Source organism: Mytilus trossulus, chromosome 1 (genome assembly GCF_036588685.1).
Source record: "Mytilus trossulus isolate FHL-02 chromosome 1, PNRI_Mtr1.1.1.hap1, whole genome shotgun sequence".
Lineage (NCBI taxonomy): Eukaryota > Metazoa > Mollusca > Bivalvia > Mytilida > Mytilidae > Mytilus > Mytilus trossulus.
The window spans coordinates 81,869,198-81,941,286 of record NC_086373.1 but is presented as its reverse complement, the minus strand read 5'-3'; the positions used below and the strand labels follow the sequence as shown (position 1 = coordinate 81,941,286).

Here is a 72,089-nt window from a genome sequence, read left to right as displayed (position 1 = left end):
GAAGAGATTAGAAAGAAAAATACTTGACTGATTTCGCTCCTACCATACAGTTTAGTACGACGCCACAAAAAAACACAGCCAAATGAACAGCCAACCGTTCGAGTCCAATTGGCTATACTGTGCAGAAACTTGAATTCAATAAGCCCATAAAGAGATATCTGACTCATTTTTAAATTAATTTCATGTCGATTTTTTAAAGGTGGAGTAGTGTTTACCCTTTCCGGAGCATTTGAGATCATGAGATCACCCCAATTTTTGTAGGATTCGTGTTGCTTAGTCTTTAGTTTTCTATATTGTGGCTTATGTACTATTTTTTGTCTGTTTGTCTTTTTCTTTTTAGCCATGTCATTGTCAGTTCATTTTCGATCTATCAGCTTGACTGTCCCTCTGGTGTCTTTCACACCTCTTTCACTCGCTTGATGTATGAAATATAAGAGCCTTGAAAATATTAAGGATTTAAGAATAATTTGTGTGTGAAAGAATGTAGAGGTCTTTTCGTACAATTTAAAATTTCCTCGACCAAGGTAATTCGAACTTTTATTGTATATAATTACACAATAGATAGTTACATATTTCACTGAATCAAATTTTCTATACGATTCAGACTACATGTACTTATATTCTTGTTATCATTTAATAACTAATTTCCAAAGGTGGTACTCAATAGTTTTAAATACTAGTACACAAAATATTTCTATTCTATATAAACTCATCATAGATACCAGAATTACAATTTTATGTTTAAGCCAGACGCGCGTTTCGTCTACAAGAGACTTATCAGTGATGCTCGAATCCAAATAAGTTAAGAAGGCCAATAAAGTACGAAGTTGACAAATTCTTAAATTTTGCCAAATACAGCTAAGGTAATCTATTCCTGAGGTAGAAAATCCTAAGTATTTCATGTAAAAAATGTTTAAAATGCAAAATAAACTTTAACACTCCACCCAAGAGGGAAAATACGAATCTGTAATAACACTTGGACTATTTATTGATGATAGAAAATTGTGTATTCTTTAATTTGTACATATACATTTTGCCTTTAAAAAGAAAAATTGATAAAACTAAGAGTTATTGAAATATTGATTCTAATTGCAAGTTTTTCTTTACGAACTTGAAATATTATACAAACTGTTCAGATTGCAACACCGGTGTTATTCTTTGGCTTATATGAATCATGGAGTACAAAGACGTGATATCATTACTGCTGCATATGTAAGATAATAAAAAATGTCACATCTTAAAACTATTTCGCTAGTTTATCCCTTAATGTATACAAAGCCATTCAATAATATATAGGAATGTAAAAGGTTTTTTTTTCTCATTCAAAATGCCTTTACATTGTATCTCACATATTTGTGAACTTTCTATTCATTCACAACGTCAATTTAGAAATCTTTATATTTGTTACATCAGATGTTTGTTCATCACAGTTTGTTGCTATTCACTAAATTTGTCCTTATTTGCTGTGACTTAGAACAGATTTAACCGAGCGTGTAAAACGAGAGATGTGTAAATCATGATAATCAGACGGCACTATACTGCGTTATGTCAGAGTATTGATTTAGAAGCCAAGTCCTTTGTTTGATTCTTGTTATATTAACAATTTTTCAAGTGACCTGAAAGAAAAATATGAAAATAAAATCTGGGGTTAAGCAATGCAGCTTTTGTCATTGCTGATAACAACCCACTAGGTTTGAAATCGAGTGGAAAATAACTTAAACATAAAAAGAAAGTGATCTATTTGGGTTTTATAACTTTTTACAATATCCTGCTGTCTGCGTCCGATATCAGTGGTGTCATAAATTACTTGGCTAATTTAAATGGAATGGTGTAATAATAATGCATTAACAGCATAAATTGTACCCGCATCAATAAAATATCTAAACTACAGACACTTCAATGCTTAAAACGCTAGCTTTGATGAAGAAAAATTAAAGAAAAAAGTTGGAGATCGAAGCTTACTAATGAATATTTTAAAGGAAAACAGTTCCATTTGCGTGTGGCTTTGAGCCAATTGATGTTATTTTCAACTCTTATGCTCTCAGAAGTTTCATATATATTGTATATAAAAACTATATATGTACTTTTTATGTCCTTTTAAAGATAAGAAATGTGGTGTGATTGCCAATGAGAATCGCACTATAAGATACCAAATGACACAAAAATAAACTATATGTCATTGTACGGCCTTCGAACAAACCCATACCGTATACTCAGCTATAAAATACAAATGTAAAACAATTCAAACTAGAAAACTAACGGCCATATTAATTAACAAAATAATGAACGATCACCAAATATGAGATACAGCAACGTTACTACATTACTCTGTTTACTAACAGAAATGATAAATGTGAGTTGTCCTCATAGGAGAAACTGTTAATGTAATTTATCCAGTGTAGGTTAGTAATAAACTACATCAATTGCAGTTTTTAGAAGAAATCTTTACCTGGACGGTTTTCTTTTGATTAAAAGAGGGTAAAATCAGCAAAATCGCAAGAAATTGCTGAGTTAAGAAACATTTAAGTATATCGAATACTCTGCCTTTGCTTCATAATAACTAATGTTTGAGATTCAAAAAGATATCTAGCTAACGTAAAATCAGTGAAAATGTATAGGCAATGTTGAACGTGAATTTAGAAATATTCTGGAAGACTACGTTTATAGGCGTTGCTACATTTTTACTCAGGACTTTAAGGACGCATTTCAAGATTTCCATTATCATCCATAAATAACAGACATTTTCAAGCCTATGATAAAACATACGAATAACATAGATAAATTGTTATCGATATAATTTGTCATAAATGTATCAGCTATCAGATATTATGAATTTCACTGACAATTTGCAATATTGCTTCATTTCTAAATGTAATCGTAGAAACTGTAAAAACCCATGGCATAATTGTTACTGATACATGATTTTAAAGTAACTTGACATGACTAAATATTAGATGACACGTTGTCATGATGGTCTTAATTGTACTGCTTCTTATAGTGTGTTTGGGTTTTAAATGTACTCTTTATTGACCTGTCTATATCGATGAAACGCTGCAAAGACTAAACGAAAGAATGAATAATCACCAGTATAATGCTTATGATCCTGATACCAATAAATTTCTCTATAAACACTTTAAGCAGTCTGACTATTTCATTATTTCTATTAAAGTCAGGATTATAGAGAAAATATATCATTCAAATTGATGGTGTATATGTACTCCATCTAGTCCCAGTTGTAGTGATATCAAGATATTTGAATTATTTAACACCTCTATTATACGCATTAGGAGTCACAGTCAACGAAAACAAAAACAATTGTAGATACCAAATCCTTGTCATGAAAAATTCTTCTTTGTGAAGAAACATATTGATTTCAAAGACAACTACACTGAAAATTATGTCATCAAAATGCTGGACTTTTTGATAGACAACATATTATTTGATATTCAATAGAAAGTTAGCATTCCTATGGGTACTTATTGTTCAACTCTATTGGCCGATTTGTTTTATACTCATATCTAGCGGACTTTAAACAGATATTTCTTAAAGACCAGAACAAAATAGTCAGCTTTTTTTTAATTTCAGATATATTTATGATGTCCTGTCAGTTAATTACCCACTTTTCAGCGAGTGCTTGTATCGAAAATATTTCAGTAAACTTGAGATTAATGATAATGTAGAGAAACTGTCTTTTATATCTAGATATTTTCCTCACTATTGACACAGATAGAAGAATTCAAACTAGAATATTGAATTTCAAATGTGTCAATATCAACTTTCCAAATGTCAACGTCCAAGTTGTCAGCAATAGGATAACATCTCTCCCCATGGCACGACGTTAACATATCTAAAAGAGGGGCGAAAGAAACCAGGGCCCGGTTGTTCAAAAGGCTGGGTAAAGTTATCCACAGTATAAAGTCTGTATCCACTGGATAACTTTTGTCCACTGGACAAATCCGGTTGTTCAAAAATTGTCCAGTGGATTAAATAGCTTAACCACAGACAAAATTTGTCCAGTGTCTGGGGGTTCGGATAAGTTCTTATCCAGAGGCTAAATATGGCTGCCCATGTGTTGTATGATGTGTAGTAGACATATGAACCACGCATAAATAGGGAATTTCACGGTAAACCATATTATAGAATTTCAGGCTAGGTAAAAAAAATCTGAAGCTAGCTGGAGTAGGTCCGGTAAGGGCCGGTTTTGGCCTCTAATTTCAAGTTCATCTGACGAAAGATTTTGGACACTTTTTAAACACTTAAATGTGTCTATTTCAATTGATTCAATTATTTTTTGTGAAAGATTTTAAGTGATTCAATCATTTAAAACGCTCCGATTCAAGCGTAAATATGAAAAATCTATCAAATATGTCAAAAACTGTCACTTTTCATATGGTTTTTGTCAAAACTGAAAGTGGACGCATCCGTGTTCATCCTCGACCTTTTTATATGTTATGTATTATCATTAAACACAACTTACATTTCAATATGTACACGAATGCGGCTTCTTTCATTTGAGACGGAAACCGTCTAAAATTTAACTAAAATGCTGAAATTGTGAAGATTTAAGTAATTAAGAATGACTTTATGATGCAAGTACCTGATATATGTGCACTGAAATGCCAAAATAAGCCCATATTTATGTAGCAGAGGCATTATATCTTCCAAAAAATAACTGAAAGTTTACATTTGAACAATTTTGTAAAACTGCTATATTTTGGGGCCAAAAAGGAGTCTTACTGAACCTACTCCTTTGCTTTATGATGATTTGAAGACTTCCCCAGAGAAATTATGCCGTTCCAGTTGCCACACAGATAAAAATTATTCTTAGATGTTTTTTACAGTTGCATTGCTTGTTATTGTGTAATATTGAAGTGAAAACAAAAATAGTTCGGACAAACTTTAAGAACGCCTTCGACTTTTAAATTAAATTATTACATGACGTCACAAAAGTTCTGACGTAAAAGATGCTCGGCCAACGCACCTGTTGATGAACAATACGATACAAGTTGTTTTTCCTATCGCATAAATCTTCCAACTGCGATTTGGAAAGCACAATAAAATATTAGTAATCAGAAATACTGTTCAGTTCTCATAAATTAAAGGACAAGGTACGATAAGCATCAGAGAATTACCCCCTTATTTCGTTCTCATTAAAAGTGACTTGCCATTAATTATAATACTATTATATTTTTTTTATATCAAGATAAGATACCTGTATCTACGTTGACCATTCTTTTTAATGAAGCAAAGCAATACCAACTCTTTCAATTTGTCTTTTAGGTTGGAATGGATAATAATTGTGTAAAGTGTAGAAAATGCAAATGTTTTAATACTACTGTGGATTAATTTATTTTCGTGGGTATCAAATTTCGTGAATTGCCGAAAAATGTTTTTTCGTGGATATTTGATTTTGTGGTTTTGCCAATCTCTGTATAAAAAGTCTATTGAAAATATTTCATTCGTTGAACATTTGAATTCGTGCTTCATCTGTACACACGAAACCAACGAACATTGGTATCCGAAGAATAATAGTGAATCCACATTATTGCAAGAGTCTTAGATTGTATATACTCTAAAAGATCTTTATGTTTTTAGTATCCACTTCTGATTCACGCCAACTCTAAATTATACAGTTTCCCAATAACTGTGAAGCACTACTTTGATTGTTAATAAAATAGATGTTAATAATTTGAAAAAAGATACGTGGAGCACTTGGAAGACCCAACAATATACCGTTGTTTGTAAGGACACGTATGAAGTGTAGTTATCCATTACTGTGATTTAAGGTCCAGTTCTTTATTTTTGGTAAACTTTCCGAAGAACATAAAACAGACCTGTGATTATCCAGGATTTCCTCTTTTGGTAAGTGTCGTGAGGGTATATGTTAAGTGAATACCTATTTTTCATTTATCAAGCAGTTTATGTAATGAGATTTACTTTCAAGAACGATGTTTTTGGCGCTTTATCTGCGGGGACAGCGACATGTTTGTCATGGAATTAGGGCACTTGTTATCAAATGTACCAGGATTATAATTAAGTACACCAGACGCGCGTTTTGTCTACATAAGACTCACCAGTGACGCTCATATCAAAATATTTATAAAGCCAAATAGTATCAAGTTAAAGAGTATTGAGGACCCAATATTCTAAATCGTTGTGCCAAATACGGCTAAGGTAATCTATGCCTGGGAAAGAACATCCTAAGTTTTACGAAAAGCTCAAAGTTGTGTTAGCAGGAAATGTATAAAAAAATACCTCATTATTGATATTCATGTCAACACCGAGGTGTTGACTACTGGGCTGGTGATACCTTCGGATACGAAACGTCCACCAGCAGTGGCATCGACCCAGTGGTGTAAATAGTTAATTTAGTACCCCAAACGCGCGTTTCGTCTATATAGAGATTTCCAATAAAATGACTTTACTCGACATAACCGATCTAACTCAACGTATTTCGTCCTACTGCATTGAAGCATGACGGAGGGGAGCATAAACTGCATGCATGTTTTGCTCTTTGAACACGCATTGTTGCTGGAATAAAAATCAACCACAACTATTTTTTTTACTCTTTAAATATTTTGGCATTACACTTTGAATAATTTTATTAACATAAATACTATAATGGAACAAGTACATTACCAACTTGTAATCAAACACACCCATCATTTCTTGTCATTTCACTTGACCCATATCTTAGTTCTTCTCACATTATGAATTTTAAAAACTACCAAGACGACATTTAGCATACAAATATTAAAATAACAAATTCCGAAGCGAGAAGGTTGCCTTTTTGTTGTTTTAAAAAGATTTAACGTTTAAAGTAAATTCCAACACACCCGAATGTAAAAGGTGTACTAGACTTGTAAAACAAAATAATATTTTTCTATAATTTAATTGAAGATAATTTGATGTGGGCAGAAATTCATATCAATGATATAATTTTCAATAGTACTTTTTCGTCTTTAACTATACCAAATTATGGGGCGAGGTTTTTGTTTAAGTATACTTTAACTTGCATCCGAGGATACAGGGGTAGAGGGCGTACTCCCCCTTTTCGATCGATAAATAAGAAATTAAATATCATGAAACATTAAAAATCGAAAAAAAGAATCTATCTGATAACGACACACAAAATCAATACCAATATCAAATAATAAGTTCATTAAATTTTGCAATTATATCTGAAAATCAAAGTCATTGTCAAAACCATGAAAGACAACTCAAATGAATCGTATGATAGGTAAAGATACGTATATATACGTGGTCTTATGACAGTGAAGTTTGGGCGGGAATCTCAAGAATCACGTGATATATATAAATCGTGATTTCTTTCGTTTTTCATCATCTTAGAAAAAATTGATATTGATTAAATTTATTATGAATGGGATTCCTAGTTTATGAATACTTAGTTAAAACTTGAGTAACGCATTTTACAAAATTAATTAGTTAGCAATAACCGGTCCCGTTACGTGCGTACGTCGAGTTAGGTACGTATGTCATTTTATTGGAAATCTCTTATAAGACTCATCAGTGACGCTCATACCAAAATATTTATAAATCCAAACAAGTACAAAATTGAAGATCATTGAAGACCAAAAAATTCCAAAATATTGTGCCAAATACGGCTCAAATAATCTATGCATGGGATAAGAAAATCCTTAGTGTTTTACAACATTTGAGTCTTCAAAGTTGACGTAGCATGGGGATAGACCTATTCAGTTACTTAATTCAGATATGTATCAACAACCTTGCAGCCTTAAAGTTAAATATACTGGTAATTTAATATGCTTGTGCTCGTTCTTGATATGCGATTTTTTTTTAAAACACAAAAAAACTGCATGAAAGAGTGACGAAAGATACCAAAGGGACAGTCAAACTCATAAATCAAAAACAAACTGACAACGCCATGGCTAAAAATGAAAAAGACAAACAGAAAAACAATAGTTCACATACACAACATAAGGAACTAAAGAATAAACAACAGGAACCCCACCAAACACTAGGGGTGATCTCAGGTGCTACGGAAGGGTAAGCAGATCCTGCTCCACATGTAGCACCCTTCGTGTTGATTATGTGATTACAAATCCGGTAAATAGTCTAATTCGGTAGGTCACATTCATGAAAGGGAAGGGGATTGTAGTTACGACGTAAGGAACATATCCGATATCATTTGTGATTTACACTATACATAAATTTTACGGCCACCATCATGAATTGGTTGACTGATACGTTCTGTAAATATTCACTCACTTGTGACAGCTGTTCGCGGTCTTATATCTTCAAATAGCAGATCGATCTGTCTATTGTTATCGATTGTGACGTTTTGATTGTGTGTGGATTTATATGGCGGGTATAAAGCATGTATAGGTAGGATCATATTCAAAACAGTGTGGTTGTGGCCATTGATTGACGACCAAAATTAACCCATTGACTGGGACAGATTAGGTGAACGTTTGTCGGTAACGACCACTGCTCACTATGTACTTATTAAAGACACTGAAACTGTGGGGTCACCAAAGGTTCTCAACATCTAAATAAAGCAATTCGAAAAAACGAATTCGGAATAATACGATGTTTATAATATAAATCAAAACATAAAGGTTATTCCTGAATAATTTTTCGAATTATTTATTATTAAAGGCGTTAAGAACCTTTGGTGACCCCACAGTTTAAATTCTATAATAAGTAAGTAGTGAGCAGTGGTCGTTACAGACAAACGTTCATCAAATCTGTCCCAGTCAATGGGATAATTTAGATCGTCAATCAATGGTCACGACCACACTGTTTTGAATATGATTCTATTTATTAACTAGTCCAAAATTGGTACAACTTTCGGATTGTTTGGATATTAATATTCTTCAACGTAACTGATTTGGCTTTTCAACTATTTTTATTCTAATGCCACCGATGAGTGTTATGTACACGAAACGCACCAATTTTCGCGAGTAGACAAATAACGCGAAAATTAATCGTTTCGAATGCGTATAACTTGGATTCTCCTTATTAAACTACATCAAGTAAATTAAAAAGTCGCGAAATTGAATAGCCGTAAAGAAAGGGAGAATCGCCTTTTCAAAATCATTGGATTCCCTTAGTTTGTGTTTTTACCTTGTATTTTACCGAATTGAAAAGATCGGAAAACTACTGTTGCCTAAATGTGCTCCTTTCGACCTTAGAACATGTATATTTGAACATCAAAGAATGGTATAGAAAACATAATAAACGTATTTAACGTTTCGTTCAACGGTCAATATTTACCGTTTATCAAAAAGATTTTAAAAAGTCTTCATAGTGTGTCGAGCAGCTGATATGATATTTAACACTATCAATTTGACGTGCTTGTTTTTTTAATAATATGTATTTGTTTCAAGACTGAATTAACATGATAAATTCAGTTCTTCTTTGTATAGGAGTCCAGAAATTCTCGTTGGTTTTGTAGGTATTTTATCTTGTCTAAGTTTTTTTGTCATTTGTTATTTTGTTACACTTGAGGAGTCGGGAATCTTTTCGTTTTGTTTCTAAGCTTTCTGTCCATCCTAGTTCGCTTATCTAGTTCGTGTTGCTTGGTCAGTCTTATGTTTTCTATGTTGTTTTCCTCGTGTGTTTTTTTTCACGGAATTGTCAGTTTTTTGTCTACTTATGTGTTTGGTTATCCCTTGTGTATCTTTTGCCTACTTTTGTTGAAATTTGATCTAATTTTATGTCTGTTGTTTATATATATTGCATCTCACTTTTATATCGTTCGCCTCATTTTTGTGTCTGTTCGGTAAATATCGTGCATCTCGTACTTTTTCGAATTTAGTCATGTGGTTTTGTTGGTATGGGTCCAATACTGTCGTGGAGTATTCATTTTGTGGCCTTACTTATTTTTTAAAAGCATGCTCTTTGGTGGATTTTGAGCTAATATGAAAGTTTCGATGTAAGAAAGCCAACGCTTCATGTGGCTTTACCGATGGTGTCTTTAATGTGTTATCCCCAATTTCGATCATTTGCAATAGTGCAGTTCATGAATTAAGTCGATTTTTGGTCATCCAGAGAAGAACCGTGAAGCATGTAGTCCCACTTGGTTAGACTTTTCTGTTCTTGTGACTGCTATCGTTATGCATGTTCCATGGTGGAACTCCATTGGCCAGGGTATTTCTCATTGTCACACGTTGGGTCAAACATCATGAGGTATTTGGTAGGTTCTGATCAAACTAATCAATGCTACAAACGTATATTTGACACCACCAAGTCAAGATATGAAATGTATTAAGAGCTTAAGGGAGGGATTTGTAGGCACGGGAAGACCTATAATCGAAGTTGCCTGATTGATTGTTTGAATATGGGTAAGTGACGTTTTTGTATTTCTTTTACACATTGGAGATGGTTCGTTGGTTTTACGTAGCCATAAGTATTCTCAGAATAATGGTATAAAACAATAAAACAGATATCTTACCAACGCGGATGTAGTAACAACTGACTGTTAAACATATCAGAAGGGACAATTGTAATTACAACTGATTCCTGAACATTAGGAAGTACACCACTAATTCATGGTCCCATTGCTTTCTATGTTAAATTCCTCCGTTTCAAGCAGGCACACCTCTTTTATTTTAAGTTCAAATAAAGTGGCAATCATTGCATTTCAAAGCAACACTTTATGGTGTCTTGTACTGAAAAAATCAACATACCTTGCATGGCATATAAGAAAGAACTGGTTCCTGGAACTTCAGATGTACCAAAACAGGTACTTCAGATCTGACAAACAGACAAAATGTACCCTCTTTTTAAAATTTGGTGCAGTTTTTTTAATATTCAAAACTAAAAGTCCAAAAGTGTTCTACAATGATCACCAGTCCTTCAGCTTTCATTTGATACCAAAAATACCTAAATATTCTACATATTTTGAAAGTTACACTCATGCGTAGGAACTATTTTGTGTTAAATATGAACTACTTTCTGGTATGTGCTTTCTGGCCGGGCCTGAATTAGTGGTGTTACACCTATAACAGAACCAAACTTGCTATATTGACTTGAGCATTACTTTTTTTCATTCTATGATCTATTTCAAGCAATAAAAAACATATAAAGCTTTAGTCCAAAGACTATTTTATTACTTCAACGCTCAAATTGGACTGGTAGTAACATATGGGTTATTCAAAGAAAACTCCATATGTATATTACCAGTGACCAATATACTTTTTTTATTCTCAATATCATTATTTTATTTATTAATTTCTATGAGGAAAGCTATGCGCTTACTAATAGTCATATTTTTATCAGAGGTTCTTCATTAAATAAAAATATATTAGTCCAAGCTTAAGACATAGATGAGAAATTATCCCCCCTTTTTTCTTAAAATTCAAAAAAAGCTTTTTTTTTGTATGAACCATTAATTCTGTGGTAAAACATATATAAAGAAGAGCAATTTATATATCCCTCAGCTATATAACTTGCTAAACTGGTTCAAAATTGCATGCACAGTGAGATTTTAGAATTCTTATATGAGTTATATACCATTTGCCTACATTGTAAAAGGCTACCATAAGAAAAACAAAAAATCTTGAAAAATCAGAAAAATATTTTGACCAAGAGCTATTCTGTTCCATATACAAGTCATAAAATACATGTTTTATGGATTTCAATCAGAACAAATGCAAAAATAATAACTTGGAGTCAAGTCCTAACTGCATGCATGTTGTATGACCTTAAAAGGCTAACATACTTGAGTATGCCAATTTAAGAGCTTAAATTTCCCATAAGCAGGTTGGTTGACAAAAAAAGATGATGAAACATGATTATTAACATCATATTTGACTTATTTTCATTGGAATAGGTACAACTTCTAAAAATTGGATTTCTGGTGATTCTCTGTAATAGGAAGTACACCACTAATTCATGGTCCCATTGCTTTCTATGTTAAATTCCTCCGTTTCAAGCAGGCACACCTCTTTTATTTTAAGTTCAAATAAAGTGGCAATCATTGCATTTCAAAGCAACACTTTATGGTGTCTTGTACTGAAAAAATCAACATACCTTGCATGGCATATAAGAAAGAACTGGTTCCTGGAACTTCAGATGTACCAAAACAGGTACTTCAGATCTGACAAACAGACAAAATGTACCCTCTTTTTAAAATTTGGTGCAGTTTTTTTAATATTCAAAACTAAAAGTCCAAAAGTGTTCTACAATGATCACCAGTCCTTCAGCTTTCATTTGATACCAAAAATACCTAAATATTCTACATATTTTGAAAGTTACACTCATGCGTAGGAACTATTTTGTGTTAAATATGAACTACTTTCTGGTATGTGCTTTCTGGCCGGGCCTGAATTAGTGGTGTTACACCTATAACAGAACCAAACTTGCTATATTGACTTGAGCATTACTTTTTTTCATTCTATGATCTATTTCAAGCAATAAAAAACATATAAAGCTTTAGTCCAAAGACTATTTTATTACTTCAACGCTCAAATTGGACTGGTAGTAACATATGGGTTATTCAAAGAAAACTCCATATGTATATTACCAGTGACCAATATACTTTTTTTATTCTCAATATCATTATTTTATTTATTAATTTCTATGAGGAAAGCTATGCGCTTACTAATAGTCATATTTTTATCAGAGGTTCTTCATTAAATAAAAATATATTAGTCCAAGCTTAAGACATAGATGAGAAATTATCCCCCCTTTTTTCTTAAAATTCAAAAAAAGCTTTTTTTTTGTATGAACCATTAATTCTGTGGTAAAACATATATAAAGAAGAGCAATTTATATATCCCTCAGCTATATAACTTGCTAAACTGGTTCAAAATTGCATGCACAGTGAGATTTTAGAATTCTTATATGAGTTATATACCATTTGCCTACATTGTAAAAGGCTACCATAAGAAAAACAAAAAATCTTGAAAAATCAGAAAAATATTTTGACCAAGAGCTATTCTGTTCCATATACAAGTCATAAAATACATGTTTTATGGATTTCAATCAGAACAAATGCAAAAATAATAACTTGGAGTCAAGTCCTAACTGCATGCATGTTGTATGACCTTAAAAGGCTAACATACTTGAGTATGCCAATTTAAGAGCTTAAATTTCCCATAAGCAGGTTGGTTGACAAAAAAAGATGATGAAACATGATTATTAACATCATATTTGACTTATTTTCATTGGAATAGGTACAACTTCTAAAAATTGGATTTCTGGTGATTCTCTGTAATAGGAAGTACACCACTAATTCATGGTCCCATTGCTTTCTATGTTAAATTCCTCCGTTTCAAGCAGGCACACCTCTTTTATTTTAAGTTCAAATAAAGTGGCAATCATTGCATTTCAAAGCAACACTTTATGGTGTCTTGTACTGAAAAAATCAACATACCTTGCATGGCATATAAGAAAGAACTGGTTCCTGGAACTTCAGATGTACCAAAACAGGTACTTCAGATCTGACAAACAGACAAAATGTACCCTCTTTTTAAAATTTGGTGCAGTTTTTTTAATATTCAAAACTAAAAGTCCAAAAGTGTTCTACAATGATCACCAGTCCTTCAGCTTTCATTTGATACCAAAAATACCTAAATATTCTACATATTTTGAAAGTTACACTCATGCGTAGGAACTATTTTGTGTTAAATATGAACTACTTTCTGGTATGTGCTTTCTGGCCGGGCCTGAATTAGTGGTGTTACACCATTACAGTCAATCGATATATCTACAATAAGATATAATTATGATGAAAATGAACACTTCTGTGAGATATAATATTAAATCATGTTGATGACACATTGTCCATATATAGATTCATTAAGAAATGAGGCAAGAATTATTGACATGATCAATCCTAATATTGTATAACGTTTTATTTGTTTGTCCGTTATTACAAGAGAATTACCACTCGTTTGATGGTGGGGATACCAGCAACTTTATTAATTGTATACATAAAACATAATATGATTATATGTTACGTTGCGTTAGAACAACATCTTTTGGTCTCTTTCAAACAAAAATAATGTCTAAAACATATGTTTTTCATATTCTAACATCATACTGTTGATGTCTGCCAGCAAAGTGATCTTGGAATTTAACAAAGGCAATTAAGGACTAGTATTAAATCACATACAATTTTGTTATAATTAGTGTCAGTCATATATTGTTTGACAAAAGTACTTCCTAAGTACTTAATATATTATGAAAGTGTCTGTATTTCTTTTTCTACATTATGACGTCCATTAGGTTAAAAAGGACAATCATAAAAAAAAACACATTCCGTATATTCACAAAACATAATGATTTGTTTCGGTTATTTATAAGAACAAAAATTTAACTACACCATTACATTGAAAACCCATAAAAATAGGTCCGCATTTAAATTACATGTCTGTTGATGTCATCAACCATGATTGTGAAAGGTCAGATTATACATGATAGAAGCTGTTAATTTTCTCCTTGATAATATTTACGTACGTTTCGGCATCACAGTTTATCGACAGGTTGTAGGTATCCCCATGGGCACTAATTGTGCCCCTCTAATAGCAGACTTGTTTTTGTACTGTTACGAATCACAGTTTATGACTAAACTCAGTAAAGAACCGTCGAAATTGCATTTAATTGATAAATTCAACAACACTTATCGTTATCGTGATGATATTTTTTCGTTAATAATCAAGAATTTTCTCAATATACTGCTGAAATTTACCCAAAGGAACTTACTTTAAATAAATCAAATGTATTCGGTAATAACTTTCCGGGATTTATATATTTCGGTTTTAAACGGGAAACTACACACTAAAATTTACGACTGTTGTTAATTTTCCATGTTTAGATGGTGATGTTCCTTTATCACCATCTTACGGTGTTTATATTTCATAACTTGTTCGCTATGCCCGAGTCTGTTGTGACGTTTTTGATTTTAACGAAAGCAACCAATGTATTACTGGCAAATTATTAAATCAGGGATATCGTTACCATAAATTACTTAAAACTTTTACTAAGTTTTTCCATAGATATAAAGATTTGGTTTTGAAGTTTGGTTGTACCTGCAGAAAAACTTATTTCAAACGGGATAGCATGTCCTCATTTTTACGGAAATGTTGTTAACCGTGTCCGGAAATTTAGAAATGATCCACGTAAACTTGTTGCTCCTTTAAATAAACTTATTCTAAAAGGTTACCTATTCAACACTGTAATAAGATCATTAAATATTGTTTTTATTGGTATAAATATTGATTTTGTTATCAGTAGATTAAAAGCTAACTAAATATTACTAGTATGTTATATACGTATACATTTTCATGGGTCTACAATCTGTCGATACCTGTAACTTGGCATTGCACAAGGTCCTGTTTTTCTCTGGCTGTTTATTACGTCTTTACTCTAAATCCATTGTATGTTGGATGTGTACGGATTGATTGTTTAGTCATAGAGGCATGATTTTTTTATAAGTTGTTATTGGCTTTGAACTATCTGTCAGATAACGGCGAGTACTCTCAGATCTGTTCTTTGTATCTTTTTGTGTCGGGATGTATAAGTACCCGGCCACGTCCACTTGTATTTTTTGTCTATCTGACTAGTTAAGTCTTTTTCAACTGATTTTTATAGTTCGTGTTTATGTTGTACTGTTATAGCACTGTCCCAGGTTAGGGGAAAGGTTGGGGTCCCGCTAACATGTTTAACCCCGACACATTATTTATGTATGTGCCTGTCCCAAGTCAGGAGCCTGTAGTTCAGTGGTTGTCGTTTGTTTATGTGTTACATACATTTTTTATTTGTTTTTCGTTCATTTTTACATAAATAAGGCAGTTAGTTTTCTCGTTTGAATTGTTTTACAATTGTCTTATCGGGGCCTTTCATATCTGACTATGCAGTATGGACTTTGCTCATTGTTGAAGGCCGTGCAGTGACCTATAGTTGTTAATGTTTGTGTCATTTAAGTCTTTTGTGGATAGTTGTCTCATTGGCAATCATACCACATCGTCTTTTTCATATTTGTACACAAATGATTATGAGTTACAGAAACTGGCCATTAAAATATAAAATCGTAAAGTCGTTTTAAATGTCACTTATGGTTTCGATAGTCCGCTAAGCAACACACAGAAACAAAACAATATGTACCATGTACCTCACTTAATAAAGGTGAGAACTCAGAGGTTCCTGAAAAGTAGAACCTTCGAAGATGAGGGACCTGTGAATACGACAAGTGTCAAATATCCGTGCAGATATTAAAAAACAGGCAAAAATTCATGATCGCGTCCGAAAATAGACACCGAAAAAATGACTTTAACTTTATTATTTGCGAACATTTCATTGACTAGCTTCCTTGTAAGCACTAACTTTTGATAAAGGCAAATCGCGCGACAATTATAGAATAGTATATGAAATGGAACATATACTTTTATATGAAAAGGGAGATATTCTTGTATACTTAAGCGCTTGAACATTGCTATATACAAAGAGAGGTACAGTTTACAATTGGAAAATTGAAATCGTCTCATTTGCTGTAAACTTAAGCTTTAAACCGACCTCGATTGTCATTTTTTTTTTAAATGAAAGTCTTGGAATGAAGCAGATCTAAATGTTTCTGTTATAAATTTTATTCAAAGTCCAAAGCATTTCATAGATGCGATCAACGTATATACATGTAAAGTCGTACCAACGTGAAACTGCCAGCTTTTTTTCATTTTTCTTAAAAAGACCCTGTGTGGAGTCTGATTGTAATGACAAAGAAACAAGTAGGCATTAAGTGGAGCACGATTGAACCAGTATAAGAGGAATGTCGATTTGCTCTTTGAAATAAGTAGGTAAAAAAGTCATATGTTTAATAATGTTGCACGATGAAAGGGTACTCAGATCTCTGGAATTTTTAGTATCTTTATAGAAGTGATGCACCTCTGTGGAAAAGTTAGTCTTACAGTAACTTTGAATTCCGATTTTCATTGTTGAAATAGATCTCGTTGTAAATAATTTGACAAGACAGTCCGTTAAGCAGCTATATAAAGTTTAACTATTATAGAAAGACAGAAAGTGTAAATATCAAAATTATCATCAATAGTCTGTTGCAAAGAGGTAAATTTATATGGTGGTTCAAAAAACCCTCTCGCATAGAATGATTGCAGCCTTTTTTACTCATTTTCTTTTGGTATGATGATTTTGAAGTGATGAAATTAGTAACAAAATGTGTTGTTTTCTTTGCGGCAGAGGATTGTATCACTTAAAGAAATCACTAAAACGAAAAGACGAATAAGTTATTGGTTATCTTTCGCTTTTAGTTTTACTTTGGCGATTTTGATTTGTCACAATAAGAAATTGACACACTGAGAAGTTCCCTTATCTGAGAGAATTTGTTGAGAAGAAAGTACTCATTTATACTAGAACTTCAAGAACATTCTTGCTTGGTGATCATAATTCTACAGTTAAGTGGTCTATCAACAACTGCTATATTGTATCAAAAGATAGAGAAGAGACATTTTATTCATATGTCATCATGAATGTATCAAATGCACAAAAAACTTAAAAGACTTGTTAAAGTCTGTTTTTGACTGTTAGTATTTACAAGCTAGTGGATTTTACATCTTTTTATACATGTTTAAAATACTTCGAATTACAACAACATCAAAAATATATTTTCACTTTTTTTGTTTGTTTTTACGCAGTTGTAAAAAAAAATGTCTGTGAAAATAAGAAGCCATGAGGTATTTGGAAATGTTATCTTGATCTGTAATACCAATTGATCAATTCAGGAGCTGTTTTCTTAATTGATTTAAATTCTCAGATGTCGTATGTAAATTGTGCAGAACTATCTGAGCTTCGTCCATAAATAAAACAGCCAATGGAAGCTTTATCTCAAATGTTTCATTTATATAACAAAACGTAAATGTCATGTTATTTAAAGTTAAGAATTATTTGAAATATGTGTACTTTTACGAGTTTCTTCTTTTCTTTTAAGTGGATATTGCACTTAAAGAAATATCAAGCTTTTCTTAGTTGTTATTCTTTTCATATAGTTTCCTATTTCATAATAGTTACCTTCACATTGAATATTGTTTGTATCTAATTGCGACTCACACGATTGACAATTGATTTGAACTACCAAGTGACGTCCCTCACTGAATACACGTTATGAAACACTATGAGGATTAATTTCGTTTTATTGCTGTAGTAGATTATTGTCGAGGTACGCCGCTCGTAAAATCAAATATGTAATAGGAAAACTTTCAGGCTTAGAAAAACTTGAACAGCTTGACAAAATATTTATCAAAACTGGATAGCGGCAAGGACTAAAAATTCATGTCTTCTTCTAAATAGAAAAAGTTGACCCCTTTGGGTGGTGTCATCGTGTAAAATGAAAAGATAGCAATCTTTCTTATTATATTATTACAGAGGGATGATCACTTCGATCTTTTTATCGCCCTATAACGAGGGTCTATGTTTATGACAACAGATGAAATTGATACCTTTGACATAATCAATTTGAATTGAACTATCAATGGACCATGTAATTGGTATCATTTGTACCTGTACTTACTAACAGGTAACACTAGACAGTATAGTTGGGTTTTGTTGTTAAATTGACGAGATAATCAGTCCTACTCAGTTCATAGTACTGTATAGTACTTAAAATAGAAAGAAATGTATGACTATTTGTACTTTTTAGTGTGTAGGTTGGTTTTGATTTTAAATTGACGATACAATCAGCCTATTAGTTTATAGTACTTAGTACTTATGAATAGAAAAAAAAGTATAACCATTTGTACTTTTCAGTTTAGGTTGGTTTTGTTTTTAAATTGATGATATAGTCAGTCCTGTACTGAGTTCATAGTCCTGTATAGTATTTATGGAGACAAATGTATGACCGTTTGTACTTTTTAACACGCAATGTTACACTTATGTATCCGGGATTTTGGTTTATAGTTTGTCACTTGTACCGGTGTTTATATGTCATACTGACAAAGCAAATTAGCGCTGTCATTAATATTATGAAAACTGACATTTAATTTATTTTAAAATGTTTCAAATATTCGTCATCATACATAATTCATCATGTGAATTTCTGACCGGAAATTTGGTCAATTTAATCATACAATGTAAAACTTCGTTTATTTTGTTTCAAATGAGGATAGTACTGCATGAATATATTACATGTGTGATGCACGGTTGCATGTTTTAATACTAATTTGAGACGGGTACAAGATTATTTTTACAACTAATTATTTCGTATTGACGGCAAATGAAACAAACATTTTCTATTGTGACATAATCCGGAATAATTTATTTCTAGCTTGTATATTCAGTTACACGGGTACTCTCTTATTGAAATGCAAATTAAAGTAATGAGTTGGAAGGATGCAAAGAACTAACATTAATTAATTCCTTTATATCTGCAATGTACATGGCATTATCACGAGATAATGCTATTGCAAATATGCATTTTATACCGAGGTTTCTTAGGGCACATAATACCTAAACAACAAAAACTTCCTTTTGATACAAAATATGCTTTTAGTAATCCAATTAAAAGAAATATAATTGAAAATCAGGAAACAAAACCTATTCTCTGTATTGAATTTGATATGAAATGAAATGAGAATTATTTGAAAAGATTTTTTTTCAATGTAAGATTACACCGGGTATCTTATTTCTTAGGAAATATTAGATTTATAAATTCAATATAATCTGGATATAACTTGTGTCTGTCAGTGTTTAGACGAATAGTACTCAATTAAAAATTTATCATTTATTGTTCGATTAATTATTTTTTTTATAACATGATATTTATTTTGTTTAAATGTATACATACATATACATTTTCATAAACTCGCGAAATTAAAAGAAAAATCAATGTTACGGGATTTCATAAAAAATGACAAGTTATGTTCATGTATGTTTTCAACCGTGCATTACTGACCCTCTAAACTGAATGTTCAGTCTAATGGCAAAAGAAAATGGAAAAACACACCCATATATATTGAATATTTTAAAGGTGAAATAATATATGGTTGGTCATGTATTACGGCCTTGTTAGTCGTACCTGTACTTGTCTTGTCCCACCCACATTTCTCACTTAATGATCTAAGACCGTATTAATGAACAACCACCAGCAGGGACCGTATTGTGACTTTTGATATAGAGGATTAGATCATGTTGTGCTGAAACGCTTCATTATACAATTTCACATGTAATACACATAAGACCATTTTAATGAAGATTAAATATGTTATTACACAGATTTTGGTTTGAAAATATTTGCGGTTCGTAATTGGGAAGGAATTCGTATTGATTGAATCCAATATGCATGCGTTCAAATTATAGAACCCTTGTTTAGCAACTCTTTGGGGTCTCTATATATAGGAAAGGCAACAACCAACTCATACACTCACTTCCCATTTTCCCATAGGAAGTCCAACCTTTCCTGCCTTCCATCCCACTGTTGTAGCTCCTACTTTTAATTATTGATAATTTTATTTCGTTCTGAATAAGGATATTTATTATTTTAATCAAATGCCCTTGATGACATGTACACATAAAGCATTGTGATTTGTAAAAGGAAAACATTTTTTTTTACATTTGAATGCGATATAAAAAGTTCAGACAGAATATGAATAAAATATTTGCTACTGAATTTTAAGCAAGAAACAACTTCATCCGAATCAATCCCTCGATCAATCAAAGGGTAAAAGCAGAAAATACAGCTATGTTATAGGCGGTCAGAGGCTACATGGGTTTCGGTCATAAATGTCATAATACAAGTTTTCAAAGTGTGAAAATGCATAGTGACAACAAGACAAAAATCCGTCATCCCGTATCGTGCTGAGAGCCTATGAATAATGACCGTTCCGTCCAGGCTCCCAGAGAATTATTTCACCATGTCAATTTAGTAAATGTCAGGTTGCATAGCTATGTGTTTAATAACATATCCATCATACTTTGGAATGGATAACAACAATGACTGTATACATCTCTATCAACAGGTCGCATGCATTTTGTTGATATCTAAAATTAAAATTAATATCGTCTGAGAACCGAGACTCGCCGTATCAACGCCTCATCTTGGTTTCATTAGTATCACTCTGCAAATATGAATTGCATAATTCACAACTTCTTGGCTATAACTTTAGACAAATATGCTGGAATGTCAGAAATCATGCAAATGTTGTGCTAGTGTATAATTGTTATATGACAAATCGCAGTATCTCAGATTTATGTTCATTTTTTTCTATGGTTTCCAATATTTATTGTTCTAATTTTCTTTACTAGGGAACTAAACTTAATCTGTATAATTCTGGCCAGACTACTTCATTGTTTGATGTGCCTGACATTTTTGTATAATATTCATAACCAAAATGGTTAAGAATGTATATATATAATTGTTAACTTTATATTTTTTTCCCGAAAAAAAGGGATATACAGTAGTTTGCATGGAATAAATAGCAAGCATACGTCTATATATGTGTTTATACGTTACAAAAATGATTATCGACAACTATTTACTATATAATATATCAAGGATTTGTATAGTTAGATCTAACTATACAAGTCCTTGAATATATGAACTCAATCTCGTTTCCCTCCTCATCAGTGAGTCTGCCTTTGGAACAATTTAAAACCCCTTCCTCCTGCAACAACCCGACAATTATAATAGATTTGAAAAAAGGCCAATATATTTTTATGAATCATAATATTGCAATCCCCTTTTCATTATTCTGTTTGTTGTAGATTCTAGAATATTCTTCAAACTAAACTCTTGTATAGACGTATAGTTCATTTAACGCCGATCAATACCGTGTTAATTTCGTGAACGATCTAGGTTGTCTGTAGATGGGTAATTGAAGATTCAATACATTATTTGCTTGAATGCTTTATATATACATTGACACGCGAACAGCTGGAAATAACTTTAAACTTTCTGAGTGATTAAACTATCGAAACCCTTACTTTGACGATGAGGCTTTGCCTGGAATTTTATCACTACTTTTTTTGGTACGCAACTCGTTCGTCCCACGTGCATTTTGTTTGGCATACATGTATAAGTTATAAGTTATTCGTAAAATGTACCCTAATATAAAAAAGAAGATGTGGTATGATTGCCAATGAGACAACTATCCACAAAAGACCAAAATGATACAAACATAAACAATTATAGGTCACCGTACGGCCTTCAACAATGAGCAAAGCCCATACCGCATATAGTCAGCTATAAGGGGCCCCGATAAGACAATGTAAAACAATTCAAACGAGAAAACCAACGGCCTTATTTATGTAAAAAAATGAACGAAAAACAAATGTGTAACACATAAACAAACGACAACCACTGAATTACAGGCTCCTGACTTGGGACGGTTAGATATCAACTTCTTGCATATATACAAGGTTAACTGGCAAAAATATATTCAGTTAATATGCATGTATCCATGTAGGTAGTTGATGTTCCCCTTTGTCTAATTTTAATCATTAATGTTGGGTTTATTTTTTAATAAAGACACCGAAAATGTGCTAATAGAAAACGTGCTAGGGTTTCCTCATGTCTTCCCAAATGAGTTAGATATTCGGAACTAAAATGTTCTATACAGACATCTTATGAGTAGGTTGATTTGTATGTATAGAGTTATAATATAATCTTTGGTGTCCGATTTTTTTTTACTTTGTTTTTTGCAATAGTAAGAAAAATTTCATGATAGTTTGGTACATATGTTCACCTTTTTTTGAATATCATAAAAGCAAATAATCTGGGAGAGAACATTTCATGTCATCTGAAAGATGTTTAATAAATAATGTCACAGTGCCTCAGAATTTAAGAAATCTTCAGAAACTGTATTCTGCATTTTTTTGTATTAAATTATTCGTCCAACTTCCAGCAATAAGTTTCAGGGATATTATAATCGTAATTATCTTCATAGCCGTTTATGAAATTTTCAGGTTAAGTTAAAGTTGTAATATCGGTTACGTTCTAGATTCGTAAGAGTTCCCAACTTACTTATTTTTAAATCATGTCCCCCTGCTTTAAAGTCATCGATTTGTTTTAAAAAATAAGCCTGATTTGTTTGTTTTTTTTACTAATTCTCGTGTGTTTGAGAACTTTCATAACAAGTTTGACTTTTAACCATCTCCTTAACTTTTGATGCAAGTGTGTCCCACTTTAGCACTTAGAGAAATATGTAATAATGAGTGTAATCTTGAAAAAAACTGTTGCAGTAAGTTGATATATACCTTACGCTTGTTTTAACCGTGTTCATTTACATGGAAATGAATTACATAACAATAATGCATATGTATTCGACAAGACTTTAACGTGTGAAATTTCATGCGAATTATCAAGTTTAAAGATAAACATTTATAAAAAAATAATACATTGTTATTGATTTAAGAAGTTTTATTTATTTTACATGCAGACCATATTTCTTTTTATTCATTACAGTGTCGAGTCACATATTTATCTTCAAAATCTATATTTGAAGTCTTATCAAACATGACCTTCGCCATGAATGAGAACAATTACATGCATTGTCATTACAATTGCAGGTTTTTTTAACTTCTTAGTTATAAAAATATGAAAGCTTCTTCACTATAACAGCATGACAGTTGCTTTGAAATAACAAAAAAAAAGTAAACAGCATTATCGAAATTTAACTGTTCAAATTGATTTCACTTGTCAAAAAAGATATCTTAAAATCAATTTTCTGTGTCAGCATGTTTCTGTGTATTTTGAAAGTCTTAAGCCGGATGTCAGACATATTTCATTTCACTTATATTAGTAAATTATTAGAATTTATTTCTATCCCAGCAGCTGTCATCCGCTTTGACCGGTGACTAAAGGTTGCTGATAAAATACAGTCCCTTTTGAGTCTATAGAATATTATAATCAAAACCCATATCCACATGACTGCAAATACACAAATAATTAATTTCCTTTTAGAGATGTTAAATAAGTTCTATAATATAAATCACGGTTGTATAAATGTTGTCGGGCTTGTCAACGGCAATACAATTCCCTTCAAAAGACACATCGATGTATTAACGAATTCGATGATTTCTTTAAGTTATGAAGTAAAATCAATCCCACATAATATAAACTTCATATCTAATAAAGAGGGAAAATATCAGACGCTGATTAGATTTATTTGCCTTTTTTGTGTTTGTTGTAATATGAATATTTATTTCATATTTGAAATATTAACTATGACGTTATTTTAATTACAGATTTTATCAAAAGTGTATTTTAGTATATACAATTACTGTATCCTTTACTCATGGTTTTAAATATCAAACTTTTGTATTCCCTTTACTAAATCGTGTACATATAGGATCAACTTGACAGACGTTTCCTTGTTGTTATCTAACAAAATATGGATAGCATTTCAGACGAAGAAAAATATGGATTTCGATGGACGCCACTTTGAATTTTCCGTCTTCCAAGGGAAATATTAATACTATTATGTTATCATAAATGATCTTCCTCCAACTTTCTACCTCGATTAAAACAATGTAAATGTTTGAAAAGTTGCTACTAAAGTTACATATCCTCACAAAAAAACACCTTTGTCTTGCATTAGTTATAACACGTTGTCTATCATTGTGTTCTTAGACCTTTAGTTTAATAGCCCCTATTGAATGTTCTCCTTTTTTCAAAAAAAAATATAAGAAAAAAAAATATTTAAAAAAAAATGCTAATTAAAAGGTTATGGTTAAAACATCCTTCTTTATATTTCTTTTTATGAAGTGGTCCAAATTGCTAGATAAAAAAATGAAATTCAAATTACCATACTTGTGTTATTATTGTCCCCACCCTACATCAATATATGACATGCAATAATGGTAATATTTCTATTGAGGCATATTATTTGTTTGTTCTGGTGCTGACCAAATCCTAGCTCTCCATATTAGATATGACACTCGTTACGCTCTTCATTAGAGATGATGTCAAATTCCATTAGAATTCGGCGAAAACAGACGACTTCGCGTAGTAATCAAATTTGTCACAAATTGAAATTTCCCCCATTGTCAGCTGCTAAAACTATCAGGAAATGGGGATAAAGAATGAGGATTTTTCCCTCCTTATGTCCTGATGAGCTCAGTAATTGAAAATTGATGTCAGGTGCCGAAGGCGCTTTATAATTTTTTTTCTTCTTTCTTCTCAAGTTGCTAGATCTTGAGACGTTATTAATTTGTATAAAATTACGATGCCCAGTTTTTACCATTAGATTCTTAGCGCGACAGTTGACGCTTGTATCTGTTGTTTTACCAACTGCTGTTTAGGCAGAATGTTACAAAAATAAATTTAAGAATTAATGCCTTTAGCATCCGTTTAGAAAGTTGAAAAAGCAACTTGAAGAATAGTAATCAGTATCGACACACTGATTGGATAAATGAAGGAATCTATATTCATAAGAACCGATGCGTGATTCATTGCAGTAACACTCTGTCACACGAATGCATTCAATGTGGTTGGCTAGTACCTATGATGAAACACAGTGTTACATTTCGTTGTAGATATCAGCTGATTTGACGGTGTATCAATTGACATATTCTCCGCTCGATGTTCCGCCTTCCTATACACATATTATATCTACATTGGAAAATAGAGAAATGGATCGTAAAACATGAAGATAATTAGCGCCACAAAGCATCACCGATCATTATTTAGAAACTAATCAAAACTGCTTCACTGGACTAATTTGTGAAATAGCCTAAGGAGGAGATACAGGGCCGCATCAAGTTCACGTGTGTATTTTAATGTATAGGTTCATTGGTTTAATTTCAACGAAGCGTACAGGATCAACCATTGTTAAAAATACGAAGAAGATTTAGTCACCCAGATTTAAATATTTCATTGTTGTCTTTCGTGTGTGACGGTCTTATTTTTCACAACGAAATGTTACCGATAGAATGTGACCAAACTTAAAATAATGGTGTAAACAAATATACTTGGATTTATTTACAAAAATACTTTTAATGCACTGAAACCAAAGTAAATGATGGAGGTTTACATATTGACATTGTGGAATATTTACCCTTTATTTCTGTTATTTATAACTGTGGGTAAGTACAAACAGCATCTTTTATTACAATGTCATGTTTTATTTACAGCGTGCACTCGCTTGACATTTCTTTCAAAGGAACAATGCTAATTAGAATTTAATTACATGTAATTAAATTTCACAGGCCGTTGTGCCTCTGATGAATTATGAATGTTTATGTTTATTAAAACAAAAGATAGCGATAATGTAGTCATGAAGAAAATTTACTTTAAAGCAAAACTTAAAAAATTTGTACACAGTTCACTTCTGATAATAAATTATTCATATTTTAATATCTAGAAATGAAGTTGAAATATCAACTGATACGATCCCAGTCATCAATTACAAGAACATAAGTGTTTATTTTTTTTACAACTAATATCAAAAGCAATTAATTTTGTTGGTAACATGGCCTAGATAATAAATATACAATATCATATCATACTGATAATTACGACAAAGATGTCTATTTATAAAGATGAAAACTTGACTTCTCAATGCAATACCGTTTATTTTTTCAAACGGTTTTATTATAGTTATCAATCGTAAAAGTAATCTTAAAATTCTGTAATCTTTTCAAACCTATGATTGATTTTATGTGTGAATTTGTTTAAGCAGGCGAAAAATATTAAATTAAGCTGTATAAGTATCAACATTCTTTTAAAGATCTAAAGTATTTTGAGAACTAAAACTATTTGTTATTGAATTTTGTCAAATATTTACATCTCAATTCAAAACCGATCCTGCTTAAAAGACTTGCAGCAAAAACTGTCTTCTCTACAAATATGACGGTGCAATGTTTTGTGTTCATTTTCCCGAAGACAATGCAATGAACATCTGCGCCCAAGTCTAATGACAATTTATCAAAGATTTTATTGGTGGCTTTGACAAGATGAAGACAGTTTTTTGAAAGGCTGTTTTATATTTTCATTTTATACGAAGACATATACTTGATCGATTTTAGTAATTGTATCACGTAGCATCATACTGTGGTAAATCAATAAAAAACAATAGATAGAATTAAATGAGATTTCCATCTTTGATATATCAAGTCTTTTCCAGCTAGCCTTCTTGCTACCATAAGCACGCCATCATAAATATACAAGCATGCATACTCATTAACATGGGCATCTATGCCATTAAAAAGTACTCCCTTAGTTCAGTTCAGCTGAAAAATCTATGAAGTTTTAAGGCATAAAAAATAGATAAACCATAAGGGAGTAAGATATGCAGACAGATAAATATAAATTGCATGAGTTGGTACCAATGTTTTATTTATAATTTGCACACCCCAATAGAATATCTAATATTGTGGAAATTTCTTTCTATATATGTGTCGATTGCCAAAAAGTGAACTTTAAAAGCTTGACCTGAAACAAGTTGAATATATTTGAAGAAAATTAGTTGATTTTCCTCAAGCAATTTTTCCTAAAATTATTTCTTCTGTGCTTGAAGGCACAGACCGGCCAAGACATTTTTGTCAATTAAGTAAGAGTGATTGAATTCATTATCACTTTAAAGGATGATCTAATTTGATTATCAGCATTGATGTAATCTTATTATCTTGTCATCGTTCTCCCCCATATGGTCCCGTCATCAGGAGTACTCGATTGCTGTTCTGTGTAAAACATAAACGTTTCTCTCCCTGTAAATAAATAATAGACAGGTTTTTTCACACTAGTAACAAGTGTAGAATATATATACATCTCACTTTATGTAAAATTACTTCCCAATGGAAATGTAATTGAATTTTTATCCATTACATTTGTATGTATTGCCAGGAGGGTACTTCGCACTGGATTGTAGATATACATCAGTAACCTTTGCATTACAGTATGTTTTCTCCTTGGTTAATATTCATATGTTTGGTGTTAATTGAATTTCTTGTCGAAGTGATCAGTAGATAGGCGTGAAAATTGTTTAAATATTATCCCATTCTCAAGTAACAAAGATAGCAATGTTTAAACCTAATTTTTGAAAGATTGTATCATTCAATGTACTTATGAAATTGGCTAGTTTTTAAAGAAAATCTTCCCACAATTGTTTTTAAACAAAACGTCTTATAAAAACCACAGAGGATAATTCTTTTAAACTCCTGTGTCATATTTGATTGTATCGTAACACAAACGATACGGGTTTGTTCATGACAAAACTTAGCTATAGTAAGTGTATATCTGATATTTTTTAAACAAAAATAATGGACAATCTTCTATCTATTTTAACACTGCTGCCAATCAGATAAAATCTTAAAACTTGTGGGATTATACCATTCTTAAATTACAATGCGCTTAAACAGTTTATTTATTCCTGGTTAAAACAATAATTTATGGCAGCTTTAGTTATATTTACTTATCGAAGGGATCAACTGTTCGGGTTGTTCAGGTGGTTTTCATTATGTTCCAACTATTTAGATCATTTCCCTAATCTTCCAATGGTCAGTATGTGGTCTTAAAATCCGATCAGCGGGACCATGGGTCTTAATAGTTTTATGATCTCGAGAAATACTACGAACGTAGAATGTCATTAAATAGCTTCAGTAGTCGCTATAAACCTCATTTCGTAGATAAAGTAAGACATTTATTGAATGTCTCATTTTTAAATACAGATACTATAGATGTTCATAGGAGGATAAAGAAAGTTCAGACAGTTTGAATTTTAAATGTATCAAACATTTTAATAATCTCATGAATAAAATGAAATGTGGCGTAAGACATTAATAATAATACATATTTGAGTAATGTATTTATTTATTGTTATTGATGAAGTTCAAGCGAGACCACCAAACTTTTGTCAATCCTATGCTAAAGTTATCAAAATATTTGCTGGAAGGTATATTAATCATATTTTTGGTTCAAATGTAGTGTTGGTGAAGTGAAACGAAATATAAGTCTTAGAAAATTGGTGTAACACATTGTAGATACAGCATTAAAAGGGAAGTTAAATGGATTTGGCAATTATTTTTAACCTCAAAGAAATATTTAACTTCCATGAGAAAATAGGATTTTAATAGCAGAGTTGACCTCACGGTGGTTTTTAGTGTAATGACGCTAATTTAAAACGACTCGAGCGTTTACCACATCTAGTGTGTACTGGAGACTGAAATAGACTATATCCAAGTCAAATCTTAATTTATCTCAAATGTTAAATAATTAAATAGGATAATAATTAAAATGACTTCTGGCTTTTCTATTTTTTAGACGTAGGAAAAATTTACATTTACACACGATATTGACCTTAAAGTTCTCCATTAAACAGTGAACATAATGACTAGCAATAGGAAATGAATAAGTTAATAACATCGACCCGAGTAAAATGGAAATGTATTGACATTCTGCACATTTCCAATTAAAATTTCATACTCGTATAAAGAGATGTAAATTTAATTATCTTCCATATAACAGCAAGTTTACCTTGCGAACTTATGACATTAAATTGTTTTGGTTTGCTGTTGTAGCTTATTGATATTTTCTGTTCGTACATTCTGATACGAGGTTAATCATTTTCTTCTTTGTTTTCATGGCACTTGATATTCCTCAGTCATTTTGAGACATCGTCTGATCAATCGATGTGATTTTCATTGATGCGAATGGACATATAGTATGTCGGTTTGGTTCGTTATTGTTAATTTCAGCTGGCCATGCATACACTAGACCAACAAAGAATCATTTTACCTGACTCTATAATCCTTTCTAATGCGTTTTTGATTAAGAAATTTCCGATATTTCTGCCTACAGAAGTTAATGCCATATTGGCTTTCCAATGTCAGTCAGTCATAGATTTCCTTGGCCAGGAATTAAATTTATGAGTCAAATCTTTGCGATGCTGCTCAGAAATAATCGAGGATTTCATTGCTTGCAAAGAAAACATATGTGAACTTTTGTACGGCAAATTTTAACCTTCAGAATAATTTTTGAAAAATATAGTGTTATTGGCCATGTTGAGGCAAGTAAAATTGTTTTGAATGTGTAACAAGGATTATGAGAAAACCTTAACCTCCTATCCCCACGCTATGGTTTTGTAGTGTAAACATATTGTCAACAAGACAATCATGTAACGTCTCATTCGTTGTCTGACAGTCTTAAGATAATGTTATTTTTGGTTTTGAAAAAACATATTTGTAGGGCCAGAATGCATTACAGTAGGCATGTGCGATAAAACACGTTTTTGAGATTTATCCAGATGAAAAACAAATAAATATTTTGTTTGCCTTCTAATACACACGTGTACATAAATTAGTTTTGAATCTATTAGATTAACTCTTTACTGATTCTGTACTTATTTTCTGTCAAAGAGGCTTTCTTTAGTGTTCCAATATCAAAATTATACGTATATTTTGATGTAGAAACTTTAATTACATCTAAAAGATTTGATTATTTTCAATTTAAATCGACAAGAACACAGCTAAGTGACACAATTGCTATCTTATACGCACTTAAAACAGGACAAAGTAATGCTTATTGCTTTCATTTTGACTAGACACTCTAACAAAGGTGTCTATTGAAATGCACTACAGGAATAAATGTGTAGAGATGCCATACTGTAATGGCCCTCATCCACACTTTTACAAATACGAATATGAAATTTAGGTTTTCATATGAATGATTTATGAAGGGTGTATAGCAATGTGACAACAATACAGTATCAACAGCAATGACAGGCTTATGTTAATACTACCGACAATGTTAAAGGTGGTAGATATTAAAGGAGATATGGTACGAGTGTCACTCAACTGTTCACAAAAGACCAAAATACTTAAAGCGAATATTAAGACATCACGGCTGATGACTGTTAGATGTTTTGTTTTTTTATTGACTTGTGTTTTACGATTGCTGTCGCTTTTGTCTTGCATTTCCGCTATTTACAATTATCTATATGAAGTCAACATTAGTTGTGTCTTCATTTCACTGTTCTTCTAAGATGAGGAACAGCAATACAAGCGCGTTGTTTCTTTTGCTTTGCGTGTTCGATTCTTTGTAAAAAAAAAATGATACTTCAAAATTTTACCTGCTAGGAAATAGCTAATGTTTTTTTTTAACTTATCATGGCCCAATTTGCGGTTTATTGGCTATTTGACGATTCAGGTTGCATGCAGAGTTCATTTTGTTACTGAATATGCTTATTAAGCATGTCGATATAAACATGGAATCTCTTTTCCAACATGAACCACAGATCAATACGAAAGACAATAATGGTGTCACTTTTGTCATTATCAACGTCTCACTGCTCTGAGACTATCGTCAATGTAAGCTGTCACATTGTACATGTCTTTGTTTGCTTTGGAGATATTTATTTTACTATTGCCTTCTTCCAGCGATTACTATTCCATTAACTTTTTGTCGATGTTTTCTTTCCTTGTCAGTAAGACAAACATTCCGATGGAGTAATATGTAAAAACTAGAAAAATAATATTTTTATTGGCGACAATATGTTGACATGATAGTGTCAAGTCTCTGTTGATTCTAAGAAATTGTCTGAACAGTGAGCGGTTTTGGATGTCGTGTTAAGAATAAATGCAAACAAAGTTTATTTACACATTGCGAGGTAATCTCAATTAAGTCTTGATCAGTTTGCTAATCCTATGTATTAAAATACCATGTGGAAAATCAATAACTCACTGGGAATTTCCAAAGGGAGATAAAAAAAATATTTTTCAATCAATTATTCAGATGAAAATAAAACATTTCAGGTGTTATCGCTTCGGATTTAAATAGTTTTCTTCTAAGAAATAGCAGCGTTGCTATAGAAATCGATGTCGTATAAACAAACATACTTCTTTACTAAAAAAAATGTTCAAATATACTTTTGTCACGATGTGACCATAAGGTAATGAAATTTATAAAAATAGCAATCCTGGTCTGAAATAACTCCGTACACCTTACAAAAATAGCTAAGCAGTTCCATCGGGAACATTTGAATTAAGCAAATTATATATCCGTCACGCAAAGAACAGGTAAAAATTATGGTTAAATGTAAGTGTTCAGTTTCCTGGTTTAAAATGAAAAAGTAGGAAAGAAACAGAAATGAAAAGATGACCTTTCGTTTGTTAATGCACATGAATGATTATCTTCTGTTGGAAGAAACGTTGTTCTGAGTGACTGCTCCTTACAATGTTTTCTATAGCCTTGCATTTTTCTCCGGACGATCAGTATTAGGACATACGAAATGGTCAAATTGTACAAGAGAAGAAAGCATCTGTTTGATATTGGGGGTTAGATAACTGAAAGTGAATAAGGAATAACCACACAAACGTCACAATCGTGCCATGATGAATTCCTCAACCTCACAGATGTACATCTTAAAAATGAAAGGTGGGAATACAATAGACACATACCTGACCCATGTTAACATTAACACAACCCGTGTTAATGAACAACATCTGTTGGTCACACCTGTGGTTAATATGAATCATGGTCAGGTGAAATCATCAATGACTCTGTGTTATAAAAGGGGGAATTACGTAAAAAAAAACCAGATAGACCGAGTGAAAATATATTGGTGTCTAAGTTTTAAAATGATTTGTCAAAAGTTTAAACAAATATCGTTTGATGATGAAAGTTAGTCAGTCATAAAAAGAGAGAAAAAAACAGTTTTACCTTTATTAAACTATCACCTATTTTACCTGTTTCCCCTTCCGGAGTTCACGGGCTATGTTTAGTATTTAGTATATATTTGAGTTCAGTGAAGAGTTTCATGACCTTTGGTGTCTTCTTGTTGTCATTGTGCTGTCTATTCTTCATCGCTCGCTTTGCAACTTCTTCTTCTTTTCTTTTTTTTTTTAACTTTCTGAGAGAGATTTGCTATTACAATGTTTTAAACCATAATTTGATTAATCTTAAAACGTGAAAGTGTTTATAAATTACGAGAGTATAAATGACACATATCAGAGATGTCATCATCAAGTTGATGTAACAATATGTCAACTCTATTGACACAAATCTCCCAGGATACACATCAGACAATTATCAATGGTATCTAAAGTAGATTTTTTTTGTGCTTTTAATCATAGTGAAAATGAATTATATTTATTCTAATGTTTATGCATGTTTAATAATACAACAGCAGTTTTATGCTGGACGAATTTAGATCTTTTTATAGTTAATTTAGTCTGCGATGGATCGGATTCCTGAGATTAAAACACAAAGGTCAACGGCCATTGTCCTATGTATAACACTTCCTTATTTGTTTGAAATAAGTTATGAGTATAATGAAAAATAGAAAGTCAATTATAGAAAAGCCCCTAGAATTCAAGCAGATATACATGTTAATAGCTTTCCTCAGTTATGTTAATACAGTTATTAAGAAAGTAGCAGAGATAATTAGTAAAAAACATATTTTCACATTTCACCAGGATTAACTTGGCATTTATTTATAATTCACACAGTAATATTTTCATACCATAATCCAAGCATTCTTGATAAAATTGGCCGGATGTTTGATGTTTGTTTTATTTGATATTGTGGAAATGAAAAACAAATATCAGACTAAGCATCTAGAATTATAAGATAATTTGATTGTATCTGAAAGACGAATTTTTCTTGTAATTATACCTTTCCTAACATGTGTTACTCACTTAGAGTAATATTTGTTTTTACGCGAAGTCATTACCAAGAAGCACCATGAATGCAGTTTAATAATGTTCTGATTTAAAAAGTGTGATATTGATAAATGAAGATTTTCTTTCTTGATGTAGATTCAATATTCAATGTACGTATTCTTTGCTCAGACTTTTTGCACAAAAATAAGCAATTAATATACACATTTAACGCAATCTACATTCATGAACCAAATCTTATGTCATAAAGTGTTGATTAACTAACATTGTGGTATGAACCTGATTGACTTTTAATCTCTACGTATTTGCATAAATTAATAATAAGAACATTGTTATAAATAGTGAAAAAAAGGAAATATTTATGTTATCTATCAAATTATTGCGCAATCGAACTCATGAGATTTGGTTTTAATTAACTTCATGTCTCTACGGGACGTTACAATGACGGGACGGACGTGTGAGGTTTACATAATGTGACGTCGTCTATTTATATGTAATCGGTTCCACCTGCTTTATCTAAGCTAATTATTTAGTATTCATTTATTTATAATTTATAGAGACCAGAAATATGTTCGAATTGTACCAACATCACGCAAAGAAATTTGTGTTGGCGTCGACTTGCCAGATTGATACCCCAACCACTTTGACCAAGGAATTGTATATATTTAATTTAAAATATACAATTCCTTGCTTTAACCGATCTGATGAGTTTTATACTGTTTTAACTGATTTATATAGTTTGTTCTTAGGTTGTTATGTTGCACCACTTTTCCAGGTATACATCATGACATGTTAAAGATCAAGTACGCATTTTGTTCCAGTAGTAATGAATTTGTAAACGGTAGTGGACTATGTATTGTCATGCAATACTATCAGAATGCTTGTTTTATGTATTAGCCTTTTTGATAGAAATGAAAATTAGAAGATTTACGACACATGTCTATGTTACAACAACACAATAACACTTACATAGCGAAATGTTATCATATTTGATCATTTTCCTTTAACATAGAAATATATCGAGAAAGATATATCATAAGTTTTAGGGTTATCGTTCTAGGATACTAAATTGTTGATGTAATGATTATTCGTATTTTTTTTATGTCTGAATAGCTTTAGATAGAACTCCATGATAAAGTATTCATTGCAGCGAATTATCATTCGCGTTTTCAACATGCTTTAGTCCATAGAAAGCAATTTGTATTAGGATTTAGTCGTTCTAATATTGACACATTTTTGTCTTCAACTTTAACCCGGAGGCAATAACTCATAAGAGGTAGTGTGTGTGCTTATCGAGATTCTGCAAAGCTAATCAAGCATAATGCAACTTTTATGGATTGTCTAATACCAATTCGTCCAAGACGATATTTGCCTTTGTTGGTTATATTGCAGAAAGATAAAAATTAATCATTAAGGCTGATACGGAACTTTAAATTCAGTATACTGAAACCATACTCTAAATTGCATTTACTTCTGTGGTTTAAACGAAATAACGAAACTTCTAGTCTAAAATTGTATTTTAATGACAAGTATACAGGTTCCATTTTTCGATTCTGTGAAACAGCATTTACCAAAGTTTTGTCAACAGAACGTCTTATTGTTGTTTTTCAACATACATTACTGTGTAAACATTTTTAAGACTGGCAAACTTGCTTGCAATTAAGTCTTAATATAAAGTTAATTCCCTAAATGATATGTTAAAATGAGACTCTTGACACAAAATCAATAGTGATACGCATTAAGTTGCACATATACAAAATTAAGTAATTTCAATTTGTTTAAACTGCTATTATGAGCCATTTCAGTCAAAAGAGTTCATTAAACATTCAACATGATTGCTCTATAAAAAGATCACATCTGTATTGTTACTCCTGTAATTACTTCTACCACAAGTAAACATTTGTAACCTCTCGAGAATGATCAGTAAATAAACACTCATTTACCACTTTATGTCTATTCTTTACTGATGCCCTAGTGTACGAACAGCTCTTGGACTGGATATAAGCGTGAGCGAAATTACAGTTTTGTCTTTACAGAAAGGTGCTTACAACATTGATAAGTACCCCATACAGATTATGATCTGCTGTAAATGTGCGAGTGTTTATGTTACAAGTACTTGTCACTTTTCCAGATTAATTGAGACGGTCCACTTCACGCTCCTCTTTCGAGTACCGTTTTCTAAAAACCGACGAGTCTGCTCTCATTAACCAATATTCTGTTCGTGTCAGATGTTTGGATATTACAGTTATAACAGTACATGACACATGTTTTATTTCATAACGAGTCCATAATTATATTACATACATGGGTTACTTTACATTAAATTAAGTTCATTTATACATTGATACGTGTTTATATAGGATTTAAGATACCGGTATGCTACAAGAAAAGTGAAAGAAATATACACAGAATGACATTAATGGGTCGGTTTAATTTCAAACATGCGGGTTTTTCTTCTTCATTGTACTGTTATTCGTCTATACAGTAAAAAATATAATATACTTTGAGGACAGTGAGGTCAACATAAACCATCTTTTATATTTTTTCCCTTCGTATCCATTTTTTTTGCCTTAAAATGTCCACCTTTTTTAATTGCATTTTTGACAACACTGCAGGTGGTCTTTAAAGATGCAAGGTAAAACAAATAGCGAATTAAAAAACAATCTCCACGTTCCTATCCTATTTTTCAAAAATAGAAAGACTTAAACACATATAATTTTGTGTTTGGCCTGATGTAAAAAGAAGAGGAAACCGTTGTCTTTGATGGTTCAATTTGACCCTAATTTAGATCATTTAAGCGGATAAATATGTATCATTACACGTCCATTTTCTTTTCCGACTTAGTCATTGCACTGCTCTAATGGTGTGGAGTAATTTGCTCATAGAATTATTTCGATCAGTCTTAATTTTTCCAAAGCAGATATTCAATTTATGAAAGACGAGCTGTGAATCTAGCCGATCACATACTTGTAATTATTTTAATGACCCTTCGATAGGCTGGTTCGGTCGGAAGTAAATTGAAAAGCAAGATTCCTTGATAACCGTATAACTTTCATTGCACCATGATTCATGACAAGACTTCGTTTTTCCCAAATCGATACGCAATCTTGAAGTGTCAGGTAGTCCAAGATTGCCTGTCAGTTTAAGATTTCCAAAATATTATACGTCAACATATCATATTAACGAGCGCACTTATCTGTCAGAAAACAATATCAATTTTAAAAAGAGAACAATCAAATACTACAAAACATATGAAAGTACAAATGGATGTAATGGCTTTGCGTTGACGCATGTTATATATATAGTTAGTTGGTACCAGATTATCTCTTGAAATTTGAACAATTATGTAATCCTGTTTACAGTGAAATATCAATAGTATTTTGCTAAATTTTAGTCTTTTTGCCAATTTCATTCAATTTAGCATTAAAGGTTAAAACTAAAAAACTGATTCTCACAAATTGAACTGGCATGCAATATTGTAAGCCTGGTATTTATGATAAATTTATTCACAGGGTTTTTATCTGTCCAAATTTTTTTATACGTTAAACGAAATGGTTTGTTTTATTGCTACACCGTGTCAATAGGAACATTCAAATTTTCCAATATTAAATGCAACATATAAATGAACTGCTGTAATTTTGTCCATCAATGTCTTTACTGGTCATTTTATTCTCAGTATGTGGGGATGTAGTAATAACCGGACAGGATTGCTACAGAAATGTAAGTGTCACTAACAGAACACAATTCAATTGACAACGCTATAAATATTTATGTTATTTTTCCTGACAAAGTGTAGTGGTCATCCATGTATATGTTTATCCAATAATGGACCGTATATAAACTAGAGATATTAATGTCAGCTACAGCGGGGAACTCGATTGACAAATGTAATGGTTTTATGTAGTTCTCCTAATACATCACATTAGTATTTGGTACATTCGGATACTTTCTTGTTTTCTCAGCAAATGTTCTTGTCATTCCCAATTGTTAGAGCAAAAGAAGTAAGTATTGGTATTGAAGTAATGTGTTGAAAGGAAGACATGATAATGACCTGTTTGTAAGTGACCAACGTGTGAACTTCTGATTGATTTCCCATGCAACTCTACGAATAATGTGCTTTGGTTTTGTTGCGGTTGTTTTGCCGAATTAACAGTATCTTGTTGTGCAGACACTGTGATAAACAGCATGGGATAATCTCTCAAACTGACAACGTTTTTCATTTATCTGCTTGAAACTGCACTCAAAGTTTCTTTAGATTGATTTTAGATCGTACATATCTACAAGCAGCTTTCCAATTATCTACCAAAGTCAGTTATTGATTCGATAAGGTGAAGACTTTTTGAAAGGGTTATCAGAAAAGTTGTGTAGAAGCAATTCTACCATGAACGTTCCTCTTCGGGAAAAGAGTAATTTGAACATTCAAATAGTTTAACGATAACATTCCACAATAACGACATTTAAGTATACTTTACGGGGTTTTTTTCTGTTAATAAATATGTTTCGAATACGTTCTGTTTTGATTACATTATCGCTCAAAGCAATATCAAGGTCTCTGTCATACGTTTGCCTTATTTTGCTTATCTTATGAACGTTTCTGTCGGTTGGCTCTTCTTATTTGGTGTGGCAGCACTATCGTTGCTTATTTCTTTATGTATGTGTACTTAGTTGTTGTTCCAGTATCCATAAAAAATAAAGGTTTATTACACAGGTTAATTTTACATCAAACATTATTTTGTCAATAAGAAATATATGTCCCTTTTGGATATATGGTATAAATAGGAATCCATGTACAGTGTATAAGTCTGTTTGGGTTGTTCTATGTTTCTAACGGGAGCAAGTTGACATGGTATGATATCACATTATACGGATGACATAATAGTTAATTGCATTCTAATAATCCTAATTGCTAAAGCCTGCAGACCATGACACTTAATTTCACAAGAGACCATTAAATTTGCGGACAAGGTTCTATTTTTGTGTTATATAGAGGACTTCGATAGGGAAAATAGCTTGTTACGCCAAACCATATTACTCATAGTCTTTTGTTCGAATCATTGGAACTGCTGTGTTTTTTAAGGAGCAGAAACCTCCCGAAATGATTTAAAAGAATTTAAAAAAAAAATCCTTTAGCTTCAACAAACCAGTCTTCTCCATGTTATTCTAAATGATTTACCACTGACTGTATCTTGTGATCTTACATATACCATGTAGAAAACCCTGTACATTGATGGCATAGCACATCAATATAACATAAAGCCTGGCTTTATCTTTAGATTATCGATAATTCTAATTATATATAGAAATCAATAAAGGAAGCTTCTCCGGGGATGAAATATTAATGAACCCATAGAAACTTATTCATATACATTCTTCAAGTGAACAGATTTTCTTCAAACCACGTAATTAGAAAATAATTCTGTCCCGATCGCTATAGTGTGAGTTACTCTTGGAATCCATGCAATTGATATCTTCTTGGTCAGATACAGAAAACAAATTAGTGGATACGTTTTATAAAATATTTATAAGATTAATTTTGATGATAACGCACACAATATAGTTTGTTATTAAAGTAGCAATTGTATCTGAACCAGGGTTATCAGCGATGAAAATGACAAAATTGCTAAATTATTCTCCCATAAAATGCATGATTTAATAGCTATTAGAAAAACATGTCTTTTAATATCCGCTTGTAAAAGACCTACATGAAAGGCTTAATGTGAATACCACTATTAAATTGCTTTTTAAAATGATAGGACTGATGTAATGTAAAGATAATATTCATAGTTTTCGGTGCAACCTACTTCTTTGAAGAAATAAATGTTTGACGTGATGGAGATATATAGATCTAAAGTCAGAGTTGTTACTATATACACACATAACTTTACTTATGTCAAAACGAAATATGTGTGTGTTTAGTGTTTCGTCCTTTAATGAAATAAGGTAGATAGGTAGCGGAAATATTGTTTTAGTTTATTCATTGTTAAACCCTTGGTATAATCTGTAAGATTTGAAATTACAGTACCATGGATAAACTTTATTCTCAAGTATTATATATAATTTATTTGTTTAAGGCCTGATAGTTAGTTGAGGCAAGTAAGACCTATCAAAAGTTTTCAACTTGTCCGAGGTCGTATTGTTAAAAGTGGACCCAAAAACTTATTTTGAAATCAATTACTCATGGTAGATGTCTACATATAGAATATCAGAAGATACTGCAACTTTTTCATGTGTCATATATAATCTGATAAATAACGGAGATTTATGCTAAAAGCAGCTATTTGTTAATGATACAGCAACTGCCCGAAAAAACATCATAAAACAAACGACATGAGTACATTGTATTTCGTGGAGACCTGTTTTTTTTTCTTTTAATTGATTTGTTTGTATGGAATGTCGATTAAGGAAAATTTATGCCAAAAAGGCGTGAAGTAGAATCTCAAACTATAGTTATCCTAGATCATTTTGCGTTATTTAATATGTCCAAAATAATTTAACCCGTAATGTGACAGAGATTGAAATGTTACACGAAGACGTTCAACATTAACTTTATAATGTGTCTGGTGACAATAGAAATAAAGAATTATTTGACTTTAATTACACATCGTAATGACTTATTCACTTTGGCGACTGTGGCAGAAGATCTATATACTAATTCTGGTCGATTTCTCAGCGGTAGAGCGCTTTGTTACTCTTTGACGTCTAAATAAGGGGAAATAGTATGTCAAGCAGAATTTATAAATGTTTGAATGGTAATGTTTCTGTGAAAGACACTGACAACCTTTCAATAAAAGTACGGTATCAAAGGCTTCATAATTGTTTTGAGTGTTATGTATGTAATTTTACTTTGATTAAGTCAAAAATGTACCCAAGAACAGTACAAATTACAGGAACCGACAATTTTTACGATAATTCCGGCTTTTTGTTGTTTGCAAAATAGTATGAAAATAAAGTCTTTGTTCTTTAACAGCTCAAATTGTATGGAGTTTCTATAAACACATAGTAAAACAAAAGTAACAGTATAGTTAGTTGAAATACCTTTTAATACCCAGTAAATTACGATTCATGGTAAACTTTTAATAAACATAACTTCCAGTGTAAAGTTTGATACATGACTAAAATTTAAAAATATAGATAGATTCAAATATTATCTCTCTATCTTTCGCACTCCCCTCCATCCCCTGGCATGTACATCTTCTCTCTATAAATTTACTCTATAACATTACCCAGGTCGCGAAAAAATATTATACCATTATATAATACAATTTCCTTATGATAAAATCAACGAATACATTCTATACAACTGCGTCCAAGAAATATGTTCATGACACTTGGATTTGCGTGTTTGTACATGCAGTGTAACAGTAATCAGGGAAACATAATCAGAAGCTAGGATGTGTTAATTGAGATTTGTCTTGGAATTATCTTGCAATCATTATCTGGGATTAGAAATTACTCTTCTGTCAACAGCGCAGACTCATGAGAATATATCTGTCCTAACTTGTAAAGTAATGCAGGATGGAATCAGTCTGTTCAACATCATTCACCATTAAAATGCTGTTGCTTTTATGTCGAGTATTAGAACTCAAAATGTTTTCTCTTATTTCCCTTGATATGAAAAGGTGAAAGCGGCAAACATTTAGAAACAAGGCACATGAAATTAATTTACCAAACTCGTACTGTTACTTATTTTTTTTTTTTATATCTAAATACAAGGTTATTTAAAAAAAAAACCCGGGTGTTAAAATGATAAATGTAACTAAAGTACCTGCTAGAGTACCTGTCATCACTTTAAGAAAAACACATTATAGTGGTTCTAAATCATAGTCATTCCCATCAACTCTTCACACTTTTAAACATTTAAAATGAAGAGTTATTTTTTTTAACATTTCTCCTTTCAAAGAATTTTAGAATGACAAGAATATATATTACATAGTCTTCATCACTTGACAACATAAAAATACATTAGTATACAAGCTTTTTCTGCACTTCGCTGCAGAACCGTTATAAGTTATTTTATTTAACATAACTTGCATGGCGTCGAGAATGTTGCCAAAGTTACAGGATGTCAGCCTGTCAGCTGTGATTTCACTTATGATCTTTGAAGTCTATTTCACACACGAAAAAAATGCATCCACATAAAGACGTCAGTAGATCGTGTAATTATTGCTATTGTATAGAGCATTAGATGAAACAGTTATTGGTTTCGCTTCGTTAAAATCCTTATTTATAATCGTACAAAACGAAATCTGACATTTAAATACCATCTTTTGCACTGAGTAACTGTCCTTGTCTGCAGCTTTAACACGTAAATGAAACCAAATCCTAAAATTCCCCATAAAATGCATCCATGATGAAAAATTATTGCAATAAATCTTTCATGATTATATTTTTATCTTCTCAGATCGCTTTTTAAATATAATCAGCCTTATACAACCTATGCTAGAATCAATCATATTTAAGTTTTTGTCAACACTTTCTACCAAAGGTATTTTGAGAAATGTGTTGCGATACTTTTACTTGACATATGAAGCAGTAATGGTAATTTGTCATGCTTAACTCCTTTTATTTCTATCATTCAATAATATATATGTTTCAAATATTTTCTCAAGCAATCTTCGTTTGTCTTAATATGATACATTTTTCATTTAATTTCCCATACATGCATAGAGTTTTCTAAAAAGTTATCAATATCAAATTGGATGCATATGTCTAGATGAGATGTAAATAAAGGGTAACCTGCTAACATGTCAAGATATTTTTTATTTTATTTTCAGCAACGGCGTGTGTATTCCCCGAGGACATACGAGGACGATGGTATCAAAGCCGTTATGGCGAGCTAGAAATATCACACAACGAAATTACAAGAAAGGGAACGTGTGCTCAAAATGAAGACAACAAATACCTCTTATATAATAGGTAAGATAAGTCGATAAGTCGAAGATTAGAGAAGCAAGGGGAATAGTATCAGGGGAAAGCATCGACAGTATCTATACTTTTACATTATCAGGGGGAATTAGTATCAGGGGAAAGAATCGACAGTATCTATACCTTTCACATTATTAAACATCTGTTGGCAGTAAACTTATACCATTTTATGGGTAATAAACTGCACATGGATATTATGACTGAAATCCAAAATAAATTCTCAACACACCGAGTAATAATAAACTTGGAGAGTAGGCATGTGATATCGATATTTATATTTTAAAAGCCCATTCGACATTATCATTGTCGTAGACACAGTTGTCGAACACAAAGCACTTTAAGTTGTTGCCATTATTATCTTTATCTTGGATAGTTTTGTTGCTTTCTATCATACACATTGGTCTCAATATAAGTTTTGTTCTGTTTGGTTTGTATATATTATACATAGTATATTCCTGTTGTATTTAATGCATCTGAGTTCAAATAAAGTTAAAAAAAAAATTGTTCGAGTATATAATTTCGAAACATATACAAGAATAAGGAGATGTGGTATGATTGTCATTGAGACAACTTTACACCAGAGACCTTATAACGTTGGTTAGCAAAATAGGTTAAAGGTTATATAAATGCAATATTTAAATCGAAACTATGGATGTTCAAAATCGTTGTCAGACTATAATACACCTGTATGTTTTGTATTATGTTTGACTATAATACCTTTGTTTTGTATTCAGATTATCCATAGGTGTACATGTCTAAATTTAATTTAGATGCTTGATTTATTTCCAATACAATTAGGTAAATTTACATAAATATTGAATCAAAGGATAAATACAAATCAAAATAAATTTATACAAACGAATTATGGTATTTCTGAGGTAATAAGTTGATTAAGCCCGTGTCATATTTACTTATTGATGTTGGTGTTTCGACAAAAGATTAAATTTGTTGACTGTATAATACGAATTTATTTTTCTACAACTGTTATAGCTTCTGTTTGTTTTATTATAACTTGTAGGTGATTAAAGTAAGGGTTTATTGCAAGGAAAGCACATTAAAATGGATAATGAAATCCAAATATTGGAATGTGTAGAAATATAACAAACAACAGAGGAACCTGGCATCTGTTTTAATATTAAATACTAAACAATATTACCATCGATCAATGGTGTTCCTGTGATGTGTTTGATTTTTAATAAACGATGCATATGTTTTTGTGATAAATAGGTTCTGGTCGACAGGCTTTCACACGGAAGTTTAATTTATTTCCCATTTCTATTGTCCTGTATAGAGCTAATTAAATGGATGGGCAATTGACTTTCTGAACCCAGAATTTTATTTTTTGTTGGTCTTGTAAATTAGTACGGAAATGTTTATTCATTATTCAGTGCATTTCAGTTCATCCTTAATTATCCTATAAATTAGAACATTTGTGTCTATTTGAGAGTTAAATTAGTGCCATGTTATACCTGCTAACTAAAGTCCCAAAATAAACCATACTTATTTCTTATGACTGCTGTGTTTCGTGATCTGTATTATCATAACTGGGATTCCTTTGAAAATTTCATTCAGAAAGTTTCTCACAACAAGACATTTTAATACGATTTTGTATGCTTTTACGAAGAAAGAAAATTGGACCATCATGTGACCCAAAACACAAAACACTAAAAGACAACATTACTTTGAAAATGTTTCGTTGTGTGCTCAGTTTATTACCACTTAAACAGATGTTGCAAAACAAAACATAACCAAAATAACATTTTTTTTCAGATCAAGAAATTGTTATAAGTGTTTAGTTATAACAAGATGGCATAAAAATATATTACAGTATAAAGAAAGTGAGTATATATACAGACATAAAAACATAAAAACTATATGTTATCAACTTTTAGTACTATTAAGATCGCATCTTATTTTTTGAAGATTTCAAAAAGTCTTTCACAATTCCTATGAGTAACCCTCTCCATATTCCCTATTGTCACAGCTGTTATCTGATACTTTATTACCATGAACTGAGGCGCCATATTGGAATTAATTCGGTTTAGATTGACAGCTAAAAATATCGAGTTTGCTTTTTTCAAAACTCGTATAGGTGATGAAATTGAATATTAATTTCAACATCTGCCAAAAGATTGTTTTATATTTGTACAAAGTTTCAGCTATTTTTAATCTTCCAAGTTAATTCTAAAATATTTTGGTTACAATTTATGACTGGCATTAGAAAAAAAAATATTTGAAGGGTCAAATCACCTTTTTAAACAATTAATTTTTATCGTACTATTGAAATATGGCAGAGCTAGAGAAAATGTCTTTTCTGTGGTACTCTTCTTTGTCACGTTGATTGCAGAGACACTTAACCGTCTCATAGGAATCCTGACAGCCGTTCTTGGCACATAATAGAAATGGCTGTTTTCAAATTATAAAATGCACAACAAACCCCATAGGGCTTAAACAAAAGGAGATTGTTATAGAAACCTATTGTTACTGTAGACCAGATAATACACGAAGGTATACGAATGTATGCAGCAATGATATTCTTGTCAATGTCATATGTCGAAAGGCAAACAACAATTTGTCATTGTAGTGGGACTTAGATAAATACAGTAATCCCATGAATCAAGGCATATGTAAAGACATCATTTAATTTATTCCTCGTGATGATTCCAAGGAATCAATATTTTCCCCGGAGTCAGTTTACCAAGTAGTAGAATTTTATCCAATTAGACATTGTAAGATGATGATATTTCATTTACGAACTCACTTCTGGGATTCAATTTTATACAAAGATTTGTGTAAATTTAGACTTTATTCTGTAGAAAATTGACTTACGGAATGAAATTTTCTTAATAAATAAACTGGTTGTTATTTTTGATTGTCTGCGAGACTGACATGGAAACATGTTTAAAGTTTGATGTTTTCTGTCGTCTGCTCAACCCAGGTTGACAGGGAAACATGGATGTATTTCGATACCTCTCGGCTGTATCAGTTTCATGGAAGCGTCAATTATATCGATTTTAAACACAGGATATCAGCAGTAAAAGGATGAAAATTTAACTGTTTTATGATAGTTTAATATTGTACTGAAGATCAAAACGAATACGTTTAAAATAAAAGCCTCTAATCTTCAGTTTTCAAAAGATAATTACAAAACGCAGCTGCTTTGAACCATATCAAAATGTCCTTGAATATAAAGAGCTGTCAAATTTGATATCTTATTTCTTTTTTTTATGAAATCATGACACATTTAAGTGTTCTGGTATTTTCAGACGTTTATATAGCATTCTTGCACATGCCTTTCTTGCACGTTATATGCATATATGCAATCACTTATAATTGTCAAGCATTAAACAGTCATTAGTAACTAAACAGGGACGACTTCATAAATCAGCGTGCCATCATAATTGCTGATGCTAGCGTTTATAGCATTTTAGTTAGTAGCTGAAGTGTTAACAGTACTGACACAACTGCTTTTTATTAATTCCAGGTTATTGTCTAGTAGAAAATGATATAAATGCTTTATGTGAGAGAATACATGGTGAAGCAGAATTACATACAGTAGTACGAAGTAAGTATCAAGTTATGAAGTGTCTATTGACTAAGTGTCTGTGAATCACTATTGTTTTAGACACAAATTTGTTTACCATCTTCTATCATTCACCTCGACCAGTCTATTGCCAAAGGTCTATATAGCTGAATTAGATATGGGTTATATGCCAATGAGACAGCAAACCGACGACAAATTAACCTAGAGAAGACTTATTATTTTGTGGTTGCTCATGTCAGTACAGTCAGGGGCATACGAAGGACTATTAAACATTCAGCTTTGTGTGTACCTGATGAAGGCAAATAGAGGAAAAGCCTCGAACGCATGAAATTCATTTTTAACACATTAATCGCAAAAATCTTTAATTTGTTTGCAACATACACATGCAGAAACACTCATGTTTTTGATTTATTTTAGTAAAACGGCTTTAACTGACTTACTGAACAGTATCCAATTATTTTCTGGTTGTCTTGATTTTTCTAGTCTTGAATTATTGATGGATTCCAGTCGTGCTTTTGTTACAACTTATTAAATTTTCCTGCGCTAAGTGTCAATCATATCTTAAACCTATCATGTGAAACTTTAATCGCTAATAAACTAGCACTAAGTGAAACCTAAATTCTATTTTTCCATCTGACATCGGTAGATATAGTTTGCCTTGATCAATACTGATATTACAATTTTCTATACATTTTAATTTCTGTAATTATTTTTTTAGTCCACGCATGTCATATGCTTCAAAACAAATATCATCGAATATTCAAACTGTGTAATACTCATGCAGGTGCATATGTTAAATGGTGTTAACTATAAATGTTTGTTTTATTTTTATAAAATTAGTATTGTAATAATATTCAGCAATGTACCGTCATGGTCACTTTGTTGGTCTGCATAAACTGAACATTACAACAATCGCTTTACTTGAAAATCCCATGACACTTCAAATCATGAGGCAGAAACGTAAAATAATTAAAAATAATCATTAAACTGAAACTATGCCAATAGCATATAACGAACAATATCGTTGCATAACTCCATTCATAATATATTCAAAATCGGGCATAAAATGCATAAAAATCTGCACAGAACAACGATAAACACAAGATAATGTCACCATTTGGAGAAAGAAAAAACTAGGTTGAACTTCCTGGCAATTTGCGTTCAAATCATCATATTGTTGACACTATAGCAAAAAGCGAACAGTTTATATTATTTATAAGTGACATTTTAACGCCTCAGTGATTTATTCGATCGAAATCTCTACACTGTTACAATGATCTAAAACAGTCAGCTTATCTCTGAATTAATATTCATAGCATGATTTTAGACAGGCTTTATTCAACTGCTAACAATTTTAAATCCTTATTTTTAACGCTATATCTCTGCAGATAATAAATGGAATTATAAAATCTAGTATTAAAAGCTAACGTTTGTCCTTGTGTAATTAAGAATACTAATTTAAAAACAGTGACTTTATATTGCAATAATATTGATTTGAAATTTTAATGGGTTTTTTTTCAAATTATAATACCAGCTGAGTGATTAAAACTAAAAGCGGACAGGTACATGATTGAAATTTTAAAAAGCGCTCAGAGCACATATAAAACCAAAATATGTATGTGATTTAAAGTTAAAACATTTCAATTATTTAACAAATTATTGAGAAATGTTATTCCCCTTTCATCAATTAATAGGCCCGAATTGTTGACTAGGTTATAGAAATATGGTACCATTCAGTCTTCTCCCAACAGACAGTAAAACTCTTGCCAAAATGGGGTGTTTGATTGGTTTGGAGGGAGGGATGAAAAATGAAGCAATAGCTACGTCTGGTCAGAATTGTGATGGTGAATTCAAATATTTGTGTAGAAGGAGTATCACACTTTCTGCACGCTAAAAGAACTCTATAGCATCAATCTTTGAGGGGTCTGCTGCAAGGATCAGTTTCCCTATTCAATATACCCTCATTCTCCTGTGGCATTTCAAAGGAGTAGGTCCAGTAAGACCCCTTTTTGGCCCAAAATATAGCAGTTTTACAAAATTGTTAAAATGTTAACTTTTAGTTATTTATTGGAAGTAAAAAACTTCTGCTACATAAATATGGGCTGTTTTTGACAATAAACAATGCACATATATCGGGTACTAGCATCATTAAATCATGCTCTCACACCACATCTTCCTATATTTATAAATTACTGAAGCCTTCACAATTTTATTATTTTTGTTAAAATTTAGACAGTTTCCGTCTTAAATGAAATTGCCCGCATTCGTGTTCATTCTTAATATTGAAATGTAAGTTGAATTTGATGAAAGCACATAATATATATAAAGGTTGAGGATGATACGGTTGCGGCCACTTTCATTTTTAACAAAAACCATCTGAAAAGTGACATTTTTTGGCATATTTGATAGATTTTTTATATTGAAGCTTGAATCGGTGCATTTTTAATGACTTAATCAGTTAAGATTTTTCACAAAAACTAATTTGAATCTACTGAAATAGACACTAAGTGTTTAAAAAGTGTCCAAACCCATTTGTCAGATGAACCTGGTATTTGAGGCCAAAACCGGCCCTTACCGGACCTACTCCTTTCTACCCGGTTCACCCTATTGCAGAACCTACTTATCGTGTTTATTTTTAGATCTAATTGGTTCCAGTCCCGGACGCCTGAAAGAGGGTCAAAAGATACCAGGGGACATTCAAACACATAGATCACACATGCATACATGTAATAATTGCTACTGGACGTAAAACAAATAACAATCTATCAATCAATCATTAGTTTATAAATAAAAGTACATGTAATACACAATTTCAAAATAAATCGTTTTATAAGTTTAAGGTAGGTTAAAAACAAATGTTCTTTCTGTTCCATATTGTTTGGCAGACAATTCAATTGCTTGTATCATCATTTTCATTACATCATTATTTTGTTATAGTTCCAAGTATACCAGTAGCATGTCCATTCCAAGGATATTATTCCTTCAAATATTCCAACAGTACAACACATAACAGACAATGTGAGAATCCATTATCAGAGATAAGAGCATGTGCAGATGATTCCAAATTTAAATTTATATACCGGAAGTGTCCAGGAATGCCGGAAACAAGTAATAAAGGTAAAATAAGCGAGAGAAAAGACTGGATAAAAAAATAGGCTATCTGTAAAACTGATTAAATAGTTTTGTTTTATGTGACATTTTGTTTTAGTAATATCTTTCAAAACTAAAGTTTTAATCAAATGTCAAATGAATTTTTGGCATTAAAAAGAGAAATGAAGATTGCCCTAGTCATGTTGATTATGTAAAGGTTTTGTCGAAATGGAGCTTGATTGGGAATTGAATTTGCATTTTAATAAACAAAGTGTTTGAACAGTTGCCATGACTAATTTCAATAAGAATATGAAATATGTGAGAGGAATTACAATAAAATTTAATTTCCATTTTAATATCCATTAACATATAGTTGTGAAGTTTCAGGTTTTTTTCGTGTGTTATTAACTATTTTGAACGGTTAATAAATGATTTCAACTGAGACTTTTGGATAATAATCTTGATATACATATATTTCAGAGCTAGACTTTCAGTGTTTAGCAACCTGGGAAAGTGGAGAGAAATTTTTGTATGGGAAGTTCCAAAGTCCACAACTTACATCCAGAGAGCAGATGTATCGATGCTTCGTATGTATATTATGTTTAATTATAATTAAATATAATAATATGTGAATGTCAGACATTTGAGAGGCAACCCTTACATTACGATCATTCTTTCAAATTGCCGGTATTTTGAACAGCTACAACAGTGACTTTTTTGTAAACTTTATTTGATGTAATTATTCTCGCACATTTTTATTGATCCTATATACAAGTATACATTTGCGAATCAGTATGTATTATATTCATGAACATCTATTCAATAGGTCGTAGATTAAGATTAACTACTCAATAATCGTTCGTCTTTATTAATACCAGCGCTGACATGGTCATGTAGACATAAGTTTGGACAGTATGACTGATGATGGGAACGTTGCAGCAAATTTTTATCATGTGTAAAACGCCATTCTCTCTGAGTTTGGACATCATGACTATCAAACAAGACACTAAAACTCACCCGTTGTCTCTCAACCATGCCCTTAAGTCATTATCATTTCTAAAATAGAAAGAACACTAGATGACAAATGAAGTGTCGCCATAAATTCTACCCCATTCTAACACTAAAACCTACAACATATGAAGATACAGGACAAATTCGACAAAACCCATTACTGACCGTCTGGTGAACCATAAACACATTAAGCGGTTTCAGCTACTTAACGTGCTTTGAAGTCGCGTTCATATTTTCAAACCAATTTTAGTATGACGTCCATTTTCACTGACTAGTACGCATTTTTGTCTAGGAGCCAGCTGAAGAACGCCTCATGATGCAGGATTTCTCGCTGTGTTAAACGCCGTTTGATGGCCTTGGGCTGTTATATGCTTTTTAGTCGAGTTGTCTCTTTGACACATTCCAATTCCCATTCTCAATTTCATTCAAATCAGAAGTGAATCAGTTTATACTGTTAAAAATACCGTGTTATACACAACCCCAAGTGTACAACGTCATATTGTCTGCTGCTGAGTATTAATCTTCTTTCAACAAAATCGATTATTTTTCTTGTTTTGAAAAAAACGATCAACAGATCGCATGAACAACATTATGTTCCTATTGCATATTATAGCTTTGCTTAATTGTTGATTGAAATGTTTAATTGATGTCACTGATCGGAATTTCCAACTGTACTTTTGTCAAATGGTGCTAAGTGGCAAAAAGCAGATTTGATGAAAGTAAATCAATGTAAAAGAAGCCATCGGTTTGCAATGGATAGCTCATCAATAATGAGGGAAAATCCATGCAGCTTGGTTTTTTTCGGTGTGAATTTGATACAACGTTTAATTTATTTTCTATTTTTGCCATCGTTCGTCTCGCCGTGTGTTTTGTGCACTCCCATGAAACAGTTGTTATTTGAGTAGAAAAGAAAATCTGGAGGTGGTTGAGGACATTGCTTTATCAGGATTAGCCTGTATTTATGAGTCACGATAAGTCGTGCTGGGTGATCTATTGATCCTACTTAGTATCAATAAAACACAGATTATCATATTACGCAATTGTGTCCTAATTAGGAAAAATCTTAAAATGTACAATTTTAAAGATGATATAAGGAAGAGATTAAAGAAAGTCTAAGTAGCCAACCAGTTGTTCAAATTGCTACAGTAATTCTAATAATTTCACTGTGGATAAGCTCTACTTAAAATTTGTATCCTAGTTGTGTAACAAGATATTGCAATTGATCATTTGTATCATGTATGTTAGGAAATCGATCTTGGTCCTCATTCGTCGATCATTAAGGCATCATTAAAATAATACAGGGATATTTCTCTTCTCGAGGGTTGACAAATGTCTTCATGTATAGTAAAACTTTGGTATTCCGATCCTTTTCAATTTTTCAGATATTCGTAATCCTTTTTTCCAAATATACATCTGAAGATTAAAAGGTCTTCTTCCTAAGGGTAAAAATCGTATGTCACAGGATAAATGAAACGTTCGCAGTGTTTTGTCAGTGACATGGCATAGCAATGTTTAGAAGGGGTGATGCTATGGTTTATCAATTTAAATCTATTTTTGGTTGAAGGTTCGTTGGACTATTGTTCTCATATATTACTTAAGATGTTTATTTGTTTGTGTCTTGTTTTCCACTGTATCGTTTCTTTGTGCACTGAAAAATCTCTGCCATTAATTAAGCGATATGTTGTATTTGTTTCTGAAATTATTTAAAAATTTAAAATGTTTTGGTCTGCCTTTGCTCTTTGAATTTGCCTTTAACATTCGATGATGTTAAGTTTGATAGCAAAATTAGAATGTCATGACATTTTAACCAAATGACATCGAAAGCCAGCGGATTGTTGCAGAAAATTTATTCAGTCAAAGTGAATATTTTACACGAATAACCTTGTCGAGATTTAGAAAAATTACATAATATTTTGATGGGTTAAATTGATTGAAGGTACAAGATTTGGCATTCAAGAGAAATTAATTGAATTGAGGATAATTACACCTGTGCCATGTCGAATAATACAAACTAGGACAACTTGACACGTCAAATCTTATCTGAAAATCGACACGAAGGACAGAAAATAAATTTCAATCAGTAAAATCTTAAGATATTAAATGCCAGAATCCTTTCTGGAAATAACTATCTTTAATGATACATGAAGCCGAACATCCCCATCATTACTCATTAAAGAAACTGTTAAAGAAACTGATTTTCTAGGCTTTCTACTGTCTTTCCTCGAGCTATTTTCACAAAGAAAATGTATTCGCAATTTGATCTGCAAAACAACCTCTTGGCAAATTTAGTTTGACGGAAAATAACTAATTGTACGCCAAATGAATACTTTAGCTAGCAGTTACAATTATTTTCATTTCAGATGCATAATTTCTTCAGTATGTCCGGAGATATGTCGATTTCAGCCGACGCCACTTGTCAAGGTCTTCAAAGCCCAACGGTTGGTGTTTCTACAATGAAATTAGACAAAGGTAATTCTTCATATGGTTCACACCTATTTGTAGCTTGTCTATTTCAAAATACTTTAGGTAGTAATTACATTGTCAGGTAACTATCAAATTAAGTTTTGGGAAAGTGATAATCTTTACATTGTAAGTGTTAGGTATTGCATTACATGTCAGGGTGAACTAGCGTGACTATAAGAGAACGTAACCTTTAAATTACAAAGTGTTGGATGTCTCTCATCATACAATGTTTTTAGAGTCTGCCTAAAAAAATAAATATTCAATTTACAACAGAACTCGTTCAACGTTTCTTTTTTCATACATGAGTTTTTGCTGTAAAGTATTACCAGCTGATGAAATAAATCACACTTCATATCTAATAATTTGTGCAACCATGCTATAGCAATTACATATATTACAAACATTCCAGCTGAGAAATTTAAATTGCAATGAAAGTCAGTTAATACAAACATTTTCTGCATAAAGAATGATAATTTCAAGGCCATTATTTGGTGTTTTTTTTTACAATATTATATAATAATACAAAATTTGATTACAAATATATTATATACTTCACTATTAAATGTTATTTATACTTAAATCTATTAATTGTATAATAGAAGTTACATGTACGATTCAACATGAAATGGGAAAATGTTTAGTACAATGTACTTAAAAATCTCAGTTTTCAAAAACGTTTACCAAGGCAATATTGTAACTGTATGAAGTCATGAAATCAGTGAACGGCTTTTCCTTGCAGATTCTTTTTACCACCTATTTCTAATTATCTTCATCAGTCTATTTTTATGAAACTTTATATTTGACTCTACGGTAATTTTTTCCAAATCGAGCACTCATACCACATCATCTTTTATCTATTAACATATTTCTTTGCTTTGTTACAGAACCAGATGATCATCGGTGGCCATTACAACGATGTTCCTTTCCCAAATTCTTCATCCATCATAAGCGATGGCGTGATCTGTCTGGCCAGTATGTCCTGGAGGTGGAATCGCAGATGTTCAGAATCAAGGACAAACATGCCCAAGAGACGATTATATTTGACGCAGACGAACATCGATCCGATACTTGGATGATGTTGAGATGCATCAATGATATAGATAAAACACTCAACTCTCAAGTTCAAGAATTCATTGTACACGCAACAGATGACAAATGGTATGTTTATTTTACTGTATCAACATTGCCATATAATCGGGAGGTTTGGATAGCCATAAACCAGGTTCAACCCATCATTTCTTTTCTTAAAATGTCCTATAACAAGTAAGAAATATGGCAGTTGTTATCAAATATACCATTGTTATGTATGTCGTCGTTTGCATTTGTTGCAGTTCAGTGTTTCTGTTGTTCCGTTGTTTTCTTCTTATAATTGATATGGTTCCCTCGGATTTAGTTTGTAACCCCCTAATCAATTTATGACTTTCGAATAGCTATATACGACTGTTGCCTTTTATATACATATTTTTTTTAATTTCTTTTGCAATTGTCGTTATCACAACGATATGACTGTATCATGTTGGTTAGTTTTTTAAATGGAAATAACATATTCAAAGTTTATGAATTTATTTCACTTTACAGGTAGCAATTCTTTCTATGTAGCTATATGTATATTTTTACATTGATATGGTTATATTTCTTGACATTTGCTTTAACGCAAATTCTATTTTTGGCATGTTGTATATCATTGATTTTCATTGATTAGTGCACGGCTTCCGTGTTTCCTGAAGCATTTGCTGTAAAAAAAACATATATGATCCCGGTTTTGACACAATGCGTATCATATTTTCTCATTTACCATACAAATGTAATCAAGTGTACAAAAGGAAAGTAGAGCTGATATATTTGAAACATTATTTACTTTTACACATGAAGGGCTTTGCTAATAATTTGAAACAATCACACTTTTAAAGGAAATGATACCAGCGTTTATCTGTTTTCTCCTTCTTTATGGTCAGCTCCTTAATTACGGGTAGGCTTTCTGGATTATTTACGACCGAAATGGTGTAGAAATAAAAAGTTGCTGTTGGTCATAGATATTCATACTGCAATCGACCTTTCTGCTATACAAATACAGGTGTTCAGATAACAAGGAGCGATAGTAAACGTTTAGTAGACTTTTATGGTCTTCTGATATTCTGATGTTCATATAATTGTTCAAATCGAATTTTAATTTTATTCCACATAAAAAAAACATGAATGGGATTGTAAAAATCTAAACGTTGAAGCTCGACGTTAAATTGCAGGAGACAACCAACATTTGAGCAGTGTGTATAAAAATGAAAAAAATATACATGTACTATCATACTAGCTACGAAACAGAAGAAAAACTCACATGTAACCATTATGCCCTTTGGTATCAATTGTTTCATAATATGATTGAACTACTTGCTTATTGTTTTTTGTTTTTATCTATTGTTAGCACATCGAAATACAGATGTCTTCGACTGAAAAAGCGCCATAACAAAGTTATTGAACTACACATAGGTAAGAATTATGTTTTTTGGTCTTTTTCTTTCTAAACCTGGCAGTAAATTTAGTTATTAAGGCCCTTTATCACACATCTGTATCAAATATGAAAATAAGAAGATATGGTATGATTGTCAATGATACAACTTTACACAAGAGAAATAATGACCTAGATGTTAGCAACTATATGTCTGGGCCTTCATCAGTACAATAAGCAAATCCAATCTTCAAAGCAAGCTATAACGTATCACGTTAACTTCTTTTAGATTTATATTCAGATTGAAACTTTTTTTATATTTAGTTTTCTTTTTTTAACTTCCAACTATATTACAGGAGAAGCAGTGGATGATAGATTCAGTGTTTGCAGTGATTCACAGTTCCTAAATGCTTTGAAGTTTATTATTATTCGTAAGTTATTTATTATTTTAACTTATAATATTTCCAAATTCTTCAAAGTTCCTTTTTAGATAGATAATCCGATTGTTTCATGTTAATATTTTAATGCTTATCTTTTCATGAAAGATAATATTCAATGAGCGAATTGTTATTTTTATTTTTTATTCCACGTAAATTGGTAAATACATGAATACTTAATGCTGTAGTCATATTGGTATCATTTGATCTAGACTATCTGCTGAATTATGCACAGTTTCTTTAAATCAAACAAGCTTTGTTGTCTTAGGGTGTAATTGATATTTTCTCTTATCGAATTTCAGAGAATCATAAGCACATGAAGCCGACATCTTGCCCACAAAAAGGATCATTTAGATTTGCTGACAAAGCCTCAGATTGCGAAGGTCAATTTATCAGTGGATGTAGAATGAGCGATGAAATAGAGATACAACATTATTGTCCAAAAACAAGCAGGCGTTCAGGTAGCAAAAGTTTAATTTTAGGTAACATTACGTATACAATTGATTTTGGTAAAGATCAGGAAAAAGTTTTTAAGGTATTTTGGGAGGGTTCAATTTGCTTAAAATCAGCAGATGTGTTTTATTTTTAAAATTAATATTTCCGTTTCTTTCATGTAGCAATTCTTGTATTTTGGAATTTTTCATGCAATTCTGTAAAGGTAAAAACAGCTTTCTTTATCTGATTTTTCTGTTTTCGATTTAAGAAATACCTTGATGCATGCAGTTTCGATTCATTAATAATTTATTAAATAACATATGATCTAGTATTCATCATCTGAACTCAGTTGTTAATTACATATTCAACCATTTTCAGCTTTAATGTACATTTACATGCATAATGAATGTACAATTTTAGAATCGAATACTTTGATCAATTAGTCTCTTATCAAATAAATAAACTTCAAAGAATGCAAAAGCCTTGTACTTTTACTTTGAATCAAGTGAACAAAAATTTTACAAAACATTATTAAGCATAATCCCTCTCAGAATATTTTCAGATCTTTCTTTTACAAGCTCTTTATTGAATTAAACTCATGAGGGCTGGATTTAACGTAATGGTTATGTTTGTATAATGTTCCTATAATTTGGTACCAATTGAACAGAAACAAAACCCTTGTGAATTAGACATGGAATTTGCCATTTTATTATTCATATCATTGCATACACTTTTACATATAATGTTATAATAATTGTAATGTTTTTACACGAGTTATACTCAGTAACTTTATATATGTAGTGGACATATACCAATGTCAAGTCAGTTGGCAGATATGTAATGTTATAATAATTGTAATGTTTGTACACGAGTTATACTCAGTAACTTTATATTTGTAGTGGACATATACCAATGTCTAGTCAGTTGGCAGGAAGACAATGTCCGATTTGTTATTGCACACCATCCTAGTCGAAAATCTGCAAAGTGTCTGGTAAGTTTTCTTGATGAATTCATTATCACTGAACTAGTATATATTTGTTTTTGCGGCCAGCTGAAGGATGCCTCCGGGTGCGGGAATTTCTCGCTACATTGAAGACCTGTTGGTGACCTTCTGCTGTTGTTTTTTCATTTGGTCGGGTTGTTGTCTCTTTGACGCATTCCCCATTTCCATTCTCAATTTTAATGTTCAAAGTTGTTAATTTGAATATTCAATAGTGAATTGAAAATTTTATTCATTCAACAGGAATGTTCGGAAAATGACACAATAGTGGTGGTGCTGATGTATGAGTATGTTTATCGCTTGAAAAGGGGAGCAGTGCAAACGTTAAGAAATTCCTTAAAAACATTATAGATCATCTTCCTGACCGAAAGTTCTAATGACTTTGAGGCCTGCTGATTTTTATAACTTCTAGGATTAAAACATATGTTTTAAGATTCGGTTATAAGTATATCATTTTTGAAAAATATATGGAAGGGCTAAACACTTTTATTGTTTGTCTGAGGTTTTTAATATAAACATAACGTATTCTGATGTCATATATTAATGATATTTCACCAGCTTGGATATTTTTGGGCTATTCATTACATTTGGAGAAACATTACAGAATAAAAACTATTTCCTTTTTTATATTAACAGAAATGAGTCACATGTTTGTATAACATATAGTTTATGTAGCCATGTTTTTTTTCCTCAGGCTTATGTTGAATCGGCTGATGGAATCGATGTACATGAAGACGAATTTTGTAGAGATAGACTTTCTGTCATCACAAGCAGGAAAATTAATTATGCCTTGTTTAAGCCAGCAGGTATGCAATTTAATTTTCTTCAAACATTTCCTTTCCTTATTTAGAACTAATGAGAAGAAAATGAACTCTTTAGATTATATAAACCCGTTGTAATGTTATAATCAAGCCTCACAGTGCTGGTGATGTTGTCATTACTTTCATTAGTTGTCACAAGACATGTCCTTTTTACTAATTTACTGTCTTTGATACTAACTCTTTTCCAACAATTATCCTCTTTATCCACAGGTGATTTTTGAAAGAAGTTTGTTATTGTCGTAATTTTTAACATAATTGCATTGTCGCGTTCGATATTCTGATTCAGAGTTGTAGTTTCCAGCAATGTAATTAGTATTTGCTTCAGATTAAACGTCAAATTTTAGTATTTATTACTAGTATCTATGTAAGGATATCAATAGTATAATGAAACCTGAAACAAAACAAAAATATGTTATTATGCCAAAGCCCAAAACTCAATAATAATTTCAAAGGTAATGACATTTTATGAATCTTTAGTTCTGTTTTTTTTTATTCCATGAGCTTATTATTGGTTGTGGTGTATAGTGAATCATTCTAATGCATTCTGTTTTCCTATTTGAATAAAGGTTCCAGTCAATTCTTGATTATGTCGAAATCATCAAAAGTACATTAAAATGTACCTGAATATAGGTTCAAAAATATCTAAACGTACTTTTTGTGTGTTTTAGATGGATGTGGCAATTTATTGCCACCGGTAGGAAGTGCAGCACCCAATGGATACACATCAGATCGTGATAATAATAACAATGAGTATCCAGACAAAACAAAACATAATTCTGCTAGTGGTATCATAGACGCCGGGTCAAATCGTAGCTCTACACAAACAATAAGTTTGGTCTGGCTTTTATCACTGACGATACTGTCCAAAGTTATCCAGAGCATTAGGTGATATACATAAGTTATCAATATTCAATGGATCAACAGTGCTCAAGTGCTTATGATGGAAAAGAGAACCGGTTGTGTTGTGACTGGATATTTAACTGACATTAAAGCTTGCCATAAACTATTTAATGGTCAAAACAGTAACGTATGTTACTTAAGATGACATCAGGTTAACCTTGGTGACATTTAAATAGCCTTTTTAAGGTATTGTGATAGCAACATTTATCATTTTCATAGTCCCGATATTTTTGTTTACTTTTGTGGTGCTATTTATAGATGTGTTGGATCTCAGCCACTACAATTCCATAACTTGACTTTCGTTTTAGAAGGTACAACAACGAAATACAAGATTGATCATTTTGATTGCATCATGTAAAGCCGAGTTCATTTCTTGTCAAAGAAAACATTGTTGACTGGTCAATTAAATATCTGTCACACATGGTAAATTGTTCATAAACGATCCCATGATAAAATTCTTAGCATAAACACAAATATTACGTATGTAGTGAATGATGATTCGTTGAAACCTTCAGTAATATCTTCATTTTCAAGTTTAATGTCACTTTAAACGAAGAATCTAAAAACTTGCTCACCTCACATATGTAAGCATTACCGTGGACCTCAATTTATCAGATAAGATCCAGTTGCTTATGTATTCACAATTTTCTTGTGCAAAGCTGCACGAGTGTTCTAGTCTATGTGTAATACTCAGAATAGTTATATTCTTGTTTCCTACACCAGCAGGGTTTATCGTTGTTCAATCATAGGCTTATAAATTTCATACACTTTAATTTCAGACATCACATTGTTTATTTTGTTATTAAGAATTAGAAATATTCATTTTTTTTTTACCGAAAGTCTGTGTATGATGTTAATTTTCTATATTGCATTTCAAATACTATTTGCATTTGATAAGAAAAAATACTCGAATATAAACAAATGTGGGTTTTTTTCAAAGAGCATATTACTCGTTATCACATCGACATTTGAACATTTTAAATGAATGAAAAATTTCATAAAACCTAATCACTTAGGATATACATATCCAATATCATTCTGTTTTACCATTGCAAACATTAGTTTATGATGTTGTCATTCCAATTGCTTTGGTAAAACCTTCCCAAATGTTACTGTGTTCCGTGTATGTACTTACATGTACCATTGCAGGGTATTTTTTGTTGGTGTCCAAAGATACCAATATTGTTTAAAAAAATGTCTTAGTAATTTATAGTTTATTGTGATGAAATATTCTTTAAGAATAAGTGATGATCCAAGTAGTGCTGATAAATGAGAGTTGCAGATGTAAGAAGGAGAAGGTGTGTTTATAATTGTGTTTGTTTGTGTGTATGTGTATTAATTGCGTTATTTCTTGCCATGAATGAAAGAAATGTATGACTATTTATAAGAGCGTAACCGTTCATAAGTATGTTTTTCATTATTTTGTTACAACGTACTCTAAACAAGGAAAGGAGCATAATATATATATATACATTAAAAGTACTTAAATACTCATGAGCAGGCATAATAAATTTGTATAGTTACGTTTTACGAGTATTTTTTTTAACATCAACTGTCTTATTATTGTTACCAATTAAAAATAAGAAGATTTATACGAATTATTGCAGTTTTCAGTTAACTTCTGATTTGGTATAAATTTCACAATTTATATTTATGGTTTAAATTATTGTCTCATAAAGTGTGATATAAGACTTCGTTTGGTGAAATTAAGTGGGATTTTTTTTAATTTTTTATTGCCGAAACAGAGGCTCTGAATATTTCTTCGTCAACCATTTTGAATTTGTATACAAATTTGGTTATTGTGTTAAAACAAAAAAAAATGTTGGTATATAATATGGTTATTTCACAGCCTCTGTTTCGTATAGTAAGACAATGTAGTATGTATGAATATACTACACATGCTTGTTAAATTGTTTTAACCAAAGAATGGCGTGTGTCTGTGTATGCTTCAGATGGTTTTTCAGTCATTTACGATTAGGAATGTAAATAAAGTATGTCTGTTTTGTCAGTGAAAATAAGATTTGTGTAAAAAAATAAAGATTTAAATTAATAAAAATGTATTTATTTGCCACATACTATCTTCGAGATCGACAAAGAATATTCTTGCTCCTCCTTGTTCATATAGGTGGTGTTTTAATCAAGACAAAATAAGAACAAATTTTCCAATGAAACATTCAGTTTTAGTCTTGTACAATATTCTTAAAATGTAACATTCAATTATAGTGTATTTTCGATCATAAAGAAGAAACAGTAAAAGACGAATAACAGAGCATGCTCAATACAATACATAGAACGTTAAGATTAAGCGACACAAACCATATAAAAATAGTGAGGGTTGACAATTCTTTATTCACTCGTTTTGAAAATAACAGATGCATGTCTATAACAAAGAAAAACATGATTGGGACTACATCAAATAAAGCATATCAATGAACATTTGAATTAACAGTTTCCTTAAAATCATCAACTCCTATCTATGAATCATAATTCCAAGGGAAAGTATTAGAATGAGAGATGTATACTCATTGTGGATGATGAGACATTTAAAGAGAAAGTTTCCAATGAGGTAATTGAAGTCGTCATTTTGTCGTAAAGTTGGCATTATGTCATTATATGTATGATACTGCCATAACATATACGAAACTAGCGCTTTCACGTAAATATAGTATATAAACCAACAACTAAAAAAACTACACTGGCAGTGTTGTTTGAACAGAGAAAGAGAATATGTGGATACAAGAAGCTTAAAATTTATGAATTCATTTTATGGAAACAACAAAACACTGAATTGTATTCCAAATAGTTTTGTGTAAAAGTATGACATTTATGGCATATACATTAAGTTTATTAAGGCAACGTTTAACGATGTCTAAATCTCGTTAATCAGTTAAAAAGAAGAAAAAAAACCAAGTTAACAAACAAAAGCGTAGGGAAATGCATAATCTCCAAAAAAGCGATTCGGGATGCGTTGATAAGGTGTTCGCCTTTTGTCATGCTTGCGTCATCGCCATGCGAATGTTAACTCATTCAATATGTCACAATCGAGAGAGAGAGAGAGAGTACACAATCGGCAAAATAACCAATCAGGCGACTTAAATGGTTTACAAAGATCTTAAACTGCTAGTAAGTTGAGATACTGACAGTTCGTAACTTGTGATTGTGACCTTCATAACTCTGTGCAAACAGTTTTTGTATAATCTCACATCCATATGAACGAAGTTCGCATAGTTTGGACATACATAAGCGTAACATATTGACCTACATATGAGAGGGAATGTTCCAAAAAACATACTTAAAAGGCAGATTGTCGGTGATCAAATGTCAGTAAACATCTACATAAAATATAATTAAAGTACATGTATTTGTCAATTTAGCACGATTTTTAAAAGTAAACCTTATAGAACCAATTCACAAACAGTCGACATGTACCTAAAACGACAGGACAAAACGAAAAGAATGTGGAGTTCTACAACTTTGTCCTCTGATGAAGCATCTGCAGGTACAATGATATGTCGGTTGATTTTGAGATCTTAAAAGCTAAAAAGTAACCACATTCCGATTTAAAGTAAATAACATACTTTGCAGTGTTTTTTTGTTTCTGTTGCACTTCAGTGTTCAGTTGTTTCGTTGTTTTCCTCTTGAAGTTGGTGTGTTTTCTACGGTTTTAGTTTGAATTGGTTTATGACTTTTGAACAGCGGTTTACTACTGTTTGTCCGTTCCCATTGGACCGTATAAGATAACTTTCAAATATTGATTAACAACAGACAAACGTTCGGATGATGCCTACCGAGTTGATCACTGTAGCTTATGTCTGTTTAGTTCACGCATGATTATAAATATATCATAATTTGATGAGACTGTCGTAAAAAGTGAGAGGTTTAGCGATATAAAACCAGGTTTAATCCATCATTTTCTTCGTTTGATAATGCCTGTACCAAGACGGAATATGACAGTTGTTATGTTTTGTCATTTATTTTGCCATGTGATTATGGACTTTCCAATTTGATTTTCCTACGAATATAGTATTTTTGTGATTTTACTTTTTATGAGAACTTAAAAAATGGACGTTAAGGATTGTTGGAGTACCAGCATTACGTTTTAATTTTTTTATCGTGGTAATTTTATGTCTTTGTCATAAATGATATCTGCGTCAGACTTTTGACAGTCATGAAGTTATTTCACTTTTCTTTCTTCCGCCTCTATGTATGGATTTCTGTCTTCATGAAGCAAATTTAACAGTAATTTCATGACTGTAATAGACATGAAAAAGAATCTAATTTATTTCAAGATTGGCATTTTAATAAGTTAGATGAAATTTCCATATTTAATCCGATGGGACCAAATATGATTATACGGTCAGATTGTCATCCTGATTATATCTTAAACTGATAAATCAATTAAATATCATTATCACCATCTCGTGTATTGTCAACATAAAAATCTTAAGAAATGATAAATCGATGTTTGAGATATTAAATCATATCCGAGAAATATAGACAGATTTATGTGTATATAATACGTTTTTATGTCACACTCTATATAAACATTAATTTATTTTGGATTTATGTTCTATATATTTAGTGTGTTAGCAAAACAGTTATTACTAGAATATTTTAAATCCTTTATGGTTACTTTTTTTTACTTGTAAGGTATTTTATAGTCTGTTCAGTTCTATTATGTTTATGCTACTGAACGTTAAGCAACAAACAATCAACCAATTTGTATATTTTATTCCTAAATGTTTTGTGCTTTTGATTAATAATATTTTAATCCGGTATCCATTGATCTAGTGACCGTTTTTAATGACAGGAAAACTAATTGTGCAATGCTTAGAGATACTTATAAACATGTTAATCAATTCCCCATTTAATATGCTTAAATACAGCTACTTCAAAATTCATTTCTTGTGTAAATGTTAACTTTAACAGGATTGTTTTTTAAATTATGTAAAACATACGGTTCACGAATTGTGATGTGATGATTATTCAAATACTTGCATTTCTTTCCTTTTTTTAACTTCCAAATGGTTGGGTTTTTTTCCACAATTATTGAAGGAACATCATTTCGAGATAAAGGAATTCACTTAGGATGCAGAACCCCCTGTCCTACGATAAATTTTACCTGATACGCAAGAGACCAATGTGTATAAGAACAGAATCGTTCGTCTGGCGTATACAATTTAAATACTGGTATCTGTGACGAGTTTTATAAAACCAATAAAAGATTCAAAGCTTATCAATAAAATAATAATTCATTAGGTTAACATTTTTATTTAAGTAAATGGGGTTTTTTTTATCAATCAACAACATATATACAAAAGAACTTCTACATAAGTTAATTAAACTGATACATGAAATTCGGAAAATATATTCCTTGTTTTAATTATGAATGGAAATGAATTTTGAACACCAGTTTTAACATCTGCAGGGTGTTTGTTCTTATCAGAGATTAGTATATATAATTATACAGCTATCAGTACATTGCCAAGATATTTTTTACAGTATAATTAATATGGCATAACACCCTAATGAGTTCATTAGCATCGCCATCCAAATAGCCGGAATCTGCCAGGGCCATATGATGTCTGTTCTGTCCAATTAAATTTTTCTACTTCACCAATGCATAACAATTAAGTTGGGTATTGTGAAAATGTCGTTTAGTGCTACTGGCATTAATATGAAACCAACTTCTCCCCATCGTCTGTGCGAAGTTCGCAGCTGCTCACAAAGAATTTCATTAAGATTATTTATAAAATCCCTTCCACAAAAAATAAAGACAGCTCGATTTTTTTTCAAACTAGTTTAAATAAGGGCATCGCTAAACATTGTAAACTAGAGACTGAAAGTGTATCACATTTTGTTTTTTCTCTATCGATTTATGAATTTCGAACAGCGGTATACTACTGTTGCCTTTATTCTGCACCAATATCACATTGTTTTAGTAAATAAAGGCAGCAACAATATACTGCTGCTCGAAATTCATAAATCGATTGAGAAAAAAAAAAATCCGGGTTATAAACTAAAACTTAGGGAAACACATCAAATATAAGAGGAGAACTACGATACAATAGAAACATAATACTAAAATGTAATACACACAGAAACGAACTATAATATAACAATGGTCATTAGGTAAATTGTTTAACTATACCACTACTCATACTTTCACCATGAAGAATCTTTCAAAGAGCTGAATAGGGGATAAAATTACAGGACTGCCTTTTAAGACTTTTGACTGATCTCCTTAGAGAAAGAATCGGTAAAATATAATTAGCTTAGTATCTCTCATAAGTTTATGAGTTACAGCTGATGATTTGAAATTAAAAAAAAATAACTTCGGATAATTTCCTGTTGGTGCTACGTTCCTTTAAAATGGCATTCCTACAAAGTTCTGTTTCAATTGGTAGGGCTTGGTATTCAAAATAGATATATGTGCAATATGCAAGACATTGGGTAGTCTGTAGTTTCTGATTATCATCAATGCAAAGTTTAAATCACCGTTTTTCGTTGGCAATATATTATGCTTATTTTTTTTGTTTCTGTCTGCTGATTATTTAATGTTATTGGTCGGTTTGTCTTGCTCATTTGGTCTGTAAATTTTTCTTCTTTCTTTTATTTATGGTTTTTAATGAGAATCCTGTTTTGCTTTTAATCATTCTTAATGTCCGCTGGATTTTTGTTTGGACAAAAACTGAATTATTCATAAAAAAACATATTATACTCAGATCATGATTGATTTGGAAATAAGTTAAAAAGGAAAATATATCCTCTTGGTGTTGTAAACAATAAACTAGTTAGATAGTTCTAAGTCAAAGCACCGACATAAAAACAGTAAAAAGAACCGAGTTTATGGTGGGTGCAGTTAGAACTGGGTTAGAAAAGGATAAAAACGCATCATAAATACCAATCTAACATTGTGAACAGGGCGACCATAAACTGGACATTATACCTAAATAGATTTAGGCGGAGCGTAAGTGGTTTTTTTAAATATAGGATGCTTTCCCTCACGACAAATATGTTGTTGTTCCAACAGACACAAACAAGTTGTACACTAAAAAACCATCAGTGGATTACCCGACAACAAGGACTTTGTATTCACACAGATATACCTATACACCTATATCATTCCCGCAACATATTTGTCAAAAGAATTACAAATACGTCCACATCTCCTTTGGAATTGATTTCCTTAGCCCTGTTCGACAAAACCTTTCGTAATGTTGGGGTCTTAACGCTATGCAACGTGTTACTTTATTAGGCCTTTAACTTTTTATTCGAGCATTAATAAAAAGTCTTGAGTAGACGAAACACACTTCTGGCGTACAAATGTTTTTAGAGCCGGGTATCTATGGAGAGTTTATTTTGTTTACATAAAAGAGGACCATGAAAATCTCCTTCTTTTTGTCCAGTATCAAATCTGCACACATACAAAATCCATATAAACCTCATCATTGACTCTCGAATCCAAAATAAATTAATAAAGTACGACGTTGAAGAGCATTGAGGACCAAAATTCCTAAAAGTTTTGCAAAAAAATGGCTAAGGTAATCTATTCCTGAGGTAGAAAAACCTTAGTATTTCAAAAATTCAAAAGTCATGTAAACCGTATAAGTATGACCATATCAATGATAATTCATGTCAGCACATAAGTGCTGACTACTGGGCTGGTCATACCCTCGGGGAATTAAAACTCCATCAGCAGTGGCATCGACCCAGTGGTTGTAAATAGACTCAGAATAGATACCAGGATTAAATTTGTATATACGCCAGACGCCAAGGGAGACTAGTCAATATGTTCGAATATACAACTTCCTTAAATCATCTGTATAAAGCTGCCCTTCAGTAAGTTATACTCAACAAGCTTTGTCAATCTGATGTTGATTCATTGAACTCCCTTACTCAACATTCCAGCGAATGTTTACATTTCTATATTCCATACATCCAATTAGGAATATTATCACGTATATATTGTTTTATACCTTGATTATTGTATTGAAAGATAGACGGCTGTTAACTAGGATCAACGACAACCTGGACAAACATGGATTTGTCTAATTGTAAAAAAGATGGAGATTCAGTCGTTGATAAAAGGGATCCAGTACATTATTCTTGAGAAGTTAAGTTCATATACCTTGATCTTCAGAAGAAACGACGATTAAGGATTTCTTGCACGTTCAGCGGAATCGTTTGAGACAAAATTGCATTGTCGTATTTTTGCTACCTAATTAATATGAAATGAGGAATGTCAATGGTGTCCATTTCTTAGTTCTATAAAGTTTCAAAATATGAAAGAGGGGAAAGAAGAACAAAATAGGAAACGACTAAATAGAATCAATGATTATTTATCATATTGGTCGTCCAAACAAAACAACTGTAAGCATTAACATATGGGACCTTCAATGTATACCCGCATTAGTTTTGCATAGTTTTGTCAATAAGAATTTGTTCCAAAGGAGATTACAGACATGTAAGGCAGCAACCATTTGATTTTCGGGGGGGGGGGGGGGGGGGGGGGGGGGCTATGGGTTTTTTTTTCTGTGCAAACTTTTTTTTTCGCCTTCGGCGAAGAACAATCTATTTTTTTAGCGACAAACCGAAAACATTTTTTTTCTTTCAATTTTAGCATTACATATAGTGGCAGCTGATGATGAAACATCCCCCCCCCCAGAAAATCAAATGGTTGCTGCCTAAATAGTTGAAGGACAGATACTAAACAATGATGATGTGACAACGATATGTTCTGCAACAGCTCATACTGGCGTGTTTCCATATATTTAAACAATATTTTAGCTAGTAGTTTTAGAAGAGGACAAACTTGAAACATGACTAGTCAGTTCTATTGAAGACAACAGTAGTTAAGCAGTGGTTAAGTTACAATCAAGAATTTGCTTTTGTTTTTTCTTTGAATCTTAGAGGAAAAAATTAGAAAGTTGCAAAAAAATAAATTGTGATTTCCAATAGGGTTAAATTGAAAATTGGTGGTATTGCTGTCGCCAAACATAACAATCGTCAATAATAATTTAAACTATTACAGTTTATGCTTCTCATCAGTAAATAACGTTTGTAATTCTGAAAGAAAAAAAAATGAAATCAATTGTCCAAATAGAAACATGTCAAAACAAAAGTTACCTAAGATGGCCTGGTTCTTCGTCTGGAGAAAACCAAATCAACAATTTACGCATAATCTTTCTAAAGGTTCTTCCTATCAAATTTGCTAAAATAGGTCAGTATTGGTTCACTGGTGGCGTTACATGTTTAGAGATAATGACAATTGACGACAGATATAAGGCGAGACAATAGCTCACAAGTAACTTTTTTGTGCCAGTTATAGTATTTTTCGTCAATTAATTTACATTTTTGCTTTCATCATCGTCCATCTTTTTTCTTATTCTATCCTATTTCTTTATCAATCTTATTCCTTCTTACTCGTATTAAACAGCAATTTTAATTAGGCATGAATTAAATGGAATGTAAGCAGAACGTTAATGAGGTTAGTGTGAGAGCAAAAACAAAAGACATTTAGAGGCATATTGCCATGGAAATGATCGAACATACCCATTCTTACCATAAATATCATGGTTATGAAGAAGCATGAAAAATTTATGCAGTTAACCGTGTAATTTCACTTAGAACAGAAACAAACACATGACAAAAAACTGAAAAGTATTGATGGCTATACTATTCATTAGGTATCATCAGAACTTGTATAGCGTTGTCACTTAGTAATCATTGGACAAACTGATATGTCAGGAACTACAAAAGATTTTTTATTTCTCTGCCACAAATGATTAGATAGTCAATGTATAATATCCCATGTAAATCTAGGTATACGGACGGGATCAATCAGGCCAATATTGTCTTGTACGGTCACTAATGATCAGAGTTAATCAGCGTCACGAACCAGCTTTCTTTAAGCTGGCTATGTGCATATAAACTGTCTGTTACACGGGTAATTTATACGATACATTTGGTCGAGGTTTCAGTTGACGTGGATGTTCTAAGCTTTCAAAAATCAAACGAGATTATGAGCGCTCACATTTACATAAGTACTAAATACAATTTTACGGATGGTGTCAAGATGATGGGAAAATTCATTTACATACAAAGCCCACTAAATCAATATGGTATTTAACTTTGGTGTACAATGTATAGATATGCTGCATGATAGTTGTTCTGTGTTAACCATACATACATGTAGGTGTATGTTTGATAGAAGATTTGTTAATGACAAACAATTTCAAATGCATTGTATTTTTAATTGCAATATTTTATTGTGTGAAAAAGAATATTGTTTTAAAGACAAAAAAACAAAAAACATAATCATTAACAATTTCTGCATGGATTGTTATATTCGACGAGCTTTTGAATTTTTATATCCATCGAAGGGAATTATAGAAATCTATGTTTTTAATGTACATGTTGCGAATGATCCGAGGATAAGCAATAACTGGGACTTTGATCAACACCGTAATATCTTTACAAGTTAAAAGTTTAATAAACGGTTTATTTTTCGTGAAAATTTGCAGTTTAATATATGTAAAAACACTCTGTAAAATTAATTAAACGGTTCTAGCTATAAAAAAAAACAACAACAAAAAACAAATAGTAAGCGTGGAAGGGGAAGCGGACGAACAATATATAGCCGGACAAGGATAAACATACTTACCTAGATATAAACTATGGTTGTTCAACCCCGTCACAAACACAGTCTCCGTAGTATAAAGTGCAACTTTTCGGAATATGGGTTTTAATGCCGAGTATTTATCTCCGTACAGGATTTAGCTATTCAAAAGTTTTGATATGAACACCATTGAGGATACTAATGTAGACAAGTCTAGACAAAGAAATATAAAGAATACGTATTAGATAACTTTGCTAGATTCTACAATACCATACACTGACCGTAGGACAGGTGATCGAAATATACTTTAACATTTAGTTTTAAAAGAGTTATGATTTTACAAATGACTTATCAGTTCAGTTAGACGCCACAGTAGTTTACCGATTTTGAAGACTTGTTTTGCAACTTCTTCAAACTGTTTTTACTATCTTACCATTGACGAGTCGAATAGCATACCAAGTTATAAACCTGGTTTCTTTGAAGGATTTTTATTAGTTATAAATATGAATTAATTAAAGATATCACAAGTAAAACACACACAAAACTTCTAGATCAGTCGGAAAATGATATACACAAATAACCATTATATTTCTCTGTTTCTACAATCCGACATATTAAACTAAGATATAGTTAAGTGCATATATCGAACCCTCTTTGAGAAAGATCATTTGATCGAGAAGATTTGCATTGATATATTGATCTGTGAAGTCTTTGATGACATGCAAACGAAAGCAAGGAACAGTTTCAGGAAAAGGTGTCGGAACATTCACACGGGATGGACTTTCTTCCGATGTTAAATTAAACGATTAAAGCGACCAATAATCTTTGCAAATTTATGTTCGCATCTATAGGTTGTTTTGTGCCGTCGTCACTGGTACATGATTTTGTATCGTTGAAAAGCATACATTGTATTCAATAAACTACAAAATACAACACCAAGCTTGTAAAATCAGACCAAAGCTCCCAATCAGATCTATAAGTACGTAGTGATAAACTGTCCTTGCTTATATATAGGAAAGACATGATAAAGATACCTATTTAACATGGTCTGAACATAACTGGATCACAGAATTGCATTCTAGTAAAAAAAGAAATTTTGGTAATAGGGTTGTATTCCATTGGAATAATTTGTTGTCGTGCAGGTAGTTTTCAACTTTCGAAATAATAAATGTACACTGTATTGACAATCGAAAAGATAAAGCCTCATTTTGGCTCCTTGAATTAAAAAATCAAAGGTCAATGTAATAAATCTACCAAATAACATTTTGCAAAACTGGAAAAACACAACCTATGTACACTTATTTGAGGTCTTTCATAGAGTCAATATTTACCGAAAAAGATATTTAACTGCAAGACGTATTTTACAATTGTGAACTTTCCATTTCTAAGTAGCAACATTCCAGCAGCACCAGTATTTGGGGTATATATCTCCCAATTGATATGCTATTCTCGTGCTTGCATTTCCTATCATGATTTTCTTGATAGAGGGTTGCTGCTCACATGGAAGCTATTAGACCAAGAGTTCCAAATGGTGAAATTGAAATCATCCCTTCGTAACTTTTACGGACGTCATCACGAGTTAGATGACCGTTATGGAATAACCGTTTCTCAAAAGTTATCGGATTTGTTCCTTACGTCGTAACTACAATCCATCCCCTTCCCTTTCATTAATGTGACCTACCGAATTAGACTATTAACCGGATTTGTTATCACATAAGCAACACGACGGGTGCCACATGTGGAGCAGGATCTCCTTACCCTTCCGGAGCACATAAGATCACCCCTAGTTTTTGGTGGGGTTCGTGTTGTTTATTCTTTAGTTTTCTATGTTGTGTCATGTTTACTATTGTTTGTTTGTCTTTTTCATTTTAAGCTATGGCGTTGTCAGTTTGCTTTAGATTTTTGAGTTTGACTGTCCCTATGGTATCTTTCGTCCCTCTTTTACAAAGATGTTATATGTGTTATATATATATATATATTAGGTGTATGTCTCTGCACATATATAATTTGTAAAAAAACAACGATCGTTTTACAAGGTTCTCTCAAGACAAAATATGCACTCGTTTTTCAACTTTATCATAAAATTTCAAAATGGACAGAATTAGGTCCTTGAATGAATCCGTTCCAAATATTAACTTCTATGTAAATAGAAATATCTTCATAAGAGTACTTGACTGCTTTGAAACGAACACATTTTGGATATATTGTCAAAATACGATGATTTTGTGCATTTTTCGGACCTTAATGCTTGGTAACCCTTTGCCTAAACCTTGGATCCTAGATGTTTTGTATTTGATATTGAATTACTAGACACAAAAACAAATCTTGGTCTTGGGTTTCGACCAAAGTAATTTATGCTAAAAGGAGAAGTTCATTAAGACCCCGTTTTGGCCCCAAAATATAGCAGTTTTACAAAATTGGTGAAATGTAAACTTTAAGCGACTGGCGTACTAAATTATAATCCTGGTACCTTTGATAGCTTATTAAGCTATTTATTGGAAGGAAGAATACTTCTGTTGCATAATTATGGGCTATTTTTTTGACAATACAGTGCACATATATCGGGTACTAGCATCATAGAGTCATGCTAAATTACTGAAATCGTCAAAATTTTAGCATTTGTGTTAAATTTTGAACGGTTTTGGTCCAAAATGATAGTGGCAGAATTTGTTTTCATTCTGGATATTTAAATGTAAGTTGTATTTGATGATTATACGTAACAAATATAAAGGATGAGAATGGACACACCTGAAAAGTGACATATTTCATAGATTTATTTTTATCAAACTTGAATTTGAACGTCTTTAATGACTAAATCAGTGAAATCTTTCACATAAAGTTATTGAATCGACTGAA

At 31.7% G+C, this 72,089-nt stretch overlaps 1 protein-coding gene across 2 annotated transcripts; it reads left to right on the top strand.

The window, feature by feature from the left end:
- The first annotated feature begins 25,374 nt into the window (after positions 1 to 25,374).
- LOC134687043 (uncharacterized) lies at positions 25,375 to 60,658 on the top strand. 2 transcript variants are annotated; one of them, XM_063546994.1, is made up of 14 exons: positions 25,375 to 26,013; positions 42,318 to 42,459; positions 44,239 to 44,306; positions 45,953 to 46,033; positions 48,950 to 49,129; positions 49,583 to 49,689; positions 52,474 to 52,582; positions 53,461 to 53,734; positions 54,996 to 55,060; positions 55,376 to 55,450; positions 55,759 to 55,938; positions 56,791 to 56,882; positions 57,586 to 57,697; positions 58,381 to 60,658. In XM_063546994.1, the coding sequence occupies exons 1-14, from the start codon at positions 25,947 to 25,949 to the stop codon at positions 58,599 to 58,601; spliced, it is 1,773 nt and encodes a 590-aa protein (XP_063403064.1). In that variant the 5' UTR covers positions 25,375 to 25,946; the 3' UTR covers positions 58,602 to 60,658. The 2 variants fall into 2 exon arrangements, with proteins under 2 accessions (XP_063403064.1, XP_063403074.1); XM_063547004.1 differs by having other exon boundaries at positions 25,376 to 26,013; positions 55,759 to 55,917.
- Positions 60,659 to 72,089: the final 11,431 nt, after the last annotated feature.

What these genes read in the sequence shown, in the direction of transcription:
- LOC134687043 (XM_063546994.1), top strand. Translation starts at nt 25,947, where the DNA reads ATGATGGAGGTTTACATATTGACATTGTGGAATATTTACCCTTTATTT. An exon ending in AGTTATTGAACTACACATAG is followed by an intron (nt 55,061 to 55,375) that starts GTAAGAATTATG and finishes ACTATATTACAG; the next exon opens with GAGAAGCAGTGGATGATAGA. An exon ending in TGCCTTGTTTAAGCCAGCAG is followed by an intron (nt 57,698 to 58,380) that starts GTATGCAATTTA and finishes TGTGTGTTTTAG; the next exon opens with ATGGATGTGGCAATTTATTG.